Here is a 72,089-nt window from a genome sequence, read left to right on the forward strand (position 1 = left end):
TGGAATTAATCAACCAATGGTGTACTCCTCAGAGTAAACAGTTTGAATTATCAGAATTCGGTTTTCTGTCCTGTGCAAGCTATTCAGTATAGAGCTGTGAAAACAATTGATTTTACTTCTCAAGAGTTTTATTTCCATTGTACATCGTGAGAGGCACTTGGGTCCGAAAGGCATCATATCAGATAATAGCTTTGCAAAATGGAGATTTCATCCTCTCATTCCAATGGTATTGTATTTGTTTCCTGAATAGCAATTTATTACCACAATACTACCAGTGGGCATTAAGAGAACTAAACTTTGTAACATACTTCAACACTTTCTGGTTGATACATTTGCCCAAGGCATTCTGCTCCTCTCACAGTTATTTAGTGAGTTGCCATTTTCATTTGGGATGATGTGATACTAAAGGGCTAGGCTTGATTCTAAGACCACATGTCAACATAGACATACAGTAGACAAGCCAGTCAGCTGTGCCCTGGGCGTAGCCACAGGGAACACAGATAACCTATCAACTCAAAGGGCTGGGTGAATGTCCAATCCCAGAGCATACAGTAGTTTGCCAGTGGCACATCACTAATGAATGCCAATTGATCCCATTTATTGAAAGAACATGGTGCATATCTTACCATATCACAAGTGGGTTGCAGATTCACTTGTCATAGGATCAACGAGAGTGCAATACGTGGTAAGAGCAGCAGTATTCTCCCGTGGACAGACTACGTAACATAAATGGTACCATAAATCTGTTAGGGGCAATGGGATGTGTCGACTAACAAGCAGAGTACTTTAGGTACTTGTTTTTTTTGGATGTATCAGGATTGGGAAAAGATAAGAGTTTCCGTTTACGAGGGTGTAGACTTCGCAAGTCGCGTTAGAAATTGTACTAACACGTCTCCCCCAAGAACTTAATCTGGATTAACTGAGATTAGAGCAACAGTAGCCACACAATGTAGCATGGTGTTTTCAACTCTTGTGGGAGATGAAAGTGAGACAAGCATTGAAGCAACAAAATGTTGAAAATTACAGTGCCTTCAGAATGTATTCACATCCCTTGATTTGTTGTGTTACAAAGTAGAATTAAGATGGATTTAATTGTCATTTTTTGTCAAAGATCTTAACGAAATACTCATGTCAAAGTAGAAGAAAAATTATAAGATTCGTAAAAAAGAAATGTAAAACACTATCTTGATTAGATAAGTATTTAACCACAATCAATACATGTTAGAATCACCTTTGGCAGCAATTTACATCGGTGAGTCTTTCTGGGTAAGTCTCCATGGGCCCGATTCCGATTTAGGCATAATTTTCTTTCTTACACACAGCTTTCCTATGCACATCTCAGTAGTTAGTATTCAGACTTACCTTATGAAGGTGCGTAACCAGCTTTGCAGGCATGGTTCCCTTGCGCATGTTGAATACATTTAATTTGACCGCTGAAAACCCTCCTACTTGCTGGCCAACGGATTTTTGCGTGGAGTTTTCATTCAAGCATGTATCTTTGTATTGATTGGGTGTAAATTTGCAAAAATGTCTTTTCACTTTGTCATTAAGGGGTATTGTGTGTAGATGGGTGAATGTACTATTTTTTAAATCCATTTTGAATTCAGGCTGTAACACAACAAAATGGAATTAGTCAAAGGGTTTAAATACTTTCTGAAAGCACTGTATAAACAAAAAGTTTTCTTATTGATTGATACACATTTTAATTGCAAACATGTTCCCACAGCTGCTACACTGAAGATTATAAGCATTTAAATCTCACTCAACGTAATTTGCTTCCGCCAGGACTCAATACACTCAGAAAAGCATGTCTGACCTCGTCACTTCTTAAGAACATTTCAGTGTCCATGGTCATTTTTCTCTGAGACTTTGCCCAACGTTTTAGCTGTTACTGGAATTGATAGACATCTTTATGATTGCTGAAATGCATTCTACTAATTAATCCAGAAAAGTAAAACCATGCAAATGAGATCAAACTCATTTATGATGTGTTTGAAGCAAGGTAATTTATTTTTTAAAGCTAATGGCTTTCCTTTTTTCTTTAAAATATCGTCTTTGATGTGTATTTCACATGTGCCAAATATGATTTCAAATAGCAACAAAAAAAAAGATTATTAAAATTGTCTCTGACAAATTAATATGGATATTTAGAAGAGTAATTTGTTCTAGTTGTGGAGACAAAAAAAAGTGTTACGGGACAAAGGAAACAAACTTCCATCAATCACTATAAGGTTCTATCTGCAAAAAGATGATTCTAAGAATTGGTTTTAGTTCTGAACCCTCATTGGTTTGAATGGTATCAGCAATTTTGATCTTGAATTCTTTTGAACTTAACATGAATTGGGGTATTTCGAGTACTATATAGGAATTGAACAGAACAAGGCTATGTCAATAACTACATTTTGACTAAAATGCAGATAGAACATTATAGTCCGAAGCTCTCGATTTGTTTAATTTGAGTACATTTTTCTTTACAAGCAGTCCATTGTAAATGCATATGGCCAAGCCCCAGATTCCAATTGTAATTGTGTCTTCTGCAATCACTTTATGGAAAGCCTTATGAAATAAAGCCTTATGATATCGAGTTTAGTACTCAATCTGAAAACATTACTAGAATGAATTTCAGTTGCACATGTGAGTAATAATATGAAATAGTGATGGGCATATCTGAGTCTTTTCGGTGAGCCGAATCTCTTGTCTCCATTCACCTTGAAGAGCTGTTAATTTGGCTCCTAAATGGCTCTTCGTTCAGTAGTGCTTAAAAATGTATGAAAAATATTTGTACAAATCTAATGTCAAGGCTAGAAAGTTGCACACTGTTTTCTCAGATTGTGAAATGTGAGTAAAAAATAATAATTCCTAACAAAATGAAATTGAGAATAGAGCGTGGACCAGAGTAAGGCTTTGTCCTCACTACCTATTTGTTACTGCAGATAATCATAGTTTGCAGCTCATAAAGCAGTAGTAGCAGTATACAAATCAGGGAGGCAAATTAATGGCTCTTTCTCAAATTAATGGCTCTTTCACAAATGCGATTCAGGCTCCTGACGTTCACCAAAAAGAGCCTTTCAAAAGAGCCGCTAGTTCGCGAATGACCTATCACTAATATGAACATAGAAAATACTAAGGCTGTGTACTGTTCATTTATTTTGCACATTCAAATAATAATGCTTCTGTTCCCAGGCTGGCCCCAATATAAAAACCATAAGTATTTGTACTTGTAGCATGCGAGTCAATATATTGAAGTAGTATAAGAATATCAAAGATCAAAGTTTCATGAATATATAATATAGTATTTTATATTGCTAATATTTTACGTTTACATTTGTACATAGACCTCACAATGCGAATACTTGTATATATCTAAAGTTTACTTCTAAGAACATTTGTTGTTGAAAACTTGTTCAAATGTTACTGTGTATTTATATGGATCGTTTGGTGATAATTTGTACAGCTCAAGCTTGTGTTTTTGGGTGACTTTATACACATTCCATATCAATTGTGGAATGATTTGTCATATTGTAAGCATATCTAAGGCAACCCTCTACTTTTTCGGGACACTCCATGCTTAGGAATTTAGCGCTTTTTAGCTGAGATTGTGTGCATAATGCTAACATCAATAGTATATTTAACAAGAACAGCAATTGTAACTATTTGTCATGAAATGTACAGTTTGTGATAACTTTTGTAACAATTTGCAGTAAACATTTGAAATATAATTTTACTTTATCTGTTTCATATGTATTTTAAATAAAGAAAGAACAGATCATAATCTTATGAATTATTGCTGTCAGACATTTTCCGTGCTAAAAAATGTGTGGGTGTATTTGATTGACTGTGTGGTGGATGCATGAATCACTCAGTAGCCTCCTTTAGAAAATTACCCTGCCAAGCACAAAATGTCCCATAGGTATAGTGAGACTGCCCTTACGGAAAACGCAATTTGGTGAAAGAATTACCTAACAATGGATACGTACTGTAGCGACCTTAACCAAACACTTGGCAACCTCATATAGATTCGGACAGCTTGGTGTAATAGTTAAGGTGTTGGCTTGACAGTCGCTGGACCCGGGTTAGAGTCCCGGTCGGGGCTACCCCCTGAATTCACTTTAGCCCTTAAATTTAAGTCTGGACCTCAAAGTCAGTTCCACTGCTTGTTTTCAGTGTTCCCCTTTCATTGGCATACCAGGTGGTGCAATTCATTATCAGGTAGAACAGAAAACCAGCAGGTTCCAGACCTCGTAGTGTGAGTTTCATACCCCTGTGCTACAGTATGAAAGATGAGTGCATTTTTTTGTGCCAGTTTAAGAATAATTACTTCAATTCCCCTATAATACATGTCTCCATTATGTAACCCTGCAGAGTGGATATCTCTGCAGCTCTGTTGTGTGTCCCAATAATATCTTCCTCCACCAATCCAATACTTTTAGGTTTGTGGGAAGTAGTGAACAAGTGCACACTTCAGGAAAAAGGAGATGTCATTAGGACGCACATTATCTAGTGCCAAAAAGAGGTATGATATTGTGAAAAGGTCCCAGCACTACACACAACCTCTGAACGGTGGACAGTAAATGTTCAACATATATTCGCTAGTCACAACATATCCGGGTTATGCAACCCATACTATGTGCACTGGATACTGAATTGAGTGCCAGATAAAAATTGGCAACCAGGACTGCACTGATAATAAGCCCATTTACTCAGCAGCTTCACACTCTAAATGACCTGCAGGCTAACCAATCTAACAAACTATCAGTACGATGTGTAAAGCAATGAACAAAAACATTTAAGAATTTAACAGAGTGTCAGGGACATGTCTGGGGTTGTTTACTTTGGAATTTTTGCAGTGTCCCTTCTTGCAACGGTGGCAGATGTCCTCGTTTCAGTAATTGATGGTGTTGTCTGTGTGTGGCAGACAGTGCTGTTTTGGTCACCATGGTTAAGAGGTTGATTTCATGATTTCAGCCCTCTTTTATGGAGCTCTTTAGTAATGGGCCTCTAGGTGCTCACACATGTCATTTGCCCCCCTTGGATATTCAAATATTAAAGATGGAGGGATGAGTGAAGGAGCCTTGGAGCAATTACAGGTGTGATGATGGAGTCCAAGATTGGCTGAGGTGAGATGGGCGGAGGTCATTAGGTTTGCTCTGTGATGAGGGGTATGTCGTGAATCATTGTCTTTTGTACACACACTGTACCTTACCTATCTTTTTGTCTGTCTCTATGGAAGTCTGTCTTTCCGTCTGTCACCAGATTTGATGGCTTCAATGACAATAACTGTTTCATTTCATTGCTACAACACGTTTATTGTTGTACGCAACAGGTTCAATTTTGACACCAAGTTCCAGTAAGAATGAGAATATCATAACATTCACATGCGCCGACAGAGATGGCCGCCTCGCTTCACGTTCCTAGGAAACTATGCAGTATTTTATTTTTTTATGTGTTATTTCTTACATTGTTACCCCGGGTAATCTTAGGTTTTATTACATGCAGTCGGGAGAAAATATTGGATATAAGAGCAACGTCAACTCACCAACATTACGACCAGGAATATGACTTTCCCGAAGCTGATCCTCTGTTTTGCCCACCAGCCAGGACAATGGATCAGATCCCAGTAGGCGACTCAAAACAACAACGCCGTAGAAGGGGCAGACTGAGCGGTCTTCTGGTCAGGCTCAGTAGATGGACACATTGTGCACCGCTCCCGAGCATACTACTCGCCAATGTCCAGTCTCTTGACAACAAGGTAGACGAAATCCGTGCAAGGGTAGCCCTCCAGCGAGACATCAGAGACTGTAACGTTCTTTGCTTCACAGAAACATGGCTCACTCAACACACGCTTTCGGAGTCGGTACAGCCAGCTCGTTTCTTCATGCATCACGCCTACAGAAACAAGCATCTTTCTGGTAAGAAGAAGGGCGGGGGTGTATGCCTTATGATTAACGAGACGTGGTGTGGTCATAACAACATACAGGAATTCAAGTCCTTCTGATTATAATCGAAGAGAATTCTCTAGGTAGATAATGCGGTCGGCATTTGATTGTGAGGAATTCTAAGTCAGGTGAACAGAAGGACTTGAATTCCTGTATGTTGTTATGACCACACCACGTCTCGTTAATCATAAGGTATCCTGAGGCTGCATTTATTGTATCTGGGGATTTTAACAAGGCTAATCTGAAAACAAGGCTCCCTAAATTCTATCAGCATACCAAGGTTGGCAAAACCCTAGATCATTGTTATTCTATCTTCCGCAATGCATATAAGACCTTCCCCCGCCCTCCTTTTCGGAAAAGCTGACCACGACTCCATTTTGTTGCTTCCAGCCTATAGACAGAAACTAAAACAGGAAGCTCCTGCGCTCAGGTCTGTTCAACGCTGGTCCGACAAATCGGATTCCACGTTTCAAGATTGCTTCGTTCACGTGGACTGGGATATGTTCCACATTGCGGCGAACAACAACATTGATAAATACGCTGATTCGGTGAGCGGGTTTATTAGCAAGTGCATCGGCGATGTCGTACCCACAGGGTCAATTAAAACATTCCCAAACCAGAAACCTTGGATTGATGGCAGCATTCGCGCAAAACTGAAAGTGCGAACCACTGCTTTTAATCAGGGCAAGGTGACCGGAAACATGAAAAAATACAAACAGTGTAGCTATTCCCTCTGCAAGGCAATCAAACAAGCTAAGCGTCAGTATAGAGACAAAGTAGAGTTGCAATTCAATGGCTTAGACATGAGAGGTATGTGGCAGGGTCTACAGTCAATCACGGACTATAAAAGGAAAACCAGCCCCGTCGCGGACCAGGATGTCTTGCTCACAGACAGACTAAACAACTTCTTTGCTCGCTTTGAGGACAATACAGTGCCACTGACACGGCCCACTACCAAAACCTGCTGTCTCTCCTTCATTGCAGCCGACGTGAGCAAAACATTTAAACGTGTCAACCCTCGCAGGGCTGCAGGCCCAGACGGCATCCCCAGTCGCGTCCTCAGAGCATGCGCAGACCAGCTGGCTGGTGTGTTTATGGACATATTCAATAAATCCTTATCCCAGTCTGCTGTCCCCACATGCTTCAAGAGGGCCACCATTGTTCCTGTTCTCAAGAAAGCTACGGTAACTGAGCTAAATGATTACCGCCCCGTAGCACTCACCTCTGTCATCATGAAGTGCTTTGAGAGACTAGTCAAAGACCATATCATCTCCAACCTAGACACACTCCAATTTGCTTACCACCCCAATAGGTCCACAGACGACGCAATCACACTGCACACTGCCCATACCCATCTGGACAAGAGGAATATCTATGTGAGAATGCTGTTCATCAACTACAGCTCAGCATTTAACACCATATTACCCTCCAAACTCGTCATTAAGCTTGAGACCCTGGGTCTCGACCCCGCCCTGTGCAACTGGGTCCTGGACTTCCTGACGTGCCGCCCCCAGGTGGTGAGGGTAGGTAACATCATCTCCACCCCGCTGATCCTCAACACTGGGGCCCCACAAGGGTGCGTTCTCAGCCCTCTCCTGTACTCCCTGTTCACCCACGACTGCGTGGCCATGCACTTCTCCAACTCAATCATCAAGTTTGCAGACGACACTACAGTGGTAGGCTTGATTACCAACAACGACGAGATGGCCTACAGGGAGCAGGTGAGGGCCCTTCAAGTGTGGTGTCAGGGAAATAACCTCACACTCAACGTCAACAAAACAAAGGAGATGATTGTGGACTTCAGAAAACAGGGGGGTGCTCCCTCTGCTATCCACATCGACGGGACAGTAGTGGAAAGGGTAGAAAGTTTTAAGTTCCTCTGCGTACACATCACGGACAACTGAAATGGTCCAACCACACAGATAGCGTGGTGAAGAAGGTGGCTGAAGAAATTTGGCTTGTCACCGAAAACACTCAACTTTTACAGATGCACAGATGCGCAAAAGATCATCAAGGACAACAACCACCCAAGCCACTGCCTGTTCACCCCGCTATCATCCAGAAGGCGAGGTCAGTACAGGTGCATCAAAGCAGCGACAGAGAGACTGAAAAACAGCTTCTATCTCAAGGCCATCAGACTGTTAAACAGCCATCACTAACATTGAGTGGCTGCTGCCAACATACTGACTCAACTCCAGCCACTTTAATAATGGAAAAATTGATGTAATAAATGTATCACTAGCCACTTTAAACAATGGCACTTTTATATGTTTACATACCCTACATTACTCATCTCATATGTATATACTGTACTCTATACCATCCACTGCATCTTGCCTATGCCATTCGGCCTTCATTCATTCATATATTTCATTCATATATTTTTTAATGTACATATTCTTATTCATTTCTTTACACTTGTGTGTATAAGGTAATTGTTGTGAAATTGTTAAATTAGATTACTCGCTGGATATTACTGCATTGTCGGAACTAGAAGCACAAGCATTTCGCTACACTCGCATTAACATCTGCTAACCATGTGTATGTGACAAATACAATTGGATTTGATTTGATATTCAGCACCTCAGTCTCGGTCTTCAGACAGAACAGCACACTGCCAGCTCAAAGAACAAGGAGCTGTGAATGTGTCTCAGATGCTTCCCGCCCCTCGGATCCCCACAACTAAAAAAAGAAACCTCATCAAAGTGCGACAAAGCATGTTGGGTATTTAAGTGCACTTTGATCTGGGCGGCGGAGCTGCCGTTCCCTTTATCACTCGGAGGATATAAAAGAGCCATCTGGAAGGGCGGTGTCTGAGACAGCCAGGAAATAAATAAAGACCTGTCGGTATAGAGGTACATCAGACACATGCTAGGGATGCAGGGATACACACCTGGACACGTCTAGAGCAGCAGAGTAAGAGACAAACGAGAGCAGGAAATAAGGATCTGGTCACACAATGAACCTTTTACTGCAGTGGGCTAAATGAGGGTCACACATAGTGTGGTAGTCTTAAACAAATCTAACTTGAAACAAAAGTATACACATCACACACATGGTTATGGCTTAAAAGAAAGAAGACACCTGTACCATGTCAGATATAGAGTTGAGATGTATTCAATGTTGAGTTTGCATCCCAATATTACACTTTATATACATCACAGAAGACTGAAATATAACAAAACTGTTTGACATAGAAACACCTGCTTTTTAATTTAAAAAAAAAATCATCTTTATTCATTATGAAAAATATGAATAACATTCCACCTATGAGGCCAAAGATAGTGCTTTGGTCACTGTCTGCAGGAAAGGGCTACACACATTCACTTATCAAGAAGGAAACTGTTTAGTATGTGTAAAAAAAATACAGTTAGCTTACAATACAATTTCACATTACCTCTACTTTTATGAGCTTGAAAACAAATACTCTGAATCTGAAATGTAAAAATTAATTAAACTTTTAAACAAACAGAGGCACAGACAAATCCCTGCATCAACATCTCTAATCGTTCAGTTGGATATGAAGCCCATGCTATTCACAACTGTATTGGTCTGTTTGTCATTTGTTCAATTTCTTTTTGCCTCTTTCATTTGAGAGAAGAGTGTAATCAGCCTTGAGAAGAGAACATTGCAAGGCACTGCGCATTGGAATGATTTCACACTAACAACGCAGAGACTCAAATCAAAGCGACGTGGCTTCCGAAATGGAATGTCACGTTGTTAAAAACGTGAATTTTCCATTCTTTTTGCCACTTTCTTTTCGCTCCACTTGAAATGAGTACAATTGTCGGTTCAGCGGAGATTGTTGTTCTGATGGATAGTTTGCCATGTTTGGGGATTGATAACATTTAGTGCAATCCACACACGAGAGAGAGGATGAAAAATAGAAAAAGACAAATGTATTCCATTATAGAGCTAGTTTTGAATGTAATTATGCAGCATTTTTTAATGTAGAAAATGTGCTGTATACAGTGGGGCAAACAAGTATTTAGTCAGCCACCAATTCTGCAAGTTCTACCACTTAAAAAGATGAGAGAGGCCTGTACACTTCCTGTACACTTCAACTATGACAGACAACATTTTTTTTTACATCCAGAAAATCACATTGTAGGATTTTTTATGAATTTATTTGCAAATTATGGTGGAAAATAAGTATTTGGTCACCTACAAACAAGCAAGATTTCTGGCTCTCACAGACCTGTAAATTCTTCTTTAAGAGGCTCCTCTGTCCTCCACTCATTACCTGTATTAATGGCACCTGTTTGAACTTGTTATCAGTATAAAAGACACCTGTCCACAACCTCAAACAATCACACTCCAAACTCCACTATGGCCAAGACCAAAGAGCTGTCAAAGGACACCAGAAACAAAATTGTAGACCTGCACCAGGCTGGGAAGACTGAATCTGCTATAGGTAAGCAGCTTGGTTTGAAGAAATCAACTGTGGGAGCAATTATTAGGAAATGGAAGACATACAAGGCCACTGAAAATCTCCCTCGATCTGGGGCTCCACGCAAGATCTCACCCCGTGGGGTCAAAATGATCACAAGAACGGTGAGCAAAAATCCCAGAACCACACGGGGGGACCTAGTGAATGACCTGCAGAGAGCTGGGACCAAAGTAAAAATACCAACAGTAACACACTACGCCGCCAGGGAATCAAATCCTGCAGTGTCAGACGTGTCCCCCTGCTTAAGCCAGTACATGTCCAGGCCCGTCTGAAGTTTGCTAGAGAGCATTTGGATGATCCAGAAGAAGATTGGGAGAATGTCATATGGTCAGATGAAACCAAAATATAACTTTTTGGTAAAAACTCAACTCGTCGTGTTTGGAGGACAAAGAATGCTGAGTTGCATCCAAAGAACACCATACCTACTGTGAAGCATGGGGGTGGAAACATCATGCTTTGGGGCTGTTTTTCTGCAAAGGGACCAGGACAACTGATCCGTGTAAAGGAAAGAATGAATGGGGCCATGTATCGTGAGATTTTGAGTGAAAACCTCCTTCCATCAGCAAGGGCATTGAATATGAAACGTGGCTGGGTCTTTCAGCATGACAATGATCCCAAACACACTGCCCGGGCAACAAAGGAGTGGCTTCGTAAGAAGCATTTCAAGGTCCTGGAGTGGCCTAGCCAGTCTCCAGATCTCAACCCCATAGAAAATCTTTGCAGGGAGTTGAAAGTCCGTGTTGCCCAGCAACAGCCCCAAAACATCACTGCTCTAGAGGAGATCCGCATGGAGGAATGGGCCAAAATACCAGCAACAGTGTGTGAAAACCTTGTGAAGACTTACAGAAAACGTTTGACCTTTGTCATTGCCAACAAAGGGTATATAACAAAGTATTGAGATAAACTTTTGTTATTGACCAAATACTTATTTTCCACCATAATTTGCAAATAAATTCATTAAAATCCTACAATGTGATTTTCTGGATTTTTTTTCTCATTTTGTCTGTCATAGTTGAAGTGTACCTATAATTAAAATTACAGGCCTCTCTCATCTTTTTAAGTGGGAGATCTTGCACAATTGGTGGCTGACTAAATACTATTTGCCCAACTGTAACTATGTGTTATATATCTATGATTAACTTGGCTCTTTTTGGCACTTCTCCTCCAACAACGTTACCTCCTGCTACCCACTTTCTTTTGTGGGACCTTTTGTGGAATTTTTTTGGGGAAGTATAGGTAGCGTTACTTTTTCACTGCAACTAGTGAATCAGTTTACCCACATATTTTTGTAATACTATATCACTGTTAGCATATCCTCTATACCATTACAAACAACTTACTGCCCAGGGGTACGACTTCAGGAAGTACAAAAGACTTTCCGTTACCCTATGAGAACATGCAGCAGTTTGATTCGCTACCGAGTCCAAACTCCTGGCTTAGCCAGTTCCATCATTAGCTAGAGACTACTCAAGACAGGAATAGACTGTTTTCCAGGCTCTATAAAAGTCGGATGCATCTCACCCCAGGAGTCAGCCATCCTTGACAAATGAGAACAAATAAATGTGTGTTGTTTGTCTCCTCAGTCCTATTTTGAGGGATGTTTACACAAAGTTCCCACAGCGTTTGTAAGAAAAATGCATTATCAGAGCTATGCAGACAAATGTTTTTGGAAATAGTCTTTGAGACTACCCTTTTGTTATCTCTAAGGGGTGAACAAACATCAGATGTACAGTATTTGCCAAATAATCCCAACAAATTACAGTGCAGTACCAGATGCTCATTAGCACTAGTCAACAGTACAGGCTTTCCCATTCAAACAGGTCAAAAATACAATGACTTTGTATCACACCTAATGAGAGTGTAACTTTCTTCTGATTTGCCCCAGAACTTATAGCCTTGAGCTCATAATTGTGGCAGTAGTCAGTCAGTCACTCATTGCGGTGGCACCACCAATGAAAGGCACCTTGTTGCAGGACTCTTGGACTGTGGGGCGGGCCCCGGCCAGCACGATGACCTGTCACTTTAATTGCAGCGCTGTCACTCAGGCCAAGTACAGAGATTCCTTTTATTCTCCCATGGCCCCCTTGCTCCTAAAGTGGTGTCTGACACGCGCCACAATGTAAGCATTTCGCCTCGCTCTGACAAGACGATAATAAGAATTACTCGCCTCCTCCCCTGGACTGGAAGGCATTATGTGTTCTTCCAAGTTTAGAGGGCATAATTGATGATAATTACAGTTCATAGAACCAAGCATCTCCAAAGGGATCTTGCATGTGCACAACTATGCCAGAATTCTTTTTACAAATGAACAGAAATAGAGAAAATGTTGGATTTGAATTATTCGTCTCTGCTGATATTTGTTTTATATCAAATGTGTGTTTATACCTACAGTATTACATTTACATTTGAGTCATTTAGCAGACGCTCTTATCCAGATCAAATAACAGTTAGTGCATTCATCTTAAGAAAGCTAAGTGGGACAACCACATATCTCAGTCACGGTAAGCACATTTTTTCTCAATAAAGTAGTCAGGGTAGCCTAGTGGTTAGAGCGTTGGACTAGTAACCGGAAGGTTGCAAGTTCAAACCCCCGAGCTGACAAGGTACAAATCTGTCGTCCTGCCCCTAAACAGGCAGTTAACCCACTGTTCCTAGGCCGTCATTGAAAATAAGAATTTGTTCTTAACTGATCTTGCCTAGTAAAAAAAAATAATAATAATAATAAAAAAATGAAAAGAGAGCAGCTGGGTGATCCATGTCTCTGTCTGGGGGCAAAAAGTCTAGGGACTGAAGGGCAGCATAGAGTGAGATGAACTCTGCGTTCTTGACTGCAGATCAGCAGTTCCAACCAAACATTGCAAGAGACCAGGAATTCCACATGGGTTGTGCTCGCAGGGTACACTAAATTAGAAGGGTTGCAGCCAAAGGGTGGGAAGCATGTGTAAAGCCTACAGGAAGAGGAGTAAACAGGTATTGAAAACACACATAGTTGACAAAGCTACAAAAGACATTTGATCATTTGAACCATACATTTGATAATCTGAACCATATATTTCATCGCTTGGAAGGAAGAAAAGCTGCAGTAATTTAATTTCCCACTAGTGCCTAAAATGCACTAGCGGGAGGTCTAAAGTAAAATATAGTTTTGTATGGGTCTTTATATTTTGTATGCCTCTGTGTAATGTGAATAGCATAAACAAACATAAAAAATATAGGTTATGTCAATGTGTAAATCACGACAAACTACAATCGCCCTTGATCAGTCTGACCAGACAGTATTGAAGCTTCCTTACTCTTTCTCATCTCTTTCTGATGAGGATAATATGTACACTGAGCAGCGATGTTTTGATCTCTCAGTAAGTGTACCTGATAGCTCAACTTCCTTTTGATCGACAACATGGATAAAAACAGGCTAAAGAGGGGTGGTTCCATTAGTCTCCTTGGTAATGAAAGCTACCAAGTAGCAGTGTTCTCTGGAGTGAGGTCCTTTACTTTACTAAAACCCCTGTTAGCATTTTGATGCATCGATAGTCAGCGTTGGCTAATAGCTCCACATTGGCCTATTGATGCAACACGTCATTAAAGCTTTGTTATTTCCTGAGCGTCTGATAGTTCCTGGCATTCACTCAGCAGGACTGCTGTTAGAAGAGGAATTGGAGTAGAGAGGACTGGAATAACGACAGCAAACCACCTGCTACATCAGCTACAATTTAGGGGAAATTGCAGAGAATAAACTCATTGTGCCCTCAGATTGTTAATATTAACGAGGTAGACGCCGGGGGAAAGGAGTGTTTTATCTAAATGATAAAGATACAATAGGGACGTGGCATGCTATGTCACCTGATGCTGTTCTCTCCAATAGGATGAGAAACAATCCAACAAGCGGCCGTCTATTTCCGATCTGGTGATTTCAATAAATGATTTCATAAAATATAATTCCAAATGCATCCATAGATAAACATTGCTGTTTGAATACAGTAAATCTGTGTTATGTCAAAACAGAGATTAGAATGCAATGCACACTGATTCACCAATGTCCAGGACCTATTACTGATCTCACTGTTTTACTGATTACTGATCTCACCTATCTCACTCTTACTGACAGCTGTGGCTGCTTCGCTGTTGTCTGTGCCCAATAATGTTTGTACCATGTTGTGTACTGCTACCATGCTGTGCTGCTGCCATATTGTGTTGCTACCATGTTGTTGTCATGTGTTGCTGCCATGCTATATTGTTGTTGTCAATGTGCATACTGGGAGCGGAGTCAGATGCAGGAGAGCAGAGAGTTGTGAATAGGCAAAAAATGTGTTTAGGCAGGAGAAACCAACAGACAGACGCCACTGCGTAGAAACCTCCATCCAATATGCCAAAGTGCAAAAACGCGTAAACACGGTGGAACCCAACACCTCTCCTCCGGACTGTACCCCTCCCACTCCACGAGGTAATGAAGGCCCCTCGCCCGACGCCTCGAATCCAGGATGGAACGGACGGAGTACACCGGGGCCCCCTCGATGTCCAGAGGGGGCGGAGGAACCTCTCGCACCTCAGACTCCTGGAGTGGACCAGCCACCACCGGCCTGAGGAGAGACACATGGAACGAGGGCTTAATATGGTAATCGGGGGGAAGCTGTAACCTGTAACACACCTCGTTCACTCTCCTCAGGACTTTGAATGGCCCCACAAACCGCGGGCCCAGCTTCCGGCAGGGCAGGCAGAGGGGCAGGTTTCGGGTCGAGAGCCAGACCCTGTCCCCCGGGGCCTCGCTGCGGTAACGGTCCACGCTGGTCTTTTGACGCAGCGCGGCCTGCTGGAGGTGACCATGGGTGGCTTCCCATGTCTCCTCCGCGCGCCTGAACCAACCTGCCTTCACATTCTGGGAACCTGGTCTGTAGGACAGGGTAAACACAAAAAGGGTAAAGAACATGGCCCACCTTGCCTGACGAGGATTCAGTCTCCTAGCTGCCCGGATGTAGTCCAGGTTGCGGTGGTCAGTCCAGATGGCAAAAGGGTGTTTAGCCTTAACCACAGCCAACCGCTCCCGGTCCCCCACATCATAGTTCCGCTCCGCTGGGCTGAGCTTCTTTGAGAAGAAAGCACAGTGGCGGAGCTTCGGTGGCGTGCCCGAGTGCTGAGAGAGAACAGCTCCTATCCCAGCCTCGGACGTGTCCACCTCCACTATGAACACCAAAGAGGGATCCGGATGGGCCAGCACGGGAGCCGAAGTAAACAGAGCTCTTAGGTGCCCAAAAGCCCTGTCCGCCTCAACTGACCACTGCAGACGTACAGGACCCCCCCTTCAGCAGTGAGAAAATGGAAGCAGCCACCTGGCCAAAACCCTGGATAAATCTCCGGTAGTATTTGGCAAGCCCTAAAAATCGCTGCACATCCTTTACCATGGTGGGAGTCGGCCAATTACGCACGGCTGCCATGCGGTCACTCTCCATCTCCACCCCGGTTGTGGAAATGCGATACCCTAGGAAAAAGACGGCCTGCTGAAAGAACAGGCATTTCTCAGCCTTGACATACAGGTCATGCTCCAACAGTCGTCCAAGTACCTTGTGCACCAAGGACACATGCTCGGCGCAGCGCGTGTAGCGGAATATATCAGAATGTCATCGATATACACCACTACATCCTGCCCGTGCAGGTCCCTGAAAATCTCGTCTACAAAGGATTGGAAGACTGATGGAGCAATCATCAACCCGTACGGCATGAAGAGGTACTCATAATGCCCTGAGGTGGTACTAAACGCCATCGTCCACTTGTCTCCTTCCCGGATACGCACCAGATTATACGCACTCCTGAGATCCAGTTTAGTGAAGAAGCGAACCCCGTGCATTGACACAATGGTAGTCAATACACGGGCGCAGACCTCCATCCTTCTTCTTCACAAAAAATAAACTCGAGGGGCGGGTGAAGTGGAGGACCGAATGTACCCCGGACGCAGGGATTCAGAGACATATGTCACCATAGCCACCGACTCCGCTTGCGACAGGGGATACACATGACTCCTGGGAAGTGCAGCGTCTACCAGGAGATTTATCACACAATCCCTCCGTCGTTTTAGAGAAGGCGAGAGGCAAATCGGCATATTCTGGGGGAATGCGCACGGTGGAGACCTGGTCTGGACTTTCCACCGTGGTAGCACCAACGGAAACCCCTACACACCTCCCTGAGCACTCTCGCGACCACCCCGTGAGAGCCCTCTGTTGCCAGGAAATGGTGGGGTTATGACGAGTCAACCAGGGAAGGCCTAGTACAACGGGAAATGCAGGAGAGTCAATGAGGAAGAGACTGATTCTCTACTCGTGACCCCCCTGCGTCTCCATGGCCAGGGAGATGTTAGCCTCCCTGATTAACCCAGACCCTAAAGGTCGACTATCCAGAGCTTGTACTGGGAAAGGTCTAACCACAGGAATAACGGGGATCCCTAAACTAAAAGGGCTAACGCTCTGTCGATAAAGTTCCCAGCTGCGCCTGAATCGACGAGCACCTTATGCTGGGAATGCGGGGAAAACTCAGGAAAAGAAACAGGTACAAACAGCTGAACAACAGAGGATTCTGGATGAGAGTGGTGCAGACTCACCTGGGGTGACGCCAGAGTGCCCTGCCTGCTGCCTCGACTCCCAGAGGGACCAACCCGGCACCGACCAGCAGTGTGCCCTCTGTGGCCACAGATGGTGCAAGTGAAGGCCCCTCCTTCAGCCTCCCTACGCGCAGCCCCTCCCAGCTCGATGAGCACCGGAGCGGGAGTGCTGGAAGATGGAACCAACAGAGCCCCCTCTGGACGTCAGCGGGTGACCAGCAGGTTATCCAACTGGATGCAACTGGATTATCCCTGCAGGCCAACTCCCGTCGGACGTCCTCGCATAATGAGGGCCCTGTCATTCCATCCTGCTCCTGCGGCCAAGGTCCGGAATTCCAGTGCAAACTCCTGTGCGCTCCTCGTCCCCTGCCTCAAATGGAAGAGCCGCTCCTCCGCCACTCTCCCTTCGGGTGGATGGTCGAAGACGGCCCGGAAGTGGCAGGGGAACTCCTCGAAGTGGTCCAACACCACGTCTCCTTCTCCCCATACGGTGTTTGCCCACTCCAGAGCTCTCTCCGAGAGGCATGAGACGAGGGCGGACACTCTCTCCCTTCCCGAGGGAGCTGGGTGAATGGTGGCCAGGTATAAGTCCAGTTGTAGGTGGAACTCCTGGCACTGTGCCACTGGAACTGGATCCGGACAGGACGACCCCAATTGCGCTGGTCAAGGCGCTGGAGAGACTTCCGGTCTCTCCCAGCGGTCCATGGTCTAGACAACATGATCCATCATGGCACCGAGTTGGTGCAGCATTGCTGAGTGTTCCTGGACACGCTCCTCGACTCCTCTGACCGGGGTACCTGCTCCTGCTAACTCCATGGTGGGTGTGAGATTATGTCAGGTGTGTGCGTACTGGGAGTGGAGTCAGGTGCAGGAGAGCAGAGAGTTGTGAACAGGCGCACACTTTATTTAGGCAGGAGAAACCAACAGACAGACGCCACTGCGTCGAAACCTCCATCCAATATGCCAAAGTGCAAAAACGCACAAACAGTCACAATAATAAAGTACAAACAAATAAACATACCTTGTGAATAATATATTGGGGGAAAACACACACACTGGAAAATAGCGCGTCAAAAATGACACGTAGCATGAAACAATCACACACAAAGACCTGAGGGGGAACAGAGGAATAAATACATGTAGTGTGATTGGGGAATGAAAACCAAGACAAACACATGGATAAATAAAAAATGGAGCAGCGATGGCTAGAAAGCCGGTGACATCGACCGCCGAACGCCGCCCGAACAAGGAGAGGAGCCGACCTCGACGTGACAAGTGTCTTAGGTCTCTATGTCGTGTTGTGTTGTCTCTCTTGTCGTGATGTGTTTTGTCCTATTTTTTGATTTAATTTATTTGTATTTTTAATCCCAGCCCCCGTCCCCGCAGGAGCCCGTTTTCCTTTCGTTAGGCAGTCATTGTAAAAAATGATTTGTTCTTAACTGACTTGCCTAGTTTAAAAAAGGTATTATATAAGATAACTATTATATATTACTGTATATAAGAGGCAAAAGCTAGTAATGACTCTTCAACAATACAAAGCTCTCTATATTGTGCAAAACAAAAATCTTTGTTCTGGAAGTACTCTGTGGTGGACGGCTGTTTGATTGACCAGTGAAACGGGACTACAGAGGGTGAAAGGTGAACTGATCAATGACATTGGAGCAGTGACAGACACCTGGCAGCCTGCCCTCTTCTCAATTAGAAGAACCATTGTCAAAAAACAGAAATCTACAGTGACATTATTATAAATGTGTCTTTTCTAACTTGTTTTATTATTGGAAGACATGGACATCACTTTATTTTTGTCCCCCACGACGAGGAGGGGAGGGGACTGTGTATCTGTCTGTCTTTTTGTTTTTTATGTGTACGTATATGATGATTGCTCTGTGTTATTGTTGGTTTGGTCTGTATGGAAAATGTCAAATCAAATGTTTGAAAGAAAGGACCATCCCAGGTAAAAGGGTTGATGATGGTTGAAGCCAGACTGTTATATAAAACCATCCCATTAAAACCCAACCAGCGTTTTATAGACGGCACTAGGGAATGGCAATTCTCAATGATCCGAGTTACGACCATCTTATATAACATGGTGTTTTGCACGGTAGTCATGACAACACAAAAGTAACAGTAGCAGGTATTTTGTTTCATTGCTGTTAATGCACTAATTTTTATTATTGCAATAATGTGATATAATTCTGTATCTTGACATGTACCTTGAAGGCGGCTTAGTATTTTCCATGACTGTTTCCCTGCTTTATTACTATTCCAGGTGTCAGTGCAATATGAATGATCTAGTCCACAAGGGTAGATATACAGTGCCTTCAGAAAGTATTCACGCCCCTTGACTTTTTCAACTCTTTTTAATGTTACAGCCTGAATTTAAAATGGATTAAATGTAGTTTTTTTTTTTATCATTGGCCTATACACAATACCCATAACGTCCAAGTGTTTTAAGACATTTTTACAAATTAATTAAAAATGAAAAGCTGAAATGTCTTGAGTCAATAATTATTCAAATCCTTTGTTATGGCAAGCCTAATTAGTTTCGAGAGTAAAAATGTACTTAAAATGTACTTAAGTCACATAATAATAATGATGTATGGACCCACAATTATCTGTAAGGTCCCTCAGCCGAGCAGTGAATTTCAAACAAAGATTCAACCACAAAGACCAGGGAGGTTTTCCAATACCTTGCAAAGAAGGGCACCTATTGGTAGATAGATCAACATAAAAAAGCAGACATTGAATATCCTTTTGAGCATGGTGAAGTTATGGTGTATCAATGCACCCAGTCACTACAAAGATACAGGCATCCTTCCTAACTCAGTTGCCAGAGAGGAATGAAACCGCTCAGGGATTTCACCATGAGGCTAATGGTGACTTTAAAACAGTTACATAGTTTAATGGCTGTGATGTGAGAAAACTGAAGATGTATCAAAACCATTGTAGTTACTCCACAATACTAACCTAACTGTCAGAGTGAAAAGAAGGAAGCCTGTACAGAATAAAATATTCCAAAACATGCATCCTGTTTGCAACAAGGCACTAAAGTAATACTGCAATTCACTTTTTGTCCTGAATACAAAGTGTTATGTTTGGGGCAAATCCAATACAACACATTACACATTACTGAGTACCACTCTCCTTATTTTCAAGCACAGTGGTGGCTGCATCATGTTATGGGTATGCTTTTATCGTTAAGGACTGAGGAGTTTTTCAGGCAAAATCCTAGAGAAAAATCTGGTTCAGTCTGCTCTCCATCAGACACTGGGAGATTAATTAACCTTTCAGCAGGACAATAACCTAAAACTCAAGGCCAAATCTACACTGGAGTTGCTTACCAAGAAGACAGTGAATGTTCCCAAATTTTGATTTAAATCTACTCGAAAATCTATGGCAAGACCTGAAAATGGTTGTCTAGCAATGATCAACAAGCAATTTGACAGATCTTGAAGAATTTTAAAAATAATAATGGTCAAATGTTGCACAATCCAGGTGTGGAAACCTCTTAAAGATTCTTAAAGACCCAAGAAAGACTCACAGTTGTAATCGCTGCCAAAGACTCGGGGGTGTGAATACTTATGTAAATGAGCTATTTCTCTATATCATTTAAAAAATATATGTAATTACTTTGTCATTATGGGTTATTGTGTGCAGATGGGTGGAAACAAATATAGATATTTAATCCATTTGAAATAACAACTAAATGTGTATGAATACTTTCTGAAGGCAGTGTAAATATAATATTCAGACTGGCAGACACAGGCTCATCAGTAGGAGAGACAGACACACTGCTGTTATCTGCTGAGGGATTTCCCCTGATTGCAGCTCATCTAGAACACAGCGTATTGATTTCCTATTAACACGACTCTCATATCCATGGAAAGAGGCTGCTAGGCCTGATGATAAGGTGGTGAAAGGTGGTGGTTAAGGAGGCGGACCGAAGTTATTAACTTCTTATTTCACCTGTATTCATTACATTATCTTGTTTTTGGACAGTAATTGCTTCAATCTTGTATTTGTAATAAGCTTTGACAAAGATTTTATTGTACCTTTTGTTTTTCTGAAGTTACATTTCAATATACATACAGTGCCTTGCGAAAGTATTCGGCCCCCTTGAACTTTGCGACCTTTTGCCACATTTCAGGCTTCAAACATAAAGATATAAAACTGTATTTTTTTGTGAAGAATCAACAACAAGTGGGACACAATCATGAAGTGGAACGACATTTATTGGATATTTCAAACTCTTTTAACAAATCAAAAACTGAAAAATTGGGCGTGCAAAATTATTCAGCCCCTTTACTTTCAGTGCAGCAAACTCTCTCCAGAAGTTCAGTGAGGATCTCTGAATGATCCAATGTTGACCTAAATGACTAATGATGATAAATACAATCCACCTGTGTGTAATCAAGTCTCCGTATAAATGCACCTGCACTGTGATAGTCTCAGAGGTCCGTTAAAAGCGCAGAGAGCATCATGAAGAACAAGGAACACACCAGGCAGGTCCGAGATACTGTTGTGAAGAAGTTTAAAGCCGGATTTGGATACAAAAAGATTTCCCAAGCTTTAAACATCCCAAGGAGCACTGTGCAAGCGATAATATTGAAATGGAAGGAGTATCATACCACTGCAAATCTACCAAGACCTGGCCGTCCCTCTAAACTTTCAGCTCATACAAGGAGAAGACTGATCAGAGATGCAGCCAAGAGGCCCATGATCACTCTGGATGAACTGCAGAGATCTACAGCTGAGGTGGGAGACTCTGTCCATAGGACAACAATCAGTCGTATATTGCACAAATCTGGCCTTTATGGAAGAGTGGCAAGAAGAAAGCCATTTCTTAAAGATATCCATAAAAAGTGTAGTTTAAAGTTTGCCACAAGCCACCTGGGAGACACACCAAACATGTGGAAGAAGGTGCTCTGGTCAGATGAAACCAAAATTGAACTTTTTGGCAACAATGCAAAACGTTATGTTTGGCGTAAAAGCAACACAGCTCATCACTCTGAACACACCATCCCCACTGTCAAACATGGTGGTGGCAGCATCATGGTTTGGGCCTGCTTTTCGTCAGCAGGGACAGGGAAGATGGTTAAAATTGATGGGAAGATGGATGGAGCCAAATACAGGACCATTCTGGAAGAAAACCTGATGGAGTCTGCAAAAGACCTGAGACTGGGACGGAGATTTGTCTTCCATCAAGACAATGATCCAAAACATAAAGCAAAATCTACAATGGAATGGTTCAAAAATAAACATATCAAGGTGTTAGAATGGCCAAGTCAAAGTCCAGACCTGAATCCAATCGAGAATCTGTGGAAAGAACTGAAAACTGCTGTTCACAAATGCTCTCCATCCACCCTCACTGAGCTCGAGCTGTTTTGCAAGGAGGAATGGGAAAAAATGTCAGTCTCTCGATGTGCAAAACTGATAGAGACATACCCCAAGCGACTTACAGCTGTAATTGCAGCAAAAGGTGGCGCTACAAAGTATTAACTTAAGGGGGCTGAATAATTTTGCACGCCCAATTTTTCAGTTTTTGATTTGTTAAAAAAGTTTGAAATATCCAATAAATGTCGTTCCACTTCATGATTGTGTCCCACTTATTGTTGATTCTTCACAAAAAAATACAGTTTTATATCTTTATGTTTGAAGCCTGAAATGTGGCAAAAGGTCGCAAAGTTCAAGGGGGCCGAATACTTTCGCAAGGCACTGTATATCATCCAGTGGATGAAAGCAACAAGAAAAAGCTGAACCGAGGGGCCTGTGGAGCTGTCAGTGTCAACCACGGCTGTTGAAACCCTTTTCTTCCACCGCAATCACAGGGACGAAAGATGAAAGGTTGTGACGCAAACGTATTGATATAAGTGGCCCAAAATAGACGTTTTACCCCGCGGACAAGAGCACACTGAAATCAACTTTCATTACACTTCCCATCGCACTGATTTGCTTTGACACGAGCATCCAGTCCCATGAATAACCACGACATGTTAATTCATGTTTACTCCGGCGATGGGGATTCTGAACTACACGTCTTCAGAAAGAGAGCTGCTCAAGTCTCAGCAGGGTGCCACGTATGGGCATTTGGAGACATTAACAGAAACTGGCGGAACATTTTATAGTTGATTATGCGCTGAATGCGGTTGTTATTAATTAAAGTATTCTCCTGTGTTGTGTACATTGGGGATAGGGTCTGGGATCAAATGGCATCCTGTGGTGAACAGGGCCCCCATTAGAGAACCCAAACTATTTACTAGAAACAATTAAGAACATTTTATATAGAAAAAAAAACTAATCTCTTCCTCCAATTCATCAAGCTAGCTGCAGTATAGGTCATAACGTGCTACTATCCTAACTCCTAATTCAACTCTTGTTCTCTCTAAACAGTGTTTGGCCGTGACGCACACAGGCTTCTCTCTAGAGACCTCATCAGCCAAGGGAAAGACACAATGCCACCTGGCTGGTGTTTTGTGTACCCGTGTGCCTGAGCTACCCTGTTCCCTTGTCTCAAAGTCAGTGCTTCACTAAAGCCTGTCTGAGAATGTGTCTGAGAATAGTAATTAAGGGACGTGGGAGGCCTTTTCTGTTTCTGTCGTTTAAATCATAAACCTGAGCCATCGCGGCCATCACTGTGTTATAACCGGCACAACAGGTGCAGTTTGGTGGTACACTCCTGTCACTGGCAAGTGATGATAACAGGATGGAGCTGGGATCAGAGCCCTCCACTTGTTGGGTTGATTTACATGCCGTGCAGAGATGGCGAGGCGGCGTGAATCACCGGGAGAGACAGTGAGAGGACACGGTGGGAGGACATGAACGTGACTCTTAATGCAGCTGTTCATCGAGCCCATCGATTCTCGGAGAGTTACAGCTCACCTCCCGGCAGCTCACTTATCCACAAATGTCTGCAGCAACAGCTGTGCTGGGAAAAACATCCCGAAAACACCACAAGCATGCAGAAAAACTGACGCTGGCACTACTAGGGCACAAAAGATTCCAATGTATCCACACACTACTTACTGGGCTTAGCTAACAATGACTAGTAGATGGATAGCAATTATTCACTAATGGAAAACTATTTCTAAATGCAACTTTATCATGATGCATAACACCCACAAGTCGTACCCTGCATACCACAAGATATAGATATTTCTAAAATAATTTCTACTACAGGTTGCTATTCCTGAGCAAATCCCCTTGGGTCCTCTTCACCCCAGAGTTCTAACTGCTTTCCTGCATAGGGGTCCATTCATTGACGAGGCAGCCAGGTCAGTGGGCTGTGTTAGCCCTGCCTTGTTCGGCTAACACCTGCGCTAGCCGAGCAGACAGCTGATGTCAGACAGCCGGTATTGCAGAGGAGCTGTGTTTTCTATGAATGAGCTGCCAGACTCCCACTCCTCTAAAGTGATGAGTCATCCATTGGCCCTGTGTCCTACAGTTTGTCAGTGGGCTCAGCTGACGGTCTGCTGTTAGGCGTAATGAAATGGGTTTATATTTAGTGTACCCCCACATGCCAGGGCGCACACACACACAAACCAGAGGAGCTGGTGGGAGGGGCTATAGGATGAGAATAGTAATGGCTGGAATGGAATCAATAGAATGGTAACAAACACTTCAAACACGTTTGACTTCGTTCCTGTCACGTGTGCTCCCTCTCCGGCCTCTAGGTCACCAGGCTCGTTATGGCGCACACCTGTCACCATCGTTATACTCATCACTCACCTGGACTCCATCACTTCTTTGATTACCTTCCCTATATATTTCACTCCCTTTGGTTCCTTCCCCAGGCGTCATTGTTTCTGTTTCATGTCTGTGTGTTGTTCATGTGTCTTGTTTTGTATTATGTCTCATTTAGTTATTAAAACACTCACTCCCAGAACTTGCTTCCATACTCTCAGCTCACATCGTTACATTTCCATTGATTCCACTCCATTCCAGCCATTATAATGAGCCTGTCCTCCTATAGCTCCTCCCACCAGCCTCCTCTGCTACATACACATCTACAAAAGTAGAAACAATGCACCAATGCAACAACACAACGTGCACTACATCCTCAGAGGTTTTAGGGCTCTGCCTTAATGAATGAGCTTAACCAAAAAATGCTCAATTCAGAATCTCTGGAACAGAATGTACTGTGCATCTGTTTAGTTTGCCACTTAAGTACCCCTCATTTGTGCACTTACACTGAGACTCACAGAGTGCTAAGTACTGTGTTAAAGCAGTTAGAGATTTTGCGTAAAGTTCACAGGGATTATCCATCATAGACTGGGTACACACATGAGATCACCCCTATCATCATGCACATTATAAAGCCTCACTGTCTGCTCGGTTGAATTATAGCAGTACATTATTTCCCCCACCTGCAATACAAAGCCGGCTAACACTCCACTTGAATGTCCTCTGAAAGGCCTATGATGAGTTGGGGAAGTGGTCCTAATGGTATGCATGCTGGAGGAGTGACACCGGCTCTTTAAATGGCCAGAGGGATCAGGGCCAGAAAACTCAGTGGAGACTAGGGAGGCGTGGAGATGAATGTCTCTGTCGGAGGGGCTATCTTCTTCATACCGCTGACTGGTAGCAGGTCCCACCTCAATTTGGAGCTGGGTGGAGATAAGCCCTCCTAAGTCTCCCGGGCAGACTAATTTATCCACAGGCTAGAGCGAAGCCCCTCTGGCGCACACTGTTTGTGTCACTGCAGTATCTCTGTCTGTGTGTGTATAATGTACAATAAACCTTACATCCAGGTAACAACCCAACCCCATATACCTACCTCACAAGTCTCCTGATTAGTCACAATAATCTAGCAAATATAATTAGCCAGATAAGATTGTTACCTCAGTGCCTCCCTGTGGTTCTCCTAATAGCAACTAGTGGGCTCAAATAAAGCCTATATTGAGGATTCCATACACAGAGGAATGTGTGTGAGTACTTCAAACACAGGTTATTTGATTTGGGTTCAACTCGAGAAAATGTGTCTTTCCAAATCCACTGTAAAGAGTGGCTCCTTAGTGGATTCAGCCCACTGTTCAGTGGTTGTTGGGTCTCCATAGAGATGACAAGATAGACTTATAAACGCCAAATGAAAGAGGGCATATCTCAGACACATGCTGGGATCACAAGGTGTTTGAAGTTTCTCTCCTTCACCCGCCTTTCAATCTCTGTCCATTTTAAATCGATGAGGCTACTTACTCTTAAAATCACTATAGGCCCGCTGATGTGTCCTTTAGTCTACCAGGGATAGTATGTACCACATTCCCCTTGAAATAACAGTTGAGTCACAGATGCAATAACACATCGGCTGTGTGAGTGGCACAGCTCATAATACTTTGTGTCTGAAATGTGGTGGGTAGCCCTGACGTTCTGAGATGCTTTCCTCACTTTACCTTTTCACCAGAGGACACAGACAGACAATAGTCTCTTCTATTGCGCTAGGTGGTTGTTATGCACACTTAGCTCGACAGAAACATCGGTACAGACTGAAAAGTTCTGTCATTATAAGTTGTTTAACCAACTAAAAGTTGCGCTTTTGTAAACAAAAGGCTTCAGTGGATATTTAGCACCAGCTCCCGAACCCCAGGAGCAGATGTGTTATTTCTCCGTCAGTAACTACTTACAGGCTATCTAATCATGACTCCATTTAACCAATTAAAGGCCACTTTCCACTACTGACAATGGTAATCATTTAAAGGCAGCATGCAAAACCTGCAACACACAGGCCCGTAATGAAACTACAGGTGGATGTCTACAGTACAGTGGCATATGGCATCACCACAGCATGATATCCTTTCAACCACCCGCCAACCTTCTCTTTCTAAGTCTAATCATGGATCAAGTCCACATTTAGAAAACAGATTTCCTGTTCATAACTAGTATCAACTAAATGCTTGTGATTCTCTGTGTGATCAAGAGATAGCCCTGTATTATGACAAGGGCAGTGTGTGTGTTGTATATGTGTGTGTTGTGTGGTGTTGTGTGTGTGTGTGTGTATATGTATGTGAGAGAGTGACAGCTGTCAGTCACTGTGTGCCCATGGTGTCCTATGGCCTCCGCTGGGCCATAATGAGCAGGTGACCCTGCAGCTGCTGTCACTCCTCACACACACACACACAGACACACACATGGATGCATGCTCGCACACACGCACATACAAATCTAGCCTCTAATCACACAAACAGGGTCACATTTCAAGAGTGTATGTGCATTCCAACACACTAACAGGAACATTTTAGGATTTTAAATGCTAACTGATGCAGAATAGCTCTGGTTAGAGCTATATTGTTTTGAAAATGCTCTTGAACAAGCATGCAAACTTTTGATTGGGAACCATTTGTCATTCTGTCAGTTGATGTGAGAATAATTGTTGAGCTAGTGTATAAGACAGTACATTTCATTTCTCATTATCCGTAATAGGCGAAGATAAATGACTATAGTGTACAAAAAATGAGCAGTTACAGCTTGTCAGTTGAACCCAAATACTACATGCATAATCCTTTAACCTAAAAAAAGCACCTATAAATCATCATAAACATAACAACATTCAGCAACAATGGATGTTCATTCCATGAATTCAATGCTCACACACATCCCCACATGGGCTTGCTTGCTGACGGAGAGGCTAACTCAAACTGAATCTAGTAAGTAGATCAACTCCCTCTGAACTGATCCTGTCTGAGCTGTAGTCAGTCCAGACGTTTCTACACTTCCATCAATATCAACTTCCAGCCCTTTCAGCCGAGTGGGTAGGGAGGGGCCCTGATTGCAGAGTTGCCCTACCGCACTGTCTCTATGGAAACCTGTTGGCATATAGCAACACCTGGAAGGCTTTCATTTGTTCTTACGGTTGGTTACAAGCAGCTCTCGGCAATAGTGAGGCCAGCCTAAACGACAATCAAAACCGCCCAGCAGAAATATTGTCCCCTATTGCATTTCCTGTTATTATGACACAGCTTTCATTTCAGTTCATTGATTTGTTGTTGCCAAGTGACAATTTGATTGTTTTTCAGAATAGTTCAGAAGTTGGGGGGAGAATTGCCAGTAGAAGCAGGTAATTGTGAAGCACAGAGATAAGGGTTCACAAAGGTAGAGGAAAATGGGAGGGAAGGAAACCTCTTATGGATGAGGTATGTACAGTACTTGTTACGTCAATGAGTGCAAAGTTATGCATCCTATAGACTGTGTAAAGAAAAGGTACAGTTGAAGTTAGAAGTTTACATACACCTTAGCCAAATACATTTAAACTCAGTTTTTCACAATTACTGATATTTAATCCTGGTAAAAATTCCCTGTTTTAGGTCAGTTAGTATCACCACTTTACTTTAAGAATGTGAAATATCAGAATAATAGTAGGGAGAATGATTTATTTCAGCTTTCACTTCTTTCATCACATTTCCAGTGGGTCAAACTTTTACATACACTCAATTAGTATTTGGTAGCATTGCCTTTAAATTGTTTAACTTGGGTCAAACATTTCAGGTAGCCTTCTACAAGCTTCCCACAATAAGTGAATTTTGGCCCATTCCTCCTGACAGAGCTGGTGTAACTGAGTCAGGTTTGTAGGCCTCCTTGCTCGCACACGCTTTTTCAGTTCTGACCACAAATTTTCTATGGGAATGAGGTCAGGGCTTTATGATGGCCACGCCAATACAGTGACTTTGTTGTCCTGAAGCCATTTTGCCACAACTTTGGAAGTATGTTTGGGCTCATTGTCAATTTGGAAGACCCATTTGCGACCAAGCTTTAACTTCCTGACTGATGTCTTGAGATGTTGCTTCAATATAGCCACAATTTCCCCCCTCATGATGCCATCTATTTTGTGAAGTGCACCAGTGCCTCCTACAGACAAGGACCCCCACAACATGATGCTGCCAACCGTGCATCACGGTTGGGATGGTGTTCTTCGGCTTGCAAGCCTCCCCCTTTTTCCTCCAAACATAACGATGGTCATTATGGCCAAACAGTTCTATTTTTGTTTCCTCAGACCTCAGAGGACATTTCTCCAAAAAGTACAATCTTTGTCCCCATGTGCAGTTGCAAACCGTAGTCTGGCTTTTTTATTGGTGGTTTTGGAGCAGTGCCTTCTTCCTTGCTGAGCTGCTTTCCGGTTATGTTAATATAGGCATCTTTTAACTGTGGATATAGATACTTTTGTACCTGTTTCCTCCAGCATCTTCACAAGGTCCTTTGCTGTTGTTCTGGGATTGATTTGCACTTTTCGCACCAATGTACGTTCATCTCTAGGAGACAGAACGCGTCTCCTTCCTGAGCGGTATTACGGCTGCATGGTCCCATGGTGTTTATACTTGCGTACTATTGTTTGTACAGACAAATGTGGTACCTTCAGGCGTTTGGAAATTGCTCCCAAGGATGAACCAGACTTGTGGAGGTCTACAATTTTTTTTCTGGGGTCTTAGCTGATTTCTTTTGATTTTCCCATGATGTCAAGCAAAGGCACTACTTTTGAAGGTAGACCTTGAAATACAGCCACAGGTACACATCCAATTGACTCAAATGATGTCAATTAGCCTATCAGATGCTTCTAAAGCCATGACATCATGTTCTGGAATTTTCCAAGCTGTTTAAAGGCACAGTCAACTTAATATATGTAAACTTCTGACCCACTGGAATTGGGATACAGTGAAATAATTATACGTGAAATAATCTGTCTGTAAACAATTGTTGGAAAAATTATTTGTGTCATGCACAAAGTAGATGTCCTAACCGACTTGCCGAAATTTGTGGAGTGGTTGAAAAACAAGTTTTAATGACTCTACCTAAGTGTATGTAAACTTCCGACTTCAACTGTACATTCACATGTTCAACTGCAAAATTGTCACTTAGCGCCCTCTAGTGATTGTCCAGGCTACTGTCTCCAGTAAGTACAAAACAGCCACCGTATGACATAACTCCAGCCAAATAACATCTCAGTAGTGCAAATTCATCTGATAATAATATGTTTGTTAATACTGTTTAGCACTAAAAGTGGTTGAGGAAATTATACCGCCTCATATATTGGATTGATATGTATTATCTACAGTACATCATTGCCAATGAGTACTATTGATACATCCATTATGTCTCCTGTTGATTGAATGGGGATGGCCCCTGAGATTCCTGACTATAAACACCCAGCAATGGAATGACAGGGGCAGTTAAGATGGTGGGCTCCATAGAAATAGAATTATGGATTATGGGTACACCCAATATGGCCGCCAGTCCACCCAACACCCATTGACTTGAATGGTGATACCGCTTATAGGAAGTTGAATTATATTTCTATGATGGGCTCATTTAACCCATAGTTAACTCCTTCTGGCCAAGACTCTGCAGGTCAATACAACTGCATTCCCCACCCTGAGCATGGCAGAGACTAAATGAGCTCTTTACAGTTCCATGTGTGCCACACCTGTCAGGAACGAGCCACGTTTCAACCCTCAGAAATGGACCAAGACAAACAAATAAACATTCATGAGTTGTATTGTTAATGTAAAAAAAGAAACATTTTGCAATGTAGTACATTATCCTTTTGTCTTGCATTTGACTGTTTCAGTAACCCTCACAGTAGAAAGACAGGAATTTAACTAACCAGCTACAAAGACTGCTTAGATATAATAACGACCAAAACTGCATCAAACATTCACATTTTATTCGAATGATCAATAAAAACTGTATTAACATTATTCAAACATTTAGCTTTATCTGTGAATACGATATCAGTAATCATATTCCTCGTGAACCACATTAAATGTTTACATCAGACAACTATAGTCAACAAAGAAAGTTACAGCCTGTGCAAAACCTGTGAATACATTATGTAGGCTGATCAGTTATAGACCTGCTTAGCTAACGTTATACTGTAGAAACCCCCAAACAAACAAACAAGCAGGCCTATACCCAATAAAGCAGAAGCAGGTGATTGTACCTAAAACGGTCCAAAGACAGCTAGACTAATCTGATAATGTTGAGGTCATTGCTGTGTGACTAACGTAACTTCTTTGCCCCGCGGGTCGCCTTGGCCACCTTGGAGCCCCTCTGGTGGTCGCTGACGCGGTTCCGCAGCACGTTCACGTCGTACTTCTGCCTCTTCAGCTTCTCGGCCAGGTCAAACTTCTCAGCGTGTAGCTGGCGCAGCCACTGCCAGAGCTCGCGGGACTTCTCCGCCAGCCTCTCCTGGTTGAGGTGGTCGATGTTGAGGGGCTTGCGGCGTTCCAACAGAGCCTTGGTCTTCTTCTCGCGCCCCGTCAGCTTCTTGCCCTTCTTCACGTCCCCCTTCTGTATGTAGCCGCCAAACGCCTTGTTGGAGAAGACGTTCTTCTTCCTGGCATCCTCCTCGGCGCGGAGCTTGGCCTCCTCTTCCCGTCGGGTCCGCTCCTCAGCAAGACGAGCCTGGCGCTCAATGTTCTGCTCGGCGCGCACACGCTGCTGCTCGGCACGGTCGGCACGGCGGCGCTCGATGCGGTTGCGGAGGGCCACTAACTCCTCCTCCTCTTTCTGGCGGCTGGAGAAGTGCATCTCGATCAGGCTCTGCAGGTCATTGAAGTCCTTCTCCAGCCTCTTGCGGTGGAGGTCATCAAAGTCTAACTTCTCGCCGTCGGGCAGCTTGGGAGGAGCGATGTTGGTAATGTACTTGGTCCGTGGCTTGGTCTCCCCCTCGCTCCCCTCAACGTGTTCCCTCTCCTCCTCATCTATCTCATCCTCCTTATCTGCCTCATCCTCCTCCTGCTCTTCTTCAGCCTCCTCTTCCACCTCAGGTGCCTCCTCTACTTCTTCCTCCTCCTCGTTCACCTCCTCTTCCTCCTCCTCGTATTCCTTCACAATATCCGCTGTGTCAGACATGATGTTAAAGCCTGCCTCTCAGACAGTCAAGGAAGAAAGACCAGTGGAGACACACACACAATACTCAGAGACCAACTTGTGTCAAACAGTCAAGACGGGAAGTGAAATTAACTTTCGGGTGCGGTTGCTTGGGCTCTTTTAAAGCTTTACCCTGATCATGTGTCCAAACCCCACTGTCGAGGCAGAAATGTTCAGACAGATGGAATGGAGTCTATTTTCTCCTTCAACAAGTCTGCCCCCTCCCCTGAACCCTGACCCCAGACTCTCCCAATCATTCCTTTCTAAGGACAATCGGAGTGCCCTATTTCAGACGCACAACAGATGCACTCAGGTGCCACTCAAACCTGTGCTCTCCTTCAAGTCTACAATCGAATGTATGCATCACAGTCACAGCATGTTTGTTGTAGATATCAAGTGAAATTCTTACTCATATACTATGGGGTTATTTATACACTTGGTCATCAAGAAGGAGAAAAAGAGTGACAGAGTATATAGTAAGTACAGCAGTAAAAAAAAGTCATAGTGATCAAATAATCATAAGGGATGAAGTTTCCTAATTTCAGCTATATTTCAGCTATATATTATGGTCACCATATCTATGAATATATAATGAATGGTCACTATATCCATAAATATATAATGGTCACTACATAAAAAAATATATAATGAATGGTCACAATATCAATAAATATATAATGAATGGTCACTATATCAATAAATACATAATGAATGGTCACTATATCAATAAATATATAATGAACAGTCTATATGTCAATAAATATGTAATGAATGGTCACTAAATCAATAAATATATTATGGCCACCATATCTATAAATATATAATGAATGGTCACTATATCCATATATATATAATGGTCACTACATAAAAAAAAATATAATGAATGGTCACAATATCAATAAATATATAATGAACGGTCACTGTATCTATAGATATATAATGAATGGTCACTATATCTATAGATATATAATGGTCACTATATCAATAAATATATAATGGTCACTATATCTATAAATACATAATGAATGGTCACTATATCAATAAATATATAACGGTCAGTATATCTATAAATACATAATGAATGGTCACTATATCTATAAATAAATAATGAATGGTCACTATATCAATAACAATATTGATCATTATATTTGTATAGATATAGTGACCATTCATTTTATATTTATAGATATAGTGACCATTATATATTTATTGATATAGTGACCATTCATGGTCACACAGTGAGTGGTCACTATATCAATAAATATATAATGGTCACTATATCTATAAATATAAAATGAATGGTCACTATATCAATAAATATATAATGGTCACTATATCTATAAATATAAAATTAATGGTCACTATATCTATACAAATATAATGAATGGTCACTAAATCAATAAATATATAATGGTCAATATATCTATAAATGTATAATGAATGGTCACTAAATCAATAAATATATAATGGTCAATATATCTATAAATGTATAATGAATGGTCACTATATCTATAAATATATAATGAATGGTCACTATATCAATAAATATATAATGAATGGTCACTGTATCAATACATAATGAATGGTCACTATATCTATAAATATATAAAGAATGGTCGCTGTATCAATACATAATGAAAGGTCTCTTATATTCCACATATAGAGTGATATATCAAGCACATACATGGGTTATGCACCAAAGATAGACCATTGAAAAGGCTTGTTGCTAGTTAAAGTAGCACTTCGTTGTTAGAATGTGAACACCAGACAATGTATTTGGGGTCACCTCACTTATGCCAATACGTCATAACCACCTCATCTTGACTGAAGTACATTCATCTAGAGCCTCGTTTTTTCCACTGTGACTTACAGAGCTTACCCATGAGCATATCCAAGAGCAAAGCACATCATTACAATATATGAACTACCTTTTGCAAGAACACCAAAGCTGTGTATAATATTTTCATATACCCTGAAGATTTACGTCCTTCCTACAACTATTTTAAATATGTTCACTTTGCTAATTGACACCTCAAATGTGTATCTCTGTCTTTGTACATCAATTTACCCTTAAAATACATTTTAATAAATAACAAAGAAACTATGAAGAAATACTTGACCACTGTTCCATTTACATGTTGCACTGTGTGAAAAAATAAATATCTTCCAGTTTGCCAGCCAAAGACTACCCTACCATAGGAAATACTTTGAGCGCAAGCGTTCAACTGATCAACCATGAGTGCTGACAGAAAACACCTGTCAAGGAAAGACGGGCCCTAAAAATACAACTTCCAACAAGAACAATTCCTAAACACTGTCTCGTCTCCACTTCGGAATGTAATTAAAACATTCTTGCAATGGAAGACTCCAGCTTTCAGGGTCGAGTGGATAACAAAGTCATTGCTTTTTTAATGTTTACTTCTCCGGCACTGACGGCAACAATAGAATATATAGTGTTCAGCACTTAAATATCCAGCCCTTGAGTAAGGAGTGCAAAAGGACAAATGTGGTTTTAGTATGAGATAATTGACAGGGATAGACAGGTGCTGTGTGTTGTCCATGGGTGTCCCCCATGAACCCTGAGAATTCCAGTAAGTCACTGTGCTGTGGAAGATTGCTCCTCTTAGTGAATATGTAGCCTTTTCCTCAGAAGGGGACAGCAAAATGGTAGAGTACAGGCCTTGGAGGGGCTAGGATTTGGGGACAGACAATAGAAGGATTTTGAAAGTGTCCCTGCACTCCACAGCCTAAGACTCACTCCTGAAGATTGCCAGCCATTATCCACAACTAAGAGTCACAGTATTAAGGCCAGTACGGAGCCTCATTAAAATAGTAATAGCATCAGAACAAGCATCGTGTGCAACACAGATGTCAGTTTAAATGGGTTGAGAGAACATTTCAACCGTTTGTGGACTAAAGCCATTCAATTTCTAGGCGAACGCCCCCAGTCCTCCATACCTAACTATTTGCCAATTGACACATTTCAATGAACAAAAGAGGAATCCTCCATCCCAAAGAAAAAATATGCCGAACTTCAACCCTACTGATTGGTCAAGCAGGTGGTGGTCTGATTTAAAATGAAGCCTTTTGGTCACTGATATCAAGGGGACAATTGTGTCTATCAATAGGAGCAAGGAGAAGCACAATTGACCAGGACTAGGCTATAAATAGCCACACTACTGCCTCCCCACTCTTCAGTATTAAGACTCGTGAAATGTGTCTTTTAATTTACAGTATTGTTAGTTGTGTTACAGTATTGTTCCTATTAAAATTAGAAGCTTACCTGTTTTTAAAACAGATTATTATCATCTCTTTTGTAAGGCATTCCAGAGTAGTTCTTTGTCAGCCTCTAATTCAATTATAAATAGATCCCATTTACGATTGTTGCATAGATCTGTCAGACCTAGTATACTATATAGTATACTATATAGTATACTATATACTACACCTCCAACAGGTCAACCCAAAAAATCATTTGCACTAGAAATTAAGGAAATGGTGCCCTCAAATGGTCAAACCATGTAGCTATTTTATACCAAAGTAATTGCTACATTCCAACACAGTGATATTTAAACTAGCTTGAGGAATTGTTATCATTCAAATGATTAATGCTGTATCCTCTTATGCCTAATACAATCGCAGATGTCAAGGTACAGTTTTACCATTACAAACTCTTAACAAAACTGTGTCTGAAATGTTTTACATTAACAATCAAGACCATAACAAAAACATAACAATTCCCATAGAAATCATCTTCACACTTGTGTATTGTAGTGCGCTGTGGATTCCTAAACAGTTTAGATGCTAGCTAGAACATGTGAACATAAAAAAAGCAAGAGCACAAAAACAAAACATGGCCCTGCTTTTAACATCGAGAACCCCCTCATGTTACCCAATAAACACAATCCTTATCAAACCGCACCTTTCTGTTTCTCAACCTCAACGGACTCACACACTGGAGAATCCTGCAGTTCTTTACGGCTTACCTCTACTGGGTTTTGAATGGCCTCTCCACTACAAAAAAAACAGTGCCATGACTCTGCAAAGAATACGTAGTACTTTCAGAAAGTATTCATACCCCTTGACTTATTCCCAACTATTTTGTGTTACAGCCTGAATTCAAAATGTATTAAATATAAATATGTTATTACCCATCTACACACAATAAATACCCCATTACGACAAAGTGAAAACATTTTTTGAAGTTTTTGCAAATGTATTGAAAATGAAATACAGAAATATCTAATTTATGTAGTATTCACACCCCTGAGTCTTTCTGGGTTCATTTGCCCCTAATTATTTTCAAAATTTTTCAAGATCTGTTAAATTGGCTGCTGTTGATGACTGCTAGACAACCATTTTCAGGTCTTGCCATAGATTTAAGTAGGTTTTTAGTCAAAACTAACTCGGCTACTCGGGAACATCACTGTCTTCTTGATAATCAACTCCAGTGTAGATTTGTGATTTAGGTTATTGTCCTGCTGAAAGGTGAATTCATCTCCCAGTGTCTGGTGGAAAGCAGACTGAACCAGGTTTTCCTTCAGGATTGTGTCTGTGCTTAGCTCTATTCTGTTACTTTTTTATCCTGAAAAACTCCCCAGTCCTTAACAATTACAAGCATACTCATAACATGATGCAGCCACCACTATGCTTTAAAATATGGAGAGTGATACTCAGTAATGTGTTGTATTGCATTTGCCCCAAACATAACACTTTGTATTCAGGACAAAAATGTAATTCCATTGCACATTTTTGCAGTACTACTTTAGTGCCTTGTTGCAAACAGGATGCATGTTTTTGATTTTTTTATTATGTACAGGATTTATTATTTTCACTCTGTCAATTAGTTTAGTATTGTGGATTAACTACAATGTTGTTATCCATCCTCAATTTTCTCCTATCACAGCCATTTAACTCTGTAACTCTTTTAAAGTCACCATTGGCCTCATTGTGAAATCCCAGAGTGGTGTCCTTCCTCTACGGCGACTGAGTTAGGAAGGATGCCTGTACCTTTGTAGCGACAGGGTGTATTGATACACCACCCAAAGTGTAATTAATAACCAGCTCAAAGGGATATTACATTTCTGCCTTTTTTTATTTTTTTAATCTAAATGTAATCAATTTTGAATTCAGGCTGTAACAACAAAATGTGGAACAAGTCAAGATGTGTGAATACTTTCTGAAAGGCACTGTAAATATAATTTTAGACACAGCAGCAGAACCTAATGATACTTGTCAATAAAGGTGTGTGTACACTGTTTGTCCTGAAGTTGCACAATGCTACCTCTCTCTCAGGGGTCCTCTGGAAAATAACGTCCAGAGAGATACAGTTCCATCACAGAGGAAGAGGAGGAGGAAGGGGAGGAAAACCCACAAGGCTACTGGTACAATGGAGCGCTGATCAACTGCAAATAGGAAAAACAGAACCTTCACTTTCCAACAATCTACCCTTTCTTAAAAATTATAAGTAACAATAATGGAACATAATTTTGTGTTGAAAACAGAGCTGGAGATAAAACACTGAGTGTACAAAACATTAGGAACATCTGCTCTTTCCATGACAGACTAAACAGGTGAAAGCTATGATCCCTTATTGATGTCACTTCTTAAACCCACTTAAATCAGTGTATATGAAGGGGAGGAGACTGGTTAAAGAAGGATTTTTAAGCCTTGAGACAATTGGGACATGGACTGTGTATGTGTGCCATTCAAAGCGTGAATGGGCAAGACAAAAGATGTAACTGCCTTTAAAACAGGATACGGTAGTAGGTGCCAGGAGCACCGGTTTGAGTGTGTCAAGATCTGCAACGCTGCTGGGTTTTTCGTGCGCAACAGTTTCCCATGTGCACTAAGAATGGTCTACCACCCAAAGGACATCCAGCCAACTTCACACAACTGTGGGAAGCATTGGAGTCAACATGGGCCAGCATCCCTGTGGAACGGTTTCGACACCTTTGTATGTAGAGTCCATGCCCCAACGGATTGAGGCTATTCTGAGGGTAAAGGGGGGTGCAACTCAATATTAGGAAGGTGTTCCTAATGTTTTGTACAGGCAGTGTACATTCAAGTTCTGCAGAACGTATGCTTCAAATAAATGAATTAAATGTCAAGACGGCTAAGTTACACACGTCATTACCTTTATGCACATACAGGAAACCAGATGCTGCTCCGTATGGGTTGGACACCTCACAGCTGTACAGACCACTGAAGTCAGGGCCCACCTTCACTAACTCCAACAAGCCCCCAGTCTCACTGAGGTTTGATTTATTCAGTCTAAGACAAATGTAGACACATAACAAAACATAGATGTAGACACTGATCCTTAGAAAATGGGTTGGGGGAAATTAAATACTGTGAACAACTGACCTCTTCCATGTGAACTCTGTTGGGGGGGGGGGGGGGGGGTTGGCGTCTACTAAACACTGAAACGCAGGTGCCTGGGGTGCTAATGATTTTGACCGAATTCTTTGTCTGTAGAACAGGCAAAAAGTTGTATCACATTATTTCTGTGCTGTTACTGTTGTGTCTAATATGGAGTAGAAACACTGCGGCTGTTGTCATTCAGAATACTCACAGTGTACATCTAGCTGGTAGGGGTCAGCTTTCTGCTGGCTCTGAGTGATGTGGTTCACCAGGCACTGAACCTCCTGTTGGTGCATGACTCTGGAGGGCTCTACCTTCAGGTGGACCCTCACCGTGGCGGTGTCGTCTGGGTTCAGTATAGTGTTGGTTGAGGTTGTCAGACTCAGTGGTTGCCTTGCACTACCTCAGCAGGGGGCTTGGCAGTAGCCGCTGTGCATGTGGCCAAGATGCTCTCATGCCCCTCAGCAACCACGGAAAGTATCCACAGCAACTGAAATCACAGGAGGAACTATTGGGGAAAAAAACACATTGACAATACTTTAAAACCTAACCCTTGAATAGCAGGTAAAGGAACACCCTTAACATAATTGTATCAAACGATTCATTCCATTGGGGAAATACATGATAAATAACCTCTTACTTTTGACATTGAGGTGGAGCTTTGTCTTGTATGGCCCACTGGGGAACTCAATGTAGATGCAGGTGTAAACGCCCTCATCAGTCAGGAACACATCCCCCAGTCGGACAGAGCCCACCAGTGCTGTGGTGTTCCCAATGAAGCCCACCCTGTCCCCTCGCCCTTTGACATGTGATGGATTATAGCTAGGAGTGATGAGGAAGAAGTTGTAGTTGGCACGGTAACCCCTGGTACTCTTCTGCCATGAGATCTGGATGAGCTCGTCTGTCTCTATGAGCTCACAGGTCAAGTCCATAGCTAGTCACTGTTGGGCGGCCATTGTAAGATATGACTCTGATACCTAAAGGAATATTAGCAAGATGCATAAGAGAGCAAATTCTCAGACTCTTCTTGATATTGTGGAGAACAAATGTTATGGGTTTGCTTTGCATCGCTCCTACACTCACCAACTCCTGATTTCAGATGTGTCCATGTAAACACGATTATTATGGAAATCGTTCTTCTTGCAAAGCATGTAAACATTTGAATCAAACTAATATATTCATCTGCACACAAAAACAAGTTCACCAGGCCTATTGGGCTAAAAATGGGCCAGCTCATCTGGCATTTGCCCAAAATGCCAAACGGCCAATCTCTCCATTATGTCTACTGGGAGAAGATTTAATAAAGTTCTGGAACTTCCACTCACCATTGCTGTTAGCCTATATTTTGCCTTCGGTCAGAGCCGTGGCTATTGGTCTACCATTGCTGTTAGCCTATATTTTGCCTTCGGTCAGAGCCGTGGCTATTGGTCTACCATTGCTGTTAGCCTATATTTTGCCTTCGGTCAGAGCTGTGGCTATTGGTCTACCATTGCTGTTAGCCTATATTTTGCCTTCGGTCAGAGCCGTGGCTATTGGTCTACCATTGCTGTTAGCCTATATTTTGCCTTCAGTCAGAGCCGTGGCTATTGGTCTACTACAGGGTTCCCCAACTGGCAGTGGTTTTATTTGGCCTCCAAGTTTTGTTTTTGTAAGCAAGTTGCAAGTTTGAAATTACGAGGTTTTAGCCAAATATGATATCTGTTTGGGATGCTTGCGGTCAATTTGCAGTCTACAAATGATTTGTAATTATGTTTTGGACCTGTGACCATCCACTCAAGAAATGTTTTTATGTGAATGAATCTACACTGAACAACATTACAAAAGCAATATGCTACAATTTCAAAGAATTTAATGAGTAACATTCATATAAGGATATCAGTCATTTGAAATGAATTTATTAGGCACTAATCTATGGATTTCACATGACTGGGAATACAGATATGCATCTGTTGGTCACAGATACCTTAAAAAAAGTAGGGCATGGATCATAAAACGAGTCAGTATTTGGTGACCACCCTTTGCATCATGCAGCGTTTTCCCACTGATGTCGGTTATAACGCCGAACTGCAGTCAGGTCAAGATCCTGGTGGAAATTCCTGCAGTCGTGCCAATTGCACGTTCCCTCAAAACTTGAGACATCTTTGGCATAGTGTTGTGTGACAGAACTGCGTGGCCTTTTATTGTCCACAGCACAAGGCTGTGTAATGATCATGCTGTTTAATCAGTTTCTTGATATGCCACACGTGTCAGGTGGATGGATTATTTTGGAAAGGGAGAAATGCTCACTAACAAGGATGTAAACAAATTTGTCAACAACATTTGAGAGAAATCTGCTTTTTGTGCGTGTGAACAATTTCTGGGATATTTTATTTCAACTCATGAAACATGGAACCAACACTTACATGTTGCATTTATATTTTTGTTCAGTATAGTTGATGATTCCTGTGCTAAAGTGTAATTCCGATCCTGGTTGATATGTAGATTTGTATTTGATTGATAAAATATTAAGAAACTTCCGAAATAAATTAACAGAAATTATTTAATTATTTTCCATGACTTCTATCATTTTGCAAAACTTTTCCAGGCCTGGAAAAATACATTTAAAAATGCCATTACTTTTCCAGGAATTTCATGACTGTACGAACCCTGAAAGGGTTACTTCTCGTAACCTACTACTCGTGTGGCATGATTGAACGATCATAAAATATACAGTACCAGTCAAAAGTTTGGACACACCTACTCATTCAAGGGTTTTTCTTTATTTTTTCTATTTTATACATTGTAGAATAATAGTGAAGACATCAAAACTATTAAATAACACATGAATTCATGTAGTAACCAAAAGTGTTCAATTCAAAACGTATTTTATATTTGCGATTCTTCAAAGTACCCAGCCTTTGCCTTGATGATAGCTTTGCACATGTTTGGCATTCTCTCAACCAGCTTCATGAGATAGTCACCTGGAATGCATTTAAATTAACAGGTGTGCCTTGTTAAAAGTTACATTTGTGTTATTTCTTTCCTTCTTAATGCGTGTAAGCCAATCAGTTGTGCTGTGACAAGTTAGGGGTGGTAAACAGAAGAGAAACAGAGGATAAGTTCATTAGAGTTAACTGCACCTCAGATTGCAGACCAAATAAATTCACAGAGTAACAGGCACATCTCAACATCAACTGTTCAGAGGAGACTGTGTGAATCAGGCCTTCATGGTCGAATTGCTGCAAAGAAACTAGAGGTCGACCGATTAATCGGAATGGGCGATTAATTAGGGCCGATTTCAAGTTTTCATAACAACCGGAAATTGGTAGTTTTTTTAGACCTTTATTTAATCTTTATTTAACTAGGCAAGTCAGTTAAGAACACATTCTTATTTTCAATGACGGCCTAGGAACGGTGGGTTAACTGCCTCGTTCAGGGGCAGAATGACAGATTTTCACCTTGTCAGCTCGGGGGATCCAATCTTGCAACCTTACAGTTAACTAGTTGTTACGGATACAAGTATCCTGTGTGTGTATCCTGTGTGTGTGTGTTTCTTTTCTCTCCTTCTCCCCTCACAGGTGAAAATCATCACTCCCCAATCAGTCACCAATCCAATCAACAATCAGAAGACACACCTCCTCCTGTTTCCTACCCTATCACAGTTCCTTTCCCTTGGTTTAAAAATCCCATCAGTTGTTTGCTCTAGAGCTCAATCTCTCTGTAAATGCCATGTCTGTAGGTCTCTGTGTTTTACTCTCTTTGTGTCTTAACCTCTTTTGTTTGAGCACCTCCATAGCACTTTGTCATCACCTATGAGTATTGTCTTGGTTATGGTGTTTCTTTGTTTGCTGGTGGGAAAAGGGTAAACCAAGACAAGTCACCCATGGGCATACACTACCCGTAGGTAGACTTTGTTAAATACACTAGTTAGAACTGGGCGGACCACCCACTGTATTTTTGGTTAGTTAGCTGTTGTTAAAGTAGGCTAGTCTAGCTTAGGGGTGTTTTTGAATACTTATTGTTTATTTCCTTGGGTCCAGCTCAGCCCCTTTTCCTGCTCCCCCCCATTACCGTGTGTTTACAAATAAACCTTGAGCTTGACGGTAGATTTCAGTTGTCGTGGTTATTTTGTTCTCACTTTTACTTTGTCACAATTATAATTTGCATGAGTTATGTTACGGGTCTCATTACCATCCCCCCTAGACTGTCGGGCCAAAAGGGATTCGTAACACTAATATAACGACCTGCCTCTCTCTCGTTGCACTCCACAAGGAGACTGCCTGTTATGCGAATGCAGTAAGCCAAGGTAAGTTGCTAGCTAGTTAAATTTATTATAAAAAACAATCAATCATAATCACTAGTTAACTACACATGGTTGATATTACTAGATATTATCTAGCGTGTCCTGCGTTGCATATAATCTGAGCATACAAGTATCTGACTGAGCGGTGGTAGGCAGAAGCAGGCACGTAAACATTAATTCAAACAGCACTTTCGGGCGTTTTGCCAGCAGCTCCTCGTTGTGCGTCAAGCATTGCGCTGTTTATGACTTCAAGCCTATCAACTCCCGAGATGCGGCTGGTGTAATGTTAAGGGAATTTTTATCTATAATGACTAATTATGTATACATTTCAATCAGGATGAACTAATCAGAATACTATTATGCTACTGTACATGTATGAATTTTCTCTCTTGATCCCAGTATGGAATGGAATGTAGTGAATGTGGTCAAGAGTTTAGAACAATGACGGTCTGTTCCTTGGTACAAATGAATGAACTATATCTCCAGACTGTCTAGAATGCTTATCTACACTGACTGACCTTGGCTCTAGGCGAGGAGGGAAGGCTTGAGAGCTATAGAGCCTTTCTACCAGTGTCAAGAAGAGACGGAACATTTAGAAAACGCTGACGTCATTTTCAGTTTATAACCTGTGGTAAAATGTGTATGTACTCAGTACTCTCTTGAATAAATGCTGTTACTTGACTTTAAGACCGGGGCTCTGTCCATTCCTAAAAAATAAGGGTCTTACAAATTCTTAAGAATTGACCGTGTTTAATTTTAATTGGGAATTAAAACAAAGGAATTACAATTCCTTCAACATGTAACCGAAGTGAAATGGCTAGCTAGTTAGCGCACGCTAATAGCGTTTCAAACGTCACTCGCTCTGAGCCTTGGAGTGGTTGTTCCCCTTGCTCTGCATGGGTAATGCTGCTTCGAGGGTGGCTGTTGTCGTTGTGTTCCTGGTTCGAGCCCAGGGAGGAGCAAGGAGAGGGACGGAAACTATACTGTTACACAGGCAATACTAAAGTGCCTAGAAGAACATCCAATAGGCAAAGGTTAATGAAATACAAATGGTATAGAGGGAAATAGTCCTATAATTCCTATAACTACAACCTAAAACTTCTTACTTTCTTATTGAAGACTCATGTTAAAAGGAACCACCAGCTTTCATATGTTCTCATGTTCTGAGCAAGGAACTTAAACGTTAGCTTTCTTACATAGCACATATTGCACTTCTACCTTCTCCAACACTTTGTTTTTGCATTATTTAAACCTAATTGAACACGTTACATTATTTATTTGAGGCTAAATTGATTTTATTGATGTATTATATTACGTTAAAATAAGTGTACATTCAGTACTGTTGTAATTGTCATTATTACAAATAAAATTAGTAAAAAAAAAAAATGGCCGATTAAACGGTATCGGCTTCTTTAGTCCTCCAATAATCGGTATTGAAAAATCATAATCGGTCGACCTCTAAAAGAAACCACTACTGAAGCACACCAATAAGAAGAGACTTTCTTGGGCCAAGAAACACAAGCAATGGACATTAGACCAGTGGAAATCTGTCCTTTGGTCTGACGAGTCCAAATGTGAGATTTTTGGTTTCAACCGCTGTGTCTTTGACGCAGAGTAGGTGAATGGATGATCACTGCATACACATGCACTGTTTCCCACCGTGGAGGAGAAGGTGTGATGTTGTGGGAGGTGCTTTGCTGGTGACACTGTCAGTGATTTATTTAGAATTCACTGACAGTGAATTCCATCCCATCTGGTATGCGCTTAGAGGGACTATCATTTGTTTTTCAACAGGACAATGACCCAAGACACCTCCAGGCTGTGTAAGGGCTATTTGACCAAGAAAGAGTGGAGTGCTGCATCAGATGACCTGGCCTCCACAATCACCTGACCTCAACCCAATTGAGATGCTTTGGGATGAGTTGGACCGCAGAGTGAAGGAAAAGCAGCGAACAAGTGCTCAGCATGTGGGAACTCCTTCAAGACTGTTGAAAAAGCATTCCAAGTGAAGCTGGTTGAGAATGCCAAGAGTGTGCAAAGTGTTTTTTTTATTTGTTTAACACTTTTTTGGTTTCTACATGATTCCATGTGTTATTTCATAGTTTTGATGTCTTCACTATTATTCTACAATGTAGAAAGTAGTACAAATAAAGAGAAACCCTTGAATGAGTAGGTGTGTTAAGACTGGTACTCTATATTTTTTTTACTTGGACTGATGGCCTGTGTAGCAGTGTGATGTTGTTCCCCTAGATTATGCACCAAATTGCACACAAGGACCAATTCAAATAGGCCAGGTCAAGAGGGGATGTTAATAATTTTATTATAATAATTCAGTGTTTTTTTTGTTAATTACAGCTGCATAGCTAATGTTTTTCTTTGGTGTACAAACACTTTTTCATATCAATATTGTACATACATGTGATTGTAAAAGTTTTGTATATTTTGGTTTGGCCCATCGCGGGTTATCTGTATTTCCGTACCCCCTTATTTTTCTCTTTTGCCTGACCTTCGGCTATCAAGGTACGTTGTCCTTGGCTCCGAAATTGTTCAATATAAACTGTGGTAATGTTACACAATGTACTTGTTATGCTACCATAAGTTTGTTACAATGTGGAAAATATAAAGATTTATGTTAACAAGTTTCACAAAGCTCGCTAATTAGGGTATCTATTGTAACTTGTGAGTACTTGGGACAGTGTTTGAGTGAGTGTCCATGTGCACATAATGTGTGTTGTCTCTTCGTGTGCAGGTATGTCTTTTATTTTGTCCGAATTATGTTCTGTATCATTTTACTTGTATTGTATGGTGTGCTGTTGTCCATTGAATGTGTGCACGCAGCACCTGTTATATCCTTTTGGCGCTCTTTTGCCTGACCTTCGGCTAGCAAGGTGCCTGAGAGCTAGGACTGCGCCAAGGGTCAACATAATGTGTGTTGTCTCTTCGTGTGTAGGGCAAATAAAAATAATACAACTAGCAGACCTTCAGTTGTGGCAGCGTCCTAATTAAAAGTACACAACGCAGAATGAACCACGCTACACCTGCATCTGATGGTCTGTCTGAGGGGAGGGAGCAGTGGTGAGGCTTCTTCTCACCCAACTCACAGTCACTCCTCTCTCCCTCTGTTGAGAAAAAGGAACAGTCTTCCAGCTAATGGCAAAACTCAAGTTGTACTGCATTATTTATGCCTCATGCACCAATTAATGTTGTTAATCCTATGACCAGAGAAAGTTAAATAGTCCTCGATATTAAAAAAGACACGCCACTACTAATAACAATACAAGCTTATCGAAACACTTTACTATACTCATTCATTATAGCTGAAGTGCTGGTTGTAAGCGAGAGGAAGTGTGGAGAATGCACATTTTATGGCTCATACGTGTTGAACAAAGTGTTGACAGTTGGGAATAACAAATTAAACATGAACTTACTCATAAAAACAGCAGCTCTTTGCTGTATTTTTTGAGTCTCTCTCTAGTCAGTTTTTAAAGTTTTTAAAATGTCAAGTATCCATTTTGCTATGTGTTCGAGGCTTCTTTTTACAGTCTATGGCTCGAGGAAACTGGGCAGACGCGGTGATCTGATCTATCTGATTGACCAGCGTTAGACCTATAGGTGCTATTGATTTGATCTCTGGGCTGCCAGGTAGACGGAGTACTACCTTCAGACACATGAAATGGTTCAAAATGCGACAATTTTTGCCTTCCCGGCGATAGGGCCACATAATCAAGTGCACCTACTGCCAACATCACTAAACCAAAAATAAACGCAAGGCTTTATCACAGTTTCTAAACCGAGGCGAAACATCTCCAGACTTCTGGAAACGCTTGCCAAGCAGACCAGGCCGGGGTTTGGGAAGTTAAACATTCTCCCTTCGTTTAAAAAAAATAATCTAAAGACACAACCTATATTCGAGCCGGTGTCTTAAGTAGTTGAACATGTTATTACTCCAAACCCATGAAAGTGTCAAACTGACACATTTTCATCAACAACAACTTTATATTGAAGGAGGGCCTTTGATTTGACAGCAGTCCGGCACGAGACAAACACACCTGATGATGTGTTTCGGCTCATTAGCAACATTGCATGAGCGTGGATTTCAGGTGGCGGTGGGTATTGCTATTGGGGAAGCAGTTTGCCTCTCTTCGTACTGTTCTGCATTTTGACTTTATCATTGTTTTTTTTCCCAGAAATGTTTGGTGATCAACTAGGAATATGGATGCCCATTCCCGACCAATTTTTTTTTATGTCGATCATGTCTAAAAAAGGTTTGATACCAAGTTTAAATTTCGAAATACGTAAATCAAAATGTAAATATCTAGTTAACGCTTTGTGTCAATATTGTTTTTATTGAAACAATCGAAATGTTTGCCAAATCCCAGTTCGCCACATTCTCTGCAATTTGGCCATCTAGAAATCCCCGATCAGCTTGTAGGTGATTTAATGGCAATGTTAGCTAGCTAACCTAATGCTACTAATTTGAATCAGGTCTTTCTTTATACATGCCTGTTTGGATCAGTTGCCAAAACATTGGCAACTTTGTATTTGTAGTCTTCTTTGTTTTGAAGTTATCCTCGGTGACAGAAATCATGTAATTATATTTTTAGGCCAAAAAAAAAGCACGTAATGTTACCTTTTCTACAAGTGGTCTGTGCCAGGCGTTAGATTAAGAGCAATGGTTTTGTGAAACAGCTCGGAGATTTAACGATGCTCCTACAAAGGCTCTAATGATAAACTTTACCATTTTTGCGTTCCAAACACATAAGACAGACATTTCCCCTCAGCCCTCAAATTAATTTATGAGTTGACTGCCCTTGTCCGGAAATGTGCCACTCGTTCGTCCCATGGTTGTTTTCAGTGATCATGGAACTGTTGTATGTGTGCTTTATATGCGCTACAGCCATTTGACTGCATTTCATATCTTGGCTAGAAGACAAAGCATGCTAGCCATCCGACAATATCAGGTAAATCGAAAATTACTATGTATAAGTGTGATGTCAGGGAAAGTTGTATGCGCTAGATAGTTTCCAAAAGCTAACTAAAAAACAATTACTTTTACGATACGTGTTTGTGCCATCATGTGCATTAGTAGCAAAATGTCTAACTTATTTACATTTGTTTTTACTTACACCTGTATGTTGACTTCTCCATATTGATGTTGGTTTTACATTTTGGCTGACTTTGTACATCCGTTAAGAAATCATCGCGAATTGAATTATGGGGCGTTTCAGCGTCCAGAGGGAACGGAGTTGTATGATCACAAACGAGGGCTAAGGGTCTTACGTTGCTAATTTACCTTGCTTTGCTAATTGTTTGGACAGCAAAGACGGCCTTGGGGATTCCTCCAAGGGAAAAAGGCGAGGGTAAATGGAGGAGGGTGTGTCTATTAATGTGTTTGAAATGCAGCGCCTCTGTGGTGCGGAAAGTGGGAAACCAAAAAGTTAATCTACAATTTCTTTCATCCTCTGAAAAACGTGTTCGTACAGTGGCCTCTTCTGGACATAAATATTTTTCAGTCAGACCGTATTTATATATATATTTGTTTTATTTTTCTGACAGACAATGTTTAATTAATCAGCCATAATTCATTCCGACAATGTAAATAATTTGGGCCATGAATTTCTAATTTTGCAAAAATGTAAATTCATGGGCCAAATTGACATTATGACTAAATTAATTAAACATGTAAAATACAAATATTTTACTTAAATTATCAAAATACGTGATACATTTTGTTGCTACAAAATAAAAATGAATTGTGGAGAAGTTTCAGACCAGATTATCGTCTTTTTCTCTCTGCCTGCAATTGTCGTAAATGCATTGCAAAGCCACAAACTGTCGTGCTACTGCCCCTGATTTTCGGTGTATGAAACCCCCTTTCGGTCTTTTCGTACGGCACTAAAGCTGAAGAGGGTATGTTCCCGCTTGAGCTCAGTTACAAATGCAAAAACATAATATATTCATTATTTTTTGAAGGTAATCATTGTGATTTAATTGTTTCAGAAACATGCCGGCCAAAGGTCCTCTGCAATCTGTCCAGGTTTTCGGACGCAAAGTGAGTAAACTCTGAATTTATTCCACGTGTTGAGCCAACAAACTGACGTTAGCTAGCTAGTTCAGCCATGTTAGCCAAATAGACCAGCAATTTGTATTTGACCCCCCCCCCCCCCCCTCAAATTATACATTTACATTTGGAAATGCAAGTGACCGTCAATTTGACAACTTTATTGTCAAACGTCTAAATCTACCTTGATTGCAGCCAGTGGCATATTGATATGAATAGCTACAAATGTTGCGGCCTGCTAGCTGCGTTAATCATTTAGCTAATTTTATGCCGGAAAGAATGTTCAGCTAAATCAACGCCAATTGTTTGATGTTGTGAGGTAGCTAACGTTTGTTCGCTGATTCATTATGCCACAATACAGCATTAGTTAAACTAGAGTCGTGTTTATTTATTTTTTATTACATCGTCTTTAACTAATTGTACTGTAGCTAGCGAGTTGCCGTGACTTGGTCCACTCATCCCTCATGATGTACCTCAGTGTTTGGTTAATACATTGGCCGGCTAATTAGTGTTGCTTATAATAGTACTGTTAATCAGCAATCCCCTGAATGCCTTTTTTGGGGGTGTAAAACATTTGTTTGTAATGTTAATGCTCTGTTTAGCCACACCTGCTTCATAGAAAAGTGCACGTGTAATTAGTGAACACAACCATTTGCTAGGTTAACATTACTGTATATTTTGGGGCGGCAGATAGCCTAGTGGTTAGTTTTGGGCCAGTAACTGAAAGGTTGCTGAATCGAATCCCTGAACCGACAAGGTCTAAAAAAAAAAATCTGCCGTTCTGCCCATAACAAGGCAGTTAACCCACTGTTCCCAGGTAGGCTGTCATTGTAAATAAGAATATGTTCTTAACTGACTTGCCTAGTTAAATAAAGGTTACACATCTCTTTGCAGAAAACAGCCACTGCTGTTGCTCACTGCAAGAGGGGGAATGGCCTTATCAAGGTGAATGGCAGACCCCTTGAGATGATTGAGCCAGCCACACTCCAGTACAAGGTGAGTCCTTAAAGGCAGATCGAAATGGACTGTTGTCCAAAATAAGGGATTTGCTCTTCTGCTGATATCTTTATGAACAATGGCTTGACTTTTGATATTACAATAAAACAGTGTTGTATGGTGTGGCTATTATTAAGCTTTAGCTAATGCAGGCCTATTATATGAAGGTGGTGCGCCAACTGACTGACAGGTGAACTTGAGGTGAGGAACACTCAGGCCTACCAGTGTTAACCCATAATCTAATTCTTTGTATAAAAAAAATATATATATATATTCTGTTTGAAAATTAATGCATAAGCCTCCTTTGCGTCTATCTGTAGATGCAGTAGCCTTCTGCCATAAAGAAATGCATGTTGGTGTGGTAGCATGCCACCGGCATATCTCTCGCTGTCTTCTGGGGTTAGTCCTAGTTTTTTTTAGGAATAACCCCAGTGTGTTATGACGCCTATGCGTGCAAATCCCTGATACAGTTAGTGCTCAAATCTGCCAGCTGAACTGAAAGTAGCCTTAAAAACAATACAAAAAATAGTGTGTAAGGTTTGGCATATGCTACAATCGAAACACACAAGGAATGGTGTTTTCTCATTTGGCCAATATCCCTTGTGTATTAAAGCTGGCTGTGCCAGGTCGGATCTGAATACATTTGGATGTCCGGTAAATTTAACCATTTTCCCTGGTATGTTGTCCGGCTACACATTTTCATGAAGGAAACTGAAATCGCTTTGTTTTTATGGAGATTTTAGAATATTCACTCCTGCGTTGTCTTGGCTATGTGCTTAGGGTCATTGTCCTGTTGGAAGGTGAACCCTGGCCGCAGTCTGAGGTCCTGAGCCATCTGCAGCAGGTTTTCATCAAGGAACTCTGAAGTTTGCTGAACTCAGAACTAGTCTCCCAGTCCCTGCCGCTGAAAAACATCCCAACAGCATGATGCTGCCATAACCATGCTTTGCCATAGGGATGGTGCCAGGTTTCCTCCAGACGTGACACTTAGCATTAAGGCCAAAGAGTTCAATCTTGGTTTCAGACCAGATAATCTTTCTCATGGTCTGAGTCTTTAGGTTCCTTTTTAGCAAACTCCAAGTGGACTGTCATGTGCCTTTTACTGAGGAGTAGCTTCCGTATGGCCACTCTACTATAAGGCCTGATTGGTGGAGCACTGCAAAGATGGTTGTCCTTCTGGAGGGTTCTCCCATCTCCACAGAGGAACTCTAGATCTCTGTCAGTGACTATTGGGTACTTGAACACCTCCCTGACCATGGCCCTTCTCCACTGATTACTCAGTTTGGCCAGGAGGCCAGCTCTAGGAACAGTCTTGGTGGTTCCAAACGTCTTCCATTTTAAGAATGATGGAGGCCACAGTGTTCTTTGCTGTCTTCAATGCTGCAGAAATTTGCTTTGTCATTATGGGATATTGTGTAGATTGCTGAGAATTTTTTTTATCCATTTTAGAATGGGGCTGTAACGTAACAAAATGTGGAAAAGGTCAATTTGTCTGAATACTTTCCAAAGGCACTCTATTTTAAATATTTATAAATATGGCTTCAAAATGTTTAGTCTGTTTACCACTAGCTGATTGTTTGCAGCTGGCTCTGATCTTAGTGTAATGTGACTGGCAGGGAGAGAAGAGCTTGCCTGGTAGTCAGCGAACCCCCAACCTTCTGGCTCATAGACCTGTAGCATTGATTGTGCCACAAACCATGGTGAAGTGGCAGTCGATATCCACGTTTAGAAACACAGGGTTGTCATTTGCCGCAAACATGATTGAGTTAATTCTGGGGGGGGGGGGGGTTCCGTTTATTTTACTGTACAAGTGGAGGGTCATGAGGGGGAAGACATTTTGTTGGTGAGGGGATGCATTTTGACACCTTGAGTTGGACCAGTCCCCTTCTAGTGAATTTGTCCCTTAGGAAAGAGTTGCTAACTATTTCATGTTTGTGTACCGTGGCTTCTTATAGAGCTGCTGTTGGTTTACTAAGCCCAAGTTCAACATGGGTCTTCATACAGCTAAATGTCTGGTTGTGTTTACTTGCTGCATGTGTGTCTGCAGGATATAGACATTGTGTGCGTCCTTGACAAAGTTCCTCTCTGTTGTAGCTGCTGGAGCCAGTGCTGCTGCTGGGCAAGGAGCGTTTTGCTGGAGTTGACATCCGAGTCCGAGTGAAGGGTGGTGGACATGTCGCACAGATCTACGGTGACTTGTTTTTACAACTGCTCTACTTCAGTTTAGCTATATCATCTCAGTAGAAACTGATGCCTTGATTTGAAATAACTGTACTTGACTGAATATGTCCGTTTGTCTTACGCTGTGCCTTCTCCTTGCAGCTATTCGTCAGTCCATCTCCAAAGCCCTGGTCGCATACTACCAGAAATGTAAGAGAATAATTTTAATGTACACGAAATAATGCATAATCTTGTTTTCAATGGAATATTGCCTCTGTTGATAAAATATTTGAGTGTTACTTTGGACTAATTTTTGCAGGAAGCAATATTGCTGTGTTGGGTTTTAATCCCTTTCGGATGATGGTGGGTGCGTGATTGCTGCGTTTCCATTTGGTCAAGAAAAATGGTTCAATAACTAACCCGCCCTGTTAATATCCCGCCAGATGTGGATGAGGCCTCCAAGAAGGAGATCAAGGACATCCTGATCCAGTACGACAGGACCCTGCTGGTTGCCGACCCTCGTCGCTGCGAGTCCAAGAAGTTCGGTGGACCAGGAGCCCGTGCTCGCTACCAGAAGTCTTACCGTTAACCTCTGTACATTTTCATGTAATAAAGTTGAGGGAGAAAATGTTTATGGCCTGTTTCTTTAAACTTGCTTGATGTAATAGTTTCATTAATGACCAAGCTCTACTTGGAAAGTGTTTTAAAGGTAGACTGCGATAGGATGTAGATGCAGAAAGTAGCCGGCATATGGGGTATATTTCCACAACCAAGAGCGTTGAAGCATGAGGCTCAGCTGTTTTGGTCCCGTGGCAACCACGCTGTGAACGGCGTGAAGCAAACCTGTGCAGATGGTGACCTATGAGGGCAGTCTTGCATCGCTCCTCTATCTGCGGTGCTGCTTGTGGCAATGCCATTTTGTCTACCTTTTTTAGTAGTTAAACACTATCCTCTTCGTTTCGCCCAAATACATTCAATTAATTGCTAGACTAGAACAGGGTTGTTGAAATGGCTGAAGTGAATAAGCATAATAGCAGGAGTATGTTAGGCTTGCTTCAGATTTTAAATGGTATTTCAGAACTACAGCCACTAAATGAAAACCTAGTTAACTTCAGCATCTCATCCCACGTCTGCAGTGGGGGACCTTGAGCATCACTCTGTAAGCTTCCTGTCATCACACGTGAATACCTAGTGGCCATGAGTGATCTTTTCAGCTTGGCCATTTCACATTTAACTATGCATTGTGTATTTCAGTCAAATCTTGAATTTGGAATTGTCATTCCAAAAATTAAACTTAGTTCTAATCAGTTTTAGTGGAGTTGTGCCTTTCAATGTCAGCATTATACTGGTCAAAACCATGAGTCTGTTCAGCTGTTGACAAAGCAAAGGACATACTGGAGAAAAATATAAACGCAATACAGTAAGTCTCATGATTCATGAGCTTAAATATAAGATTCCAGAAATGTTCCATACCTACAGGCTTTCTCATTTTGTGCACATTTGTTTACATGAGCGTTTCTTCTTTGCCAAGATAATCCATCCACCAGATAGGTGTGTATGAAGAGACTGATTAAACAGCATGATCATTACACAGGTGCACCTTGTGCTGGGGACAAACTGCCCTAAAATGCAGTTTTGTTGCAACACAATGCTACAGATGTCTCAAGTTTTGAGTGTGCAATTGGCATGCTGACTGCAGAAATGTCCACCAGAGCTATTGCCAGAGAATGTAATGTTAATTTCTCTACCATAAGCTGCCTCCAATGTTTTAAGATAATTTGGCAGTACGTCCAACTGGCCTCAACCGCAGACCACATCCTGCTTCTTCATCTACCGGATCATCTTGAGACCAGCCACCTGGACAGCTGATGAAACCGGCACACTTCTTTCTTATAAAGCCCTTTTGCGGGGTTCTGATTGGCTGGGCCTATGCCCTCCCAGGTCCACCCATGGCTGTGCACTGCCCAGTCATGTGAAATCTGTAGATTAGGCCCTAATTAATTTATTTCAATTGATTTACTTCTATGAACTGTAACTCAGTAAAATTGTTGCGTTCTGTGTACTTTTATTGTAAACATGCCTATTGTAGGCTCCCGGGTGGGGCAGTGGTCTAAGGCTAGAGGTGTCACTACAGACCCTGTTTTGATTCCAGGCTGAATCACAACCGGACGTGATTGGGAGTCCCATAGAGCGACCCACAATTGGCTCAGCGTCGTCTGGGTTTAGGCCGTCATTGTACATTTGTTCTTTAACTGACTTGCCTAGTTAAATACATTCATTTTGAATGGACCAAGTTGTCTTGTTCTGCGTTCAGTCTGTTTTTCTTCTCCTCCACCTAGTCCTAGAATGAACAACGGCCTACCTCCAGTATATGGGGTACATATACTCCCGCCTGTAACATGTTTCTAGATTTGATACTAGTTTATATTGTACTTGTGGAATGGATTGGACAGAAGCAGATTTGTTAGATACCTAATTTAAATTTCTCTGATTTCAACTGCTCCCTTTTTACCAGAAGAGGGTGCTGTGTGACAAAGTACGAATCCAATCACACAAACACGTTAACAGCTCAAAATCGAGCTTTGCCTGTTCCACACAGCACAAGGTTCTTCTGTTCATTAAACTCAATTTCTCTGATCATTGATTCACTCAACTTCATTTCCTCAGTATGAGCCCCTCACGGGGAAACTATCAGCTATCCATAAGGAGTTTTGGTGATGGAAAAATGTATCAATCAAGAGATCAGAGTATTGTTGCTCCTAAAAGTCAGTTAAATTGTCTTATTTTATATAGTCTCCACTATGGTCAACAGATAAACAGAAATGGGTTGACGATGGAGTTCTCTGTCTGGTGATGAACAAAGACCACCACAGCCACAAACATTGTGCATGTGCAGATAAAAAATACTCACTTTGGAAGGAGCAGCGTACTGCATGTGGGATGGTTTGTTTCCTGTGCCCAAAGTGTTATTAGGTCCTTCGGGTTTTGTTTGTTAACACATTTGCAGGAGAAGCTGTAACATCTGTGGCTGGTTGACCTTGAAGCCCAACAGAGCAAAAGGCATGTGGTCTTGGTCTCGTTTTTCTTGATTTAAATATAGCTGGTAAACATACCGAAGGTGTAGGCCTACCTCTCTGTTTTCAGTCACTGGTGATACATCCTGTGCAGTCTTTTTACTGAACCGTAAATTGTTTGTTCTGCTGCTGCCTCCATTTAAAGTGTATACCAACCAGTGCAGATGCCCAGGTGAGCGGTGTTGAGCTGAGCCCCAGATGTGCTGTCTCTGTCTAGGCAATGGGCATGCCTATTTACTGCACTCCAATAATCAACCCAGCAGGGAGACCCAATGCTACTGTTGTTTACTCTCTGCTCCTGGATCCCTGGCCCTAACCTCTCCTCTACGGCCCTATCTGGCCCTGGTCGTTGACATCAGAACAGAGAGAACCCGCGGTAATATACAGTAGCTGTAAACCTTTTGGGATGGGATTGGGATGCAATGGGAATTTTAGAATATTTACTTTGAGAGTTGTAGAATATGCAATGATATTTAATCATTCAACTTGTTCGGTAAAAACCTTTGGCGTGTCCAAATGATGTCATTTATGATGAGGCCTTGTTGAGGTACAGTGTGGACCACATGGGGGTACTAAACACTTGTACACACGCTGGTGCACCTGGATTTCCCCTGTTCACACCTCATTTTGCCTCCGCTAATCACACAAACAATGGAGGTGTTGGTCCAGGATGCATTTTGTCATCACACTACACACACTTTCTCTATCAGTGGCCTACTTTGAAGAGAGAGGATAGTCATTAGCATTCCTCCCCACCTTGGGGTTCTTTGCCCTGGGTGAGTAAATACCAATTGATCGAGCAGGGTGTCAGAGAGCCTGGGATAACAGGACAGTAGCACGCACAAACAGATGCTGGGTTGGCTGGAGAGGAAATATAGCTTAGCCAAGCAACACGCCACTGTTTGGGCTTGGGAGTGTTATTGAGGGACGCTCCCTCCCTAGCTCCTATCGCTCCCTCCCTAGCTCCTATCGCTCTCTCCCTAGCCCTCTCTCCCTAGCCCCTATCGCTCTCTCCCTAGCCCCTATCGCTCCCTCCCTAGCCCCTATCGCTCCCTCCCTAGCCCCTATCGCTCCCTCCCTAGCTCCTATCGCTCTCTCCCTAGCCCCTATCGCTCCCTCCCTAGCCCCTATTGCTCCCTCCCTAGCCCCTATCGCTCCCTCCCTAGCTCCTATCGCTCTCTAACTAGCCCCTATCGCTCTCTCCCTAGCCCCTATCGCTCTCTCCCTAGCCCCTATCGCTCTCTCCCTAGCCCCTATCGCTCTCTCCCTAGCCCCTATCAGACTGTCGCTGGGGGGAGGGAGAGAAGTAGCAGGGGGCGGCAGAGAAGTAGCAGGGGGCGGCAGGTAGCCTAGAGGTTAAGAACATTGGGGCAGTAATCAAAAGGTGGGCAAGGCACTTAACCATAATTGCTCCTGTAAGTTGCTCTGGATAAATGACTAAAATGTACAAGAGGAGAGGGGGAGGCTTTATTCAGCCAGGGTACAACAGCACTGGACACTTATTTACTGGGTGGAACAGACAAAGCAGATGTCCTTTTTTCTGTTAGAGCAGGCTATTGTGATTCGGTAAGCCGTGTCGGATCATACCTGTGTGGAGCGTCCTGAAACACAGGCATGGAAAATGTTCACAGGCATGGAACATTTTTGCAATGATTTGCTTTTTTTTTTTTTGCAAGGCCCAGTAGAGCAGAGTAGTTGGCATTTTCTTTTGGCCTTGGCTTTTGTGAAGGAACACAGTATTTTGTGATAAAAAAATAAGCACTTGGCTGAAATGGCAGCAACCACCTGTGGTTGAATAGCATTTGCCCCCACAGACCTGCCTGAGCCCTGGCCTCCATCAGCAAAAAGCTGTGTTTTCTATTGTAGCTCCCTTCATATGGTTCCTTACTCCACTCGCCTTCACCCAGAGTCGCCGACCAATCCTTTTTAGTGGGCTTTTGAACAATAGAGCCAGAACAGAATGTTGAGCCGAGGATTGATTCATCTCGACTGTTTTGTTCCAGACACAGAGGCCTGCCCTCCCATGCTCACACCAGCACATCGGGGTTGTTTTCGGGTCTGAAACCAGCCAGAATCAGGCCCGGAGTTATTGACCCTGAGCAATTAGTCACACTTTGGCTCGCCAGCATTGACTCATTCCCAATGTATTTACCCCTAGACTTGAACTAAAGTGGAATTAGTCCCACTGAACTCACATCGCTCAGCTTTTGTCTCCCATTAACGGCCCTCTCTATTGCTCTCTCCCTCTCTCAAACACACATACACACACGGTTTGGGCAGTGTGGTGGCACTGAACGTGGCCTTGGAGTGGAGCCCCATGTGTAACGAGACAGGGGGTCAGGTTGTGTTCCCCAGAGTGTGAACCCCTGACACCCGACCCAGGCTGAGGGTCACAGGGTTCCCCGTACACCCAGAATCACCCCCATCCCCTGGGCTGGCGGGACAGAGAGGCCTGGACCTGTGATGATCCCCAAAAGCACCAGGGCTCTTGAGGGGTCAGACAGCCTGCTCAGGCCCTCTGTAGACATAACATATTGACTGGACTTCGCTCCACACTGCCACCAGTACCACACTAAGACAAGAGCTTTTAGCACAGAGAAACTGGAAAACACTGATCTGAAAGAATTGCTGTTTTTAACACAAACATTATGACAGTAGCATGCTCACATAATGATTGAGGATAATGGGAACACATGGGAGAAACTGACATCAAATCATCAGAATGGTATTTAGGGTTAACTGCAGGAAGTCCTCATGGTGTGCTGTTGTGCCTACAGTACTGTACCAAGTGTGGTCCCTGCAGGTCCTGAGGCTCTGTGTCTATCAGGCTCTGGGCAGATAAGGGACATGCTTAATTAAACGCCCTAAAGGCTGTTGAAAGGCACCGGACGCTGCCAGCACGTGAGGACTTGACATCCGAGTGTCCGTCTTTCACTGAGGTGGTTGTTCAACCAGGAGAGAGGGGGGGCTAGGCGTGACGGGGCCCAGTTACAGCACCATGCCTGCCAGAGTCATCACAGAGCTGGGGATGGAGGGAGGAGGAGGGGAAGTTTGTGGTGTAAAAAGTAATGGCTTATCCAGATACTCTGCCAGCTCCTAGCCTCTCTCTCTCTCTCTCTCTCTCTCCTTCCTCTCTCTCTGTCTCTCGCTCTCTCTCTGTCTCTCGCTCTCTCTCCTTCCTCTCTCTCTGTCTCTGTCTCTCGCTCTCTCTCTCTCACTTTGGCCTCGGTGTCCATGGCTCCAAGACTAGAAGAGAGCCCTGCGCCCCAGAGACCAATGGCCCCTCTTCTCCCCTCCTGCATACACACACAGACATACACATTCCTGGAGAAAGGGATGGGAGCGTGACAATCGGGAAACAACGGCTGTTAGTTACAGAAAATGCATTACACTGTGGGCAGGGGGAGAGGAGCGGAGGAGAGGAAGTGCTGGGATTAGGCAGTTTGGAGACGGAGAACGGCCCATTTTTACCATCCGGTAAACTGCTCAGATTTATAAGATCTCTGGGGACGCTGATGCCCCATCCTTGTCAGCTCCTGATTTAAAAATAAGCCTAAATCGGCGCATGGCAGTTGTCGGTAGGCCATGTGTAGGTCAGAACTGTCATTCACAGGAAAAATAAAGAAAACTTAAATTCCCTTCAGGTTGTAAAGGTGTTTGAATAACAATAGTTTGAATATGACATTTCAGACCCTCTACTAAAAACCAACTAATCCCTATGCGGCATCAATATGAGTCAGAAACATTTATTCTGGTGTCAAACTTGACTACAGTGTGTAAATAGGATACGTTTGGAACCTTAGTGTGTCTCAACAAGTAAATTAAGGTTGTGTTTGGATTACAATTATGTTAACAAGTCATTCCCCTTCTACCAAGCTCTACGTGCAAATGGCCCCTCTGCTTCATTTCATTGAATGGGGTTCCGTTGTTTCATTACCCCCAACGCGTTCAAAAGATCAGATGTTTTTGACTGAAAAGCCCTATACGGATTGACCATGCACTTAATGCTTCCAGCAGGATGCACAGACAGCTAGTTTGCATGCCCTTCCGAAGCACCCTATAATGCGGAATAGGTGGTTGGGAGTCCGTTGGTCCCCAGTCGTGGCGAGTATACCCGTAGCTAGACTGCTGGTTATGTATCTGGTTTTGTATATTTTGAGACTCGTTATCACTATCATCGCTAGCATAGCGTTAGCCTACCTCACTCAATACAATGCAGATTTGGCTTGGAAACATAACATTTCAAAAATACTAAATAATTTGTAGGAAAACCTTTTTTCATGATTGTGATGTCGCCACATTGACTTTAGACAGCTAACTGAATGACACTGAAGACACCACTACATTTTAGCATGCTAACATTAGCATTACTAGCTATTTTTGACAAACTTTGCTAGTAACAGTAATGACATCTCTCTAAAGTAAATTTGACAACATCATAATATGGCAAAGTTGTTTCCTACAAATGATTTTGGTACTTTAGCAATGTCATCGTATTTCCATGCATTTCTAAGTTAGTGGAATTTAGATGAAACACTGTTTCAGAAACAGGTCACATTAGACTCCGAAGTGCAACCCATGTCTAGGGGAGAAATACATATTGTGGTACTAGGCAACTCATTTCTGACTACAGCAGTGTACAAACTAGCAGCAACAAACTCAAACCAACCCAGGGATATAGCAAAACATGTCACAGTTGGTTGCATAGTGTGACAGCGTCTTCGGCCTGAATCTAATAGAATCCTGAGCCAGTCAGTCTACATCTGTAAAACATAGAATCAGCTTCACATCTGAAGTTAAATACAAAGGTTAATGCAGGGATCAGGTTGGTTCCATCAAGCTAATCATAACCACCATTGAGAATGTAATCAGTGTGTGATTGATCAGTATAATTTAAGGGGTGAGGAGCTGATATACGCTGCTATGCCTGTCAATGGGGCGCTGCCGGCAAAAGACCTCACCTCCAGCCGCACTTCTTGTCTGCTCACCAGTGGTCGTACATGGGGAGAACAGATTTAGGTACGTTATGTGTCTTGATGGTGGCAATGACACACCCAAGAAACACCCACATCAAACCACACACCCAAGAAACACCCACATCAAACCACACCCCCAAGTTTGGCTTCTTTCATGGACGCCAGCATTTATTGAGCAACCTAAGAAAAAACGCGGCCAAATCAGTGGGTGCATTTTCCCTTTAAAGACATCCTCCAGTGATTTTTTAAAACTTTCATGTTGTGATATCCAAAGAATAAATAAAGTAAAGTACACACACTAAAGGGTAAAAAAAAATGTGTGTTTTTAAGACCACTGCAAACTTTAAGGAGTTGGTCCAATGGGAAGTCGTGATGTCATCGGCCTCCCCCTTACTCGAGTAACAACAGAGGAGCAATAGAGAAGAAAAGAGGAACCCCCCCCCAGGTAACTGGAGTGACACTTTAAGATATTCAAACCATAACCCAATATAAGAGTCCTTCAGTGGTTTGTTCTCTTTGCTAGTAGCATGGACTTGTCTTCACTGGCAACCAACCCCATATGAACTATTGTTCACATAGCTCTCCAGGTAATAGTCTGAGAACAGCATTGTCAGAACTTTAAAAGCATCAGAGTCGTCCTGGCATTCATCCATAACACCCAAATGACCACCTGTTCCATCTTATATTAACGTTAGTCATTTAGCAGATGCTCTTATCCCGAGGGACTTACAGTCAGTGCATTCATCTTAAGATAGCTAGGTGGGACAACCCCATATCACAGTCATTGTACATGTTCCTCAATAAAGTAGCTATCAGCAAAGTCAGAGCAAGTAAAGGGGTGGGGACTCAAGTGTGAGTGTTAGTTCATGAAAGTGTTTTTTTATTTTATGTATTCAGTTTTTTCTATATGAAGTGAACTCATCTCTTTCACCATCTCCCTCTGGCCCTCACAGTAATAAATAACACCACTTTCTCTTTTTCCCTCTCTCCCTACGTCCCAAAACAGCTACTGTTCAACTGATGTATGTCTTTTACTGTGACAGGCCCTCAACCACCGGATGTAGTATCTCCTGTGATCACTCCAGGCCTCGGAAGACCTCTTCAACTACAACAGGAAGCAGTCATACGACCGGGTCACGACCCCTCTTTATAACACCATGAGTCAAGCGGAGCCCACCCCGTGAGCTGCAGTGGAAGGTTCCGGTCTCACCGAGGAGCAAGGTGTGGAAGGATTGTCAGGGGAGGAGAGGGAGACCTAGTCAGCGCATCAGAATGAGGAAAAGAAAGAGAGAGAGAGGAAACATCTGTCAGATAGCAGCCGTGTAACATCATTACACACAAGGCCCACCGGCTCACCTAACACAGCCACAGCTGGGTCTAATACAGCCTCCATCCACAGGGGAAACTACTGTGTGACCCGCCATAGTCAGAACTATGTACACATCCAGCCAGGAGGCACCAGGGAGGGGATGAGGTGATGCCTAAGCCCACAATCGAGACTCATTGGGGAAGTGTCTGTGCCAGAGCCCCAAGCTTCTCACCTGATCATGTGGCTGACATTCAAATGTTTTTGTTTGACCGCACTTAATTTTTAGCATTTTTTAGTTTTTGAACAAGAGGAGAGAGGCAGTAACTGAGGAGTGTGAGAGAAAGATACTGAGAGAGAGAGAGAGAGAGAGAGAGAGAGAGAGAGAGTAGTCTGCCGCATGTGTTGGATGTTAATAAGACTGATTCATTTAACTGTGTTTTCTTTTAACAAGCGAGATTTACACTCATTAAACTCTTCTACAGAGAACTGGTGAATGATATAACGTTGCTGTGTGATGTTGATGTATTTCTCACTGGCCTTATCACACGCCGGGTAATTCTAGAACTATCTGCTCCTTTACAGCAATAGGCATCCTTTTTAACAAATGAGCCAGGTTTCTTCTGTTGGATTTATGCCTTGCCAAACTCTGGTATTTGTCCCTGTGCCAGCTGTTTTCTTAGCTGAGGTAAATCTCGATAAATCAATAGGAGTTAATCTGCTGAGAAGACTGTGTGCTGGCCTGTTTAAAAGGCCACTTCATCTCTATTGGTTCCAGAGCATGAATCAAGCCCTCAATGAAGAATCAACCGAGAAGTGACATTCAGATAGCAGGCTCAGTGCTTCCGAGCAATGATATGGGAAACAGAGAAGTCCCATATTTTAAAGGGGTATGGCATAGTGCTGGACCCAATATCCCAGGTATGCATCTTTTTTTTCAACAGGTCGTTTCAACTCTGACATAAAACCATTCTTCCTCTAGCACTGTCTCAATTAGGCACATGGTCTATGTCTCTGTATGGTAAGCTGATCAGAATGCTATGTTATTTGACATGTAACCCTAGCTTCACCTCCACAGTGAACGAGGATGGTTGGAGGTGATATAGAGCAGGAGATGGGTGCAAATCATTTCGATGATCGCTCGTGTGTCATGCAGGGTAAGGCCTTGGAATTCCATGCATTCTGGACTCTGTTTCATACTGAAGGATTTCACCTTCCGTACATTGGCAAAGTGTCACATAACCTGTCGCTGGGGACGAGGTAAGACCAGTCTGAGTTCAAAATGGACTCCTTCAGATGTCTCCTCTCTATTGCAACATATTCAAAGACTGTCTTCGTACTGTAGAGAAAGGTCAAAGGTGCTGATTTGACCTTGTGTGCGTCAATCACTCCTCCATACTGTATGTCAGGGGCAGAGGGAGGGAGGAGGGCGGGACTGTGGCCCAGTGGGGTGTATGTATATAGGCTGGTCTAGCTGAAATCTGATGAGGAGCAGGGGAGAAAGAGAGAGAGAGAAAGAGGAGGAGGAGAGGATTTCAGGTTCTCGGGGCTTGAACCCAGCACGACCCCAGTGTGTTGACACAGGTTGCCCTCCTGCCCCTTTAACCCCACACCACCACCACCACTCTCCCACCCCCATACAAATATTAGGGAATTATTGAATAGGGTCCCTCATTGATCAAGCCAAATTGTTACCCCGTTTCAGTTGCAGCATAAGGAGACAGTTATCATTCAATCCAGTTGTATACTGATTAAATTATAAAATAAGATATGTTTCATTTTCATTCATCATGTTTGTTTTGTTTGGTCAAATCAATGATATTACAAAGAGACTGAAGGTAGACATAGAAGATGGTTGTGTTTGATATACATTACCTTTCATAAGTTTGGGGTCACTTAGAAATGTCCTTGTTTTTGAAAGAAAAGCAAAACATTTTGTCCATTAAAATAACATCACATTGATCAGAAATACAGTGTAGACATTGTTAATGTTGTAAATGACTGTTGTAGCTGGAATCAGCAGATTTTTTATGGAATATCTACATGGGTGTACAGCGGCCCATTATCAGCAACCATGACTCCTGTGATCCAATTGCACGTTGTGTTAGCTAATCCAAGTTTATCAATTTAAAAAGCTAATTGATCATTAGAAAATCAGTTTGCAATTATGTTAGCACAGCTGAAAACTGTTGTCCTGATTAAAGAAGCAAAAAAACTGGCCTTCTTTAGACTAGTTGGAGCATCAGCATTTGAACAGTAGTGTAGGTTGTCTCAGATTGCAGATTCCACCATCTCATCCTCTGGGACCATGGTGGTAGCTACCCACTGGGCACAGACATCAGTTCAAAGTTTAGTTTTGATTTACATTTGGTTGAGTTATCAACTAAAGTGAATTCATGAAATCAACAAAAAATGTCACCATGTCATTGGATTTAGGTAAAAAGGTGAAATTCCCTTACGTTGATTACTTTTTTCAAAATTCTATCAGTTTTCCAATTTTTGGGGTTGAAATTACGTGTAAGTTGGGGTTGAAATTACGTGTAAGCAACGTTGATTCACCCAGTTTTTGCCCAGTGGGTAGTATGTGAGAAGAGGCTAGCTGTGTGGCAGTCAGAAACCTCTCTTCAGGAGGTTGTTATTGAATCCAGGTCCCCTGGGGTCCACACAGTGAGATGACATCACAGGGTCTCCGTTCAATAACAACATCTACACGACCCTCTTTGAATCTGTTTGTTGTGACGCACGTATGAGTGATGGGTCACTTGGAATAAAAGTACAATGATTCCACAGGAATCTTAAACCATGACCACCTCTTTTTAGAAAACGTAACTCAAGACCTGAAGTTAGAAATGGCAAAGATACAATTGCACTTATCTGATGTATTTGACAATAAATAAATAAAAAATATTTATATTGCCCATTCTCCATTCCTACACAGACCACGTATTTCCAGTGTGGAGAGGCACATTCCTCTGTGGTGTTCCTCTGAAAGGCGTAGGCCCAAAAAAGTGATGATATACAAGCAGTCTGTCTGGGGCCTCAGTGTGTCCGAACTGAGAGCACAACAGGGGCACTCCAGACCTCTCCAATCCCTCCTATGTCTCATCCTCTCCCTGACCCTCATTACTTCTTCATGTGAGAACCGTGAAGAGATGACTAAAACACAAGCATTCCCCCCCAAATGAACTCCTCACTCACTAAGAATGTCAACTGACCACGGTGCTACAAATCTCTTTAGCTCTGTCTCATAAAAACAACGTCTGAACCCAGAAATTGAACTCACACAGACAGAGGAGTGTTGTCTTTCATCGCTGGCACTCGCAGTGTGTTGATGCACTATTTAAGCGATGTATATTCATAGCTTAACGTTACCGGGTTTGTATTTTGATAATTTGTTTGGAGCCAGGGAAGAGGTTCTTCCCAGTGTGTTGGAGCCAGGGAAGAGGTTCTTCCCAGTGTGTTGGAGCCAGGGAAGAGGTTCTTCCCAGTGTGTTGGAGCCAGGGAAGAGGTTCTTCCCAGTGTGTTGGAGCCAGGGAAGAGGTTCTTCCCAGTGTGTTGGAGCCAGGGAAGAGGTTCTTCCCAGTGTGTTGGAGCCAGGGAAGAGGTTCTTCCCAGTGTGTTGGAGCCAGGGAAGAGGTTCTTCCCAGTGTGTTGGAGCCAGGGAAGAGGTTCTTCCCAGTGTGTTGGAGCCAGGGAAGAGGTTCTTCCCAGTGTGTTGGAGCCAGGGAAGAGGTTCTTCCCAGTGTGTTGGAGCCAGGGAAGAGGTTCTTCCCAGTGTGTTGGAGCCAGGGAAGAGGTTCTTCCCAGTGTGTTGGAGCCAGGGAAGAGGTTCTTCCCAGTGTGTTGGAGCCAGGGCCTGTGATGAGGGAGCACGCTGATTAGCGAGTTAGCGGGGGTGGCTACAGATGGACCCTAGCTCGCGCTACGGTTTCAGCGCCCCGCTGTTGTAAACTGTGGGTGGGCATGGGCATAAAACAGCCCAGGTTAAGCATTGTTTATGCTAGGTGTCTGTGGTTCAACATTCACCACAGGGGTGTGCAGCGCCCTTATGTCTCCGTTAGCAGTAAGATGCTAGAACCACCTACATTGAAGCTAATGTCCAAGTTACCATCAAAACTTTTGCTTTTTCAGATTTCACCCTTCTTAGAATAAGGTAAATATTCATATACAAAACAAGTAAGTTATTATGGCACAGGCTTGTTGCATGCTGTTGTCCCTCGTAACTCTGAGTCGTTGCGATCTTTGCCTAATCCACCTCGACAGGGTAGTCTGCTGGAGGTCTCTGGATGGCCTCCTAGGCTGAAGTGTGGTGTGTGTGTGTGGGGGGTGGGGGGGGGGGGGGTGCTCCACCTGTCTCCCTGCCCCGAGCACTGAGGGTCAGCCTAGAGCCTGAGTGGTGGTCCTCCACCCCATCAACGCTAAACAGTGTGAAACAACAAATGAACTGCAGCACCACCCATGCAAATGTCAGCTACAAAAAGCACTGGCTTTACAAATTACCTGCCACACACCCAGGATCCTGTTGTGTGGTCTCATATGAAAATACTCTGAGTATACCAAGCATTAGGAACACCTTCCTAATAACCCCCCCCCCCCCCCCCCCCCCATTTTGCCCTCACAACAGCCTCAACTTGTCGGGACATGGAATAGAGGCTTAAAAATCCCTCTTTAACCTGTCTCCTCCCCTTGATCTATATTTATTTATTTAATTTCATCTACACTGATTGAAGGGGATTTAACAAGTGACATCAATAAGGGATCATATCTTTCACCTGGATTCACCTTGTCAGTCTATGTCATGGAAAGAGCAGGTGTTCTTAACATGTTGTACACTCAATGTACATCCCCTTTGTCAGGATGGTCATTATCATTCAGACACTTGCCTCAATAAAGCCTCTGTGCATCTATGTTGCAGTCTATCATAGTAACTGTGATCTTAGATGAACACACCCCAGCAAAGTAAAGTAACATTTGTGATATTCATCGTACTTGAAAGATTCACACCTGAAGTTTGCAGGGGTCCTGTGACTAGGTGTCACATTCCTGACAATGCCGTTACAGATGCTTAGAAACGTAGCCATTGGTTGCCACATACTGGCAGGAGGTATCAGACCAATAGTGCAACCAAGCATCCCATGCCCCAAAAGTGGACCATAATAGTATTTCATTGGCATGTGGTCTCATGTTTTGGTGATGTGTGTTGTTGTATTTTGACATGATGTGATGTCAAATAAGCATCTTACCCGGGGTCCAACATGTAATGCCAGGGTGTTCAAGTGACACGGTCACCTCCCTGAGATGTTTTTGAAAGTGCATACGTGCGTGTTTTGCTTGTGTGTGTGTGTGTGAGCACAAGTGAGAGTATGTGTATGAATGTGTGTCTGTCAGTGTGCTCTGTGAAAATTGTGAAATCCATTGACAGGGGAGCAGAGGGGGGGGGGGGGGGGTTTAGTAGGCAATGTTCTGATTCCGGAATCCTTGCTCTCCCCTCGCTACCGTTCCACACATAAATCAGGGGAGCGTGACTAAACCCACCGGTAACAGGAGCCGGGCCGGCGCTCCCCCATGGATCCAGGGCCTGCACATCAGCATTTCAGCACGCCCTGCAGTAAGGCCCCGCCGAAGCCCCACGGGCCCCCGGAAACCCCTGGAAACCAAACAGTGAGGTCAGCATTGGGCTCAGAGAGAAAGAACACAGAGAGAGAGAGAACACAGAGATCCAGGGCCAGCAGGGCCACGGCCAGAGAGACTGAACCTGGGATTAAGTCATTAAGGACCGCCATCACCTTAAGCCACCGCTGGGGATCCTCTGTGAAGCTGCTGTAAAAAGATACTCTCTGTTCTCATGTATTGATTTTATCTCTGCAGAGACCTGGCTGTGACTTTCTTCTGTTAGCTCAGAGGCAAGGAATATTCTTGGAGGAGTGCTGGTGTTTGAATCAGATTTTTTTGAAGATTTCTGCTACACTGCTAAACAACATTAAAACACACTTAAGTATCTTCATGTGTGAATTTCCGTTTGATAGATGACTGCTTCGGTGGAAGAACAAAATAATAAAAGAGTTGTGAACGTGCCGATAATGATGCTTTTCCATTGTCTCTCCTCTGCACCCTGTACTGGACCCAGTATTCACTATCATAGCACTGGGAATGAGGCTTTTCCATTGTCTCTCCTCTGCACCCTGTACTGGACCCAGTATTCACTATCATAGCACTGGGAATGAGGCTTTTCCATTGTCTCTCCTCTGCACCCTGTACTGGACCCAGTATTCACTATCATAGCACTGGGAATGAGGCTTTTCCATTGTCTCTCCTCTGCACCCTGTACTGGACCCAGTCCCAGTATTCACTATCATGGCAGTCCTATTATCACCTGTCCATATAATTCCTTAATGTCCATTTTCCTACACACCCTCCTGCACTTAAATTGTAACACTATATCTAATAACATCCACCACAGTAACGCTAGAGCTTTTACAGTATTAAAACAGGTGGGGGTGACATCCAGGATGAGTGGAATGTGGGTGTGATGGTGCAGTGTGTTTGTGTGTGTTTGTGTGTGTGTGTGTGTGTGTGTGTGTGTGTGTGTGTGTGTGTGTGTGTGTGTGTGTGTGTGTGTGTGTGTGTGTCTCTAGGACAGCTAAGAGATGGGATAACTGATCCATCCTATCCTCGCCTTATTTGTTTTCAGACTTGTTTACAAGAGGTCCTTCCTGCAGCACGTGGAGAACCTGTATGTCAACAACAACACTCATCATCCAGGAGGACCTGTCTGCCAACAACAACACTCACCATCCAGGAGAACCTGTCTGCCAACAACAACACTCACCATCCAGGAGAACCTGTCTGCCAACAACAACACTCACCATCCAGGAGGACCTGTCTGCCAACAACAACACTCACCATCCAGGAGGACCTGTATGCCAACAACAACACTCACCATCCAGGAGGACCTGTCTGCCAACAACAACACTCACCATCCAGGAGAACCTGTCTGCCAACAACAACACTCACCATCCAGGAGAACCTGTCTGCCAACAACAACACTCACCATCCAGGAGGACCTGTCTGCCAACAACAACACTCACCATCCAGGAGGACCTGTCTGCCAACAACAACACTCACCATCCAGGAGGACCTGTCTGCCAACAACAACACTCACCATCCAGGAGAACCTGTCTGCCAACAACAACACTCACCATCCAGGAGGACCTGTCTGCCAACAACAACACTCACCATCCAGGAGAACCTGTCTGCCAACAACAACACTCACCATCCAGGAGGACCTGTCTGCCAACAACAACACTCACCATCCAGGAGGACCTGTCTGCCAACAACAACACTCACCATCCAGGAGGACCTGTCTGCCATCAACAACACTCACCATCCAGGAGGACCTGTCTGCCAACAACAACACTCACCATCCAGGAGGACCTGTCTGCCAACAACAACACTCACCATCCAGGAGGACCTGTCTGCCAACAACAACACTCACCATCCAGGGGGACCTGTCTGCCAACAACAACACTCACCATCCAGGAGGACCTGTCTGCCAACAACAACACTCACCATCCAGGAGAACCTGTATGCCAACAACAACACTCACCATCCAGGAGGACCTGTCTGCCAACAACAACACTCACCATCCAGGAGAACCTGTATGCCAACAACAACACTCACCATCCAGGAGGACCTGTCTGCCAACAACAACACTCACCATCAGGGAGGACCTGTCTGCCAACAACAACACTCACCATCAGGGAGGACCTGTCTGCCAACAACAACACTCACCATCAGGGAGGAATGCCTACCATGCCTGCTGCAGTTGGCCCTGGCTACAGCACAGCATACCTCCCACAGACACACACGTGGTCAGACAGATGGACGGACAGACAGACGGACACACCGGCAGCACAGGCAAGCACACACATGCAAGCCTGCACACACACACATACATACACACACTCCCCTCACTCACTCGCCATGCCATCATCAATACCCAATTACCACGTCCTGTGTTTGGACAGTAAACTTAGATCATGCAGGTTGGCTCCCTAGGCCCTTCCAGAGCAACCTGTTGAGCGTAATTCATGTGAGTGTCAAATGTGGGAATCCAGGGATACTCTTACTATTGGTGGACCACACATCTGGATGGGCTGGGCTTCAGCACTTAGCCATTTATCACCATTATATGGATCAATTTTAACTCAGATTACATTTATAGCCATCACAAGGTAGAGCAGACCAGCATACCAGACTTTTTAGACAGGGATATAGAGGGATCAACATCTTAGCGCAGGGTCATTTATACTTATAGACAAGTTGGTGTGCACAAGCAGCGCAACTATAGGGCAAAACAGATGGGGTTGGCTTAGAATGTTGACAGCAGGCAAACTAAATTTAGTCTCCAATGTTTATTGAAAACATAAATACAAATGCACAATGAACACTTGTCTCTCAAATACATCATTACAGTTGTTGGTTATACGTATAGCTAACACATTTTTGCCATATTAGCATTGACATGAAATCAGCCAAAACACCTCAGAACAAGACATGGTATCAAGAACAAGATGAAACGAGCCACTTACGATTCCCCACATGGCAGTTTCTTGTCATTGTTGCAAGCAGTCTAACCATCTAGAATCACAACAACACGCTGACTTCTGCCCCATTGAGGGGTGTGCATTGATTTTGTGACGTTGTCAGTTAACCCACCTATTGGGAACTGGTCACATGTCACAGAGAGACAAATAAATCTATAAATCATGGTAAAAGTGAATAATGAACTTCCTCGTTTGATCTTCATGTCATGCTTCACACCATTTTATATTTTGGTAATGGAGGCTCAAAATCAGAATTGAACAAATGTTTAAGAAGAGAATTTGGTCCAACTAAAATATGTAATCTTCAAAGCCAGAATGCCTTCGGGACACTGTAGAAGTTAGTCGACTCAAAATTAATGGAATACCCTGAGTGGTGTACCCTGAATAGAGTACTTTGAGTGAAATATATATATTTTTTAAAGGGTTTTCTGTTTCAAAGACTTCCAACACTGCTTTAGGAGACTACTTTTTGTTCTTTACCAACAGTGGCTTTATGGCTATCATATTCTAGCATCCATTCAACTAAAGCTTCATTTCTCCTACTAGCTGTTGTTTTAATGACATAGACCCAATATAACCAATTACACAAGACAGCGGTAGCCCTCTCCTCAGTCTTTAACACTGACATTTGTCAATATCCTATTAGTTTCTCTTGGAGCCTGTGAGTTTATTCTACAAAGCCTGTTGTTGCTTTTTATCCCATGCCTACATTAGGGCTGATTTTCATTGTAACCAAAACGGTATACTGGGTTACTGACTTCTAGAAAAACTAATATTGGGGGCCATTGTCTCGGTGGTTGCTATGGCGACCGTCACACGTTCTCTGGTGATTGGATTTATTTCGGTCTTATCGCTGGCTACATCCTCATTCCCCCCGGCAGAGTGATATTAATGATAGCAATGTCTCACCAGATCATTTACAGCCGTTTACATCGAAGCACACTGCTACAAAGCCCCCAAGTCTCATTAAAGTGCTCTGCTGGTGCCCTTTGTTTTAAAGCTTTCTCAGTACCGTTCATGACATATTAGTTTTATGTGTTTTACACATGTCGTCTCAACTGTAAGAGAGGCCAGGGTGGGGGTAGGGGGTTAACGTTTTGCCCCTCTGTCCAGATAAGGGGTCTCGTCTAGGGGTCAAGGCCAGCACCCAATGACCCCCCTCTAAGTCCACATGAGTGACCGTGTCTGGATACACACAAGCCACTGACTAACACCCACAATCCATCACTCTGCTGAATGAGGACAGAATTAATCCCCAAGGAATGTGATTTGTCCAGACTAAATCAGTATTGTCTGTCAAGTGACAAGCTGTTGAGTCCTGTCCACACTATCGAAGGAGACATAACCTGTGATGTGGATTGTAAAAAGACATGTAACACATGTCCTCCGTCCAGTAGCCTGTTCTGTTCTGTTGCTTGTTATTGTTAGCCTCCATCTTCAGGGAACAACTCTATGAGCCAGTCCATCAGTAACACACCATTTGTGTGGGTCTGTAATGATCAGTCCGTGGCCAGGTTGCAACACTCTCATGATTCAGCCTCATAATGTAATGATGTGATTGTGAGGTCATAGAGAGTTAGCTAGCAGCGTGTAGAGCCTGCGCCAGCCTCTCTCCCTCGTTAATTGATGCACTTCAGCCGCTGGGCTCTTTGAACTGAATCCCCCGCGTCCACCCGGGAGAATGCAGATGGCATCATTATTTCCCCCTCTGCTTTGAAACTCAAGCCCCCGATGATGACCCAGAGCTCTCGGCGCTGCCACGGCCGCCAGTGAGAGGACCCGTCTGTTTGCTTTGCATTAAGAAACAGTGTGCCCTGGCCCCGCGTCGCTGGCTGCACCACTGTTGTTGCTTTCTAAGTACACTTGACATGGGTCTGTGTTTGAGGGAGCCAGGCACCGGAGCTTAGGATTGTTGTTGGGAAGAGATGCTATCATCAGTAGCCACAGACGGGGCAGTAGCCCTGAGAGTCCCTGGGGACGCTGCAACATAGCTGGGCTGGGTCAGGGAGGAGAGCCCATGTTTGTGTAGTGCTTTAGCCCCTGTGTGATAGCAGAGATGACTGGCGGTACTCCAGCTCTGGCTCCACTCTCTCGTATGAGCTGGGCAGGGCAGCTGTTACACCCTGATCCTGCCTATTCCCCTCCATTCAGAACCAGCATTAGGCTTTAAGACTAGTCCCCACACAACTGCAGCCTGGTATCTGTGCAGACAGTATCTGAGAGGACCGGATCCTGAGCCTCCTAGGGGGACAGACGGGCAGGGGTTGTATCTGGGGTGAAATACATCCAGGGCTTGAGGCCATTTAGAAGAGGAGAGAACGGACTTCTACAAACATGACCTGTCAATGTGAAGCGCTGCAACCAACGTGTCTCCGGTTTCTGTCTCCCCTGGCAACGTGAGGACGTATTTTAATGACAATACCTCATGGGACAGGTTTG

At 42.9% G+C, this 72,089-nt stretch overlaps 4 protein-coding genes and 1 long non-coding RNA gene across 8 annotated transcripts in view; 3 read left to right on the forward strand and 2 right to left on the reverse strand.

Annotated features, from left to right (window-relative positions):
* LOC110490461 (synaptotagmin-10) overlaps positions 1–3,769 on the forward strand; it is a 20,917-nt gene extending 17,148 nt beyond the window's left edge. For both annotated transcript variants that reach the window (XM_036944846.2, XM_090199122.1), the window contains exon 7: positions 1–3,769. This exon is cut by the window's left edge and continues 873 nt beyond it. The gene's annotated coding sequence lies outside the window, so the exon portion shown is untranslated.
* Positions 3,770–30,602: 26,833 nt separating this feature from the next.
* tnnt2c (troponin T2c, cardiac) lies at positions 30,603–32,178 on the reverse strand. The gene has a single exon (XM_036944847.2). The coding sequence runs from the start codon at positions 31,805–31,807 to the stop codon at positions 30,953–30,955; it is 855 nt and encodes a 284-aa protein (XP_036800742.2). The 5' UTR covers positions 31,808–32,178; the 3' UTR covers positions 30,603–30,952.
* Positions 32,179–37,120: 4,942 nt separating this feature from the next.
* LOC149978143 (uncharacterized) lies at positions 37,121–41,855 on the forward strand. The gene is made up of 3 exons (XR_016486838.1): positions 37,121–37,209; positions 37,978–38,082; positions 41,746–41,855. It is a non-coding gene; the product is annotated as an uncharacterized LOC149978143 (long non-coding RNA).
* On the reverse strand, positions 38,400–47,679 carry LOC149978144 (nectin-1-like). Of its 2 annotated transcripts, XM_090200714.1 has the most exons (3): positions 47,597–47,679; positions 38,829–39,165; positions 38,400–38,696 (listed from the first exon to the last, which is right to left on the reverse strand). In XM_090200714.1, exons 2-3 carry the CDS (start codon positions 39,118–39,120, stop codon positions 38,650–38,652), a joined length of 339 nt encoding a protein of 112 aa, XP_090056840.1. In that variant the 5' UTR covers positions 39,121–39,165; positions 47,597–47,679; the 3' UTR covers positions 38,400–38,649. The 2 variants fall into 2 exon arrangements, with proteins under 2 accessions (XP_090056840.1, XP_090056841.1); XM_090200715.1 differs by lacking the exon at positions 47,597–47,679 and having other exon boundaries at positions 38,829–41,043.
* rps16 (ribosomal protein S16) lies at positions 47,262–52,319 on the forward strand. Of its 2 annotated transcripts, none has more exons than XM_090200713.1 (6): positions 47,262–47,431; positions 48,471–48,522; positions 49,426–49,527; positions 51,622–51,718; positions 51,850–51,897; positions 52,131–52,319. In XM_090200713.1, the coding sequence occupies exons 2-6, from the start codon at positions 48,475–48,477 to the stop codon at positions 52,274–52,276; spliced, it is 441 nt and encodes a 146-aa protein (XP_090056839.1). In that variant the 5' UTR covers positions 47,262–47,431; positions 48,471–48,474; the 3' UTR covers positions 52,277–52,319. The 2 variants fall into 2 exon arrangements, with proteins under 2 accessions (XP_090056839.1, XP_021419541.1); XM_021563866.3 differs by lacking the exon at positions 47,262–47,431 and adding an exon at positions 47,986–48,380.
* The last annotated feature ends 19,770 nt before the right edge of the window (positions 52,320–72,089 follow it).

This window comes from Oncorhynchus mykiss, chromosome 15, assembly GCF_057628025.1.
Source record: "Oncorhynchus mykiss isolate SJ-2025 chromosome 15, ASM5762802v1, whole genome shotgun sequence".
Taxonomy (NCBI): Eukaryota; Metazoa; Chordata; class Actinopteri; order Salmoniformes; family Salmonidae; genus Oncorhynchus; species Oncorhynchus mykiss.

Bases quoted from the DNA above. Each gene is read 5' to 3' on its own strand.
- tnnt2c (XM_036944847.2), bottom strand. From the start codon at position 31,807: ATGTCTGACACAGCGGATATTGTGAAGGAATACGAGGAGGAGGAAGAG.
- rps16 (XM_090200713.1), top strand. From the start codon at position 48,475: ATGCCGGCCAAAGGTCCTCTGCAATCTGTCCAGGTTTTCGGACGCAAA. The intron at 49,528-51,621 runs GTGAGTCCTTAA...TCTCTGTTGTAG, and splicing joins CAGCCACACTCCAGTACAAG to CTGCTGGAGCCAGTGCTGCT. The intron at 51,719-51,849 runs GTGACTTGTTTT...TTCTCCTTGCAG, and splicing joins ACATGTCGCACAGATCTACG to CTATTCGTCAGTCCATCTCC.
- LOC149978144 (XM_090200714.1), bottom strand. From the start codon at position 39,120: ATGGACTTGACCTGTGAGCTCATAGAGACAGACGAGCTCATCCAGATC. The intron at 38,697-38,828 runs GTAAGAGGTTAT...TTTCCCCAATAG, and splicing joins GCTCCACCTCAATGTCAAAA to TTCCTCCTGTGATTTCAGTT.